The sequence below is a fragment of the Tinamus guttatus genome, unplaced genomic scaffold (assembly GCF_059628265.1).
Source record: "Tinamus guttatus ecotype Peru unplaced genomic scaffold, ASM5962826v1 Tinamus_guttatus_pri_ptg000291l, whole genome shotgun sequence".
Lineage (NCBI taxonomy): Eukaryota > Metazoa > Chordata > Aves > Tinamiformes > Tinamidae > Tinamus > Tinamus guttatus.
Window position 1 is genome coordinate 151,884 of NW_028288825.1, and position 72,089 is coordinate 223,972.

Here is a 72,089-nt window from a genome sequence, read left to right on the forward strand (position 1 = left end):
GGGGGGACCCGCGCAGCTTCCCCCGGGGCCGGGCTCCGTGCTCCGGGCACCCTCCGCGGGGAGCAGGCGTCCGTGCTCCGGCATCCTCCGGCCGTGCCGGAGCATCCTCCCCGGGCGCCGGGGTCCCCTCGGAGCATCCTCCCCGCGTGCGGGGGTTGTGCTCGGGGCAGCATCCCTGGGTACCGGGGGTCTCTCTCGGAGCATCCTCCCGGGTGTGGGGGGTCCCTCTCGGGGCATTTTCCTCAGGTACCGGAGTCCAGCTCGGAGCATCCTCCGGGGTGCAGGGTCTGTGCTCGAGGCATCTTCTCAGGGTACCAGGGTCTCCCTCGGAGCATCCCACCCAGCTGTGCTCAGGGCAGCATCACCGAGGGCTGGGAGTCCTGCTCGTTTCGTGCTCCCCCGGGCACAGGGTCCTGCTCATCACCTGCTCCAGGGGGCTGGGGCCCATGTGGTGCCCCTGGGTTTGGGTGATCGGGCTGGGAGCAGTGCTCAGCCCCAGGGCTGGGTGCTAGAGGCTGGGTGGCTGCATCGTCCTCAGGGTTCGGGTGCTAGGGGTTGTGCCGGTGCCTCCTTCCCGGGGTTCGGGTGCTAGGGGCAGTGCACGATGCATCCGCTCCGGGTGCTGGAGGATCCCTCCCCCACACACTGACTGCTGGGATTCCCTGGGCAATGCAGGATTATCTGCCTGCTTCCCAAAGCAGCAGGGCCAGGTGGGTCCAGGTATCCCAGGAGCAGAACCCACTTCTGTAGCATTTCCAGAACGTGCCTCCTAACAAACCAATCCCCAGCTGTCAGTGCTGGCTGTCGGTTAGGATATATATAGGTGGCAATTAAGAAATCACGGGTTTGGGGTCTGGCTTGTCCCAGGTTGTGCTGACTTTGTGCTGTTACCCCAGTGCCCCCTCGCTCTCCTTGGCCGTAAAATGATGCCAACATCCCCTACCTGGCGGCAGCACAAATAAGGCACTTTCCTTCCTTGGGAAGAGGTAGAGCATTACAGTGCATTTATGCTGCATGATCAACCACTTCTATAATGCCCATGCTCCAGGGAATATGTAAGCACAGCCATACCTGTTCATGCATTCATCTGTATGGAAACTCTGCAATTGCTTTCCTGGCCAGCGCTGGGCTTGTCTTGCAGAAATCATTTAGCCTGTCTAGACAACTATGATGAAGAGCAAAGTGCCCAGAGCTGTGAATGATCTGAGCCTGGATATCTCTGCAGGGCTGTGTCTGTCGTTTAGTACTGCTGCTCTCCACTTCTGGGGACTTCTGGCTCTTTGGTTATCAAATGTGCATGAAACAGCCAGGGGATCATGCAGGTTTGTTTCCTGCAAGATCAAGGGGGAAAAAAAAGCAGCCATCATACACGTGCAAGGAGTATTATGAAGTGTTGAACAGGGCTAAAATGAACAGAGAAATTCATATGACATGAAAACGGTGAATAAACAGATGATGAGCAAGAGGAAGGGGAATGGCATATACATGCCTCTTACTTTCTGGACCAGGTCATTGATATTTGTATAGCTCTCGGGGACCCTCAGGTAGAAGGCAATATAAAAAGAGTAGCATTATGTACGAGCACAGAATATGTATAATCTCCAGGATAGAAGACTGAGACTATGGATCATGTATGTCCCTAGTACATATCCATATGAAGCAGGGTGAATTGAAGAGAGCAGCCTTGAACATAAAACAGCATCAGGGGAAGTGGATGTCCATTTTTTTTTTGAAACCCTGCAAGCACCTGTCTAGGTACATAATGAGCTTTACAAATATGTTTTATAATCCTACAAACCTGTCCACATACAAGTTGTCAAGCTGACCTGTTCAAGTAAATGCATTACAAAATCCACTGGAAAGTGAGTTTCCAGGGCTGGGCCTTAAAGGTAGTAAGGTATCACTCATAGTCACAGGTAGATTCTCTTCCAGCTAAATGCATGTGTGAATCCCTGGAGGTTTCCACAGCTCCAGGAATGACTCATTCCCAGAGAGACCTCACTAAGCATCTGTTTCAGTGTCATATACATAATCTGGAGACATTACACATATATATTACTGGGATCTGGCAGCACCTGAGGCCAGAAGGATCTTATCTAATTTTATGGTCTGGAACACACAAAGATCTGATTCATGACTTCATAGCCACTTAATGCAAAGTCTCTTAATGCAAAGTTAATGCAAAGTGTCCGTCTGTGCAAATGACTGCACTTAGGTCCTTGAGGAAGGAGCGTTAGTAATGAGTATTTTATTTGTACCAGGGATAAATGCTCCCACGTCTGAGCATCCTCCTTTGCTCCCATTCCACTGGACTTTCTTACCCCTTGTGAGTGTTCATTGACTGAACTTCTCAGTCAAGAAAAATCTTTTTTTCATGCAGGTCAACAAACAGGGACAATTGCTTTCAGGCTGTCATGTGAGTTAAACAGGGAAGGAGAGAATGATCTAAAAGTAGCAGTTGCAGATAACACAAATCTCAGGGAAGGAGCTATTAAGTAACTAGGGCATTTATTGATAATTAGCTGATGCTTGTTATGTTTGCTCTGGGCTTTTCATTTAGGTTGACGGGCTATGAATTTTCTGCACTATCACCACTTATTTACAGTACAGTGCCTGATTTAAGCAATTATTCAGTTTTAACAGACTTGGCTGATGTCCCTCTCACATCCAAAGAGTCCAGTAAAATGGATCAGTCTCTAAATACTTCGTAACAGTTGGGGAAAAAAAAAAACAAATTAATACTCCTTCCATGCACCTGCACTCTGTATAAGAGACAGAGGTAGAAACAGCTTACAAACTGACTTACAAAATAGACAGCTTTGGAACAATCAGCTTAAAGCTGCATATATACAATCCAATGTTAGGGCCAGACTCCATAAAACCCAGATCAAGCTGTTATGCACTGCATGTTCTTTCCTGGATCAGCGCTATATGGGATCTGTTCACTCAGGACTGTTTCTCTCACAGCAGAGTATTGCAGTGAACTTGCGTGATACCGTATGACATCCCCTTGGCTTATGAACGCTGCACACTGCCAGCAAGCAGTGTCAATATGCTAGAGAATAAATGACAAATCGGTGAATTACAAAAAGAATAATTCATGGATAAATCTCAATTACAGAGAATAATTTATAGGTGCCTGATTTGCAGAGAGAATAATTCATGAGTAACTTGAGTTGTGCATAAAATGCTTTACAGGTTACTGGAACAGCAGGAATATAGCGACTGCTCAGCTGGGAGGTGCTGAGCCTGGAAAAACTCCTCTTTTGGGTCACGGCTGGTGCAGCATGTGCACCCTGGCCTGCCAGACAGGCAAATAAAGTGTCCAGCTTAGTTACCGTCTGGGACTCCCCTTTGGGGGAGATCCGTTTGGGATTCCCAGCTCCGGATGGACCCGTCCATGCTCTGCAGGGACCCTGAGGGTTGCCCTGGTGACATTTTTCCTCTGCAGGACTCAGGATAAAAAACTATTGTTTGTCTTTAAGCAATATATATATGTGTGTATATATATATATAACTACGGTTTATGTATATTCTATTTTTGCTTCTGTAGTCCTCTCTTGCACCTCTTCTTTTTTTTTTTTCCTGCTTTGCAATCTCTCTTTCCTGGGTGCCTGAGGAGCACCAGGAGGCACGGGTGCTTTCCCTTCAGTATCACCCTGGTATTTTACACCAAATGCCTCTGCAAGCAGCGGTGCTGTTCCCTGCTGAGGCGCTGCAGCAGAGCGTGCTGCATCCTCGACACGCAGGCTGAACACCACAAAACCCTTTTGCAGCACTTCCCTTAATGACACAGTATATCCATATATTAGATCAGGCACAAATAGCATCTACTCCAGTTAATGTTGTAAAACGGTTTCCTTTTTAAACTGCTAGCAGGGCCCATAAAAATTTTCTGAAACATTAATTTTCTCTAGTGAAGTATTTTAGGAAATCTTCTTAAATAAAAATAATTATGTTGGATTTGGTGAATGTGATGGGTCATTGCTATTCTGTTGGAAGCAAAAACAAGGAGCCCAGGAGAGGGAGAACTGCAGACCAGGCTCTGCAAGGGAATTCCTCTGCTCGAGGATTCCAGCTACTGGGTGCCAGCATGGACGTCTTGGGGCTGGGTGGATGTTCCCAGGACGCCTGTGCTCGTAAATGGGGAAAGCCAGTATGGGGTGAATGTTCCCTTTTAGGAAATCTTGGGAAACAACATATATCCCACAGATTTGGGTACACACTATATTCCTTGAGAGAGCCCGGGGGTACATATGCCAACAGACTGTGCGCTCATTGTGCTCGCTGCTGCTGTAGACATCCCATCCGCACTGCTTCCCATTTAGAAGAGAAAAATCTATTCATTTTGCAGCATCTATTCAACCAAGCCCCGCTTCTGCACATCCCACTACGTTTGCTTACCAGGAAACCCTGGTAAAAGCAGCTTGCACCTCTCAGAAACCACCTTTGGAAAGAGCGGTCTCAACCTGGACCATCACGGAGACTTTCCTAGGACAGTTTTGCAAAGTGCTGCCTGAGTCTGCAAAGAATCTCATTGGAACAGCCAGATCTCACCCTCAGTGATTTTAATATAGCTAATGGTTTCTATAGATAAGTTCTGCAAATGACCAGTATTTTTAGTTTAGGCAGAATAAGTTAAATCTTGACCCTACTAAAGTCCACAGCCAAACTCCTGATGACTTCAGTGAGGCCATGAATCTCATTTTACCTTCCTGAGTATGGAAGCAGGTGAGAGCTGCAGAGATTTTGGTAACAAAGTGCAAAACCACCTCACCTGAACTCTTGTAAAAAACAACAGAAGCAATTTGGCAGCTTGAGGAGGTGGCTGAGAAGGCATCGTAGGACTTTTGAAGCTGCTCTTGGATTAGGCCCTCAGTACCACTTCAGGTCCCGCTGTGCTGTCTGCAGATGGGCATTAATGCTAGCAAAACACAAAGCTTGCAGGAATAAAAGGAAACTGCTTACCCATTCCCTCTCCTTTTCTACCTAGTACTGTCAAAAAATAGCATACAGAATGAGGCTTTTTTAAGGCCTGTTTATGCACACAGGTATCTTCCCAAGGGCTACTTGGTTAGATGTAAAAAAATTAAATATTAATTTTAGGAGGCTGCCATCTTTCTCTTTTGGCACAAACTACCAGAGCTACCTCTGAATAACTGAGGAAAGAATTTGGATCCCTTTGGTACTGTTTTTTAAACACTGAATTCATCGTTATATCACTGTTCCCAAGAGCCAGTGAAAGTCACTTGACAGAGCTAGGCTGCAGAGCTACTTAAATTATAGACATACCCTGTTCCTTCTAAAAATATTTCACCTCTTTTTTCCTTTCTCCTTTTTTTTTCCTTACTTGAATGATGATGGTCAGCAGCTTGCAGATTTTCTTACACACCCAAAAGGCTTCTCTGGTTTCTTTTAAAACAGGGTTTAACTTGCCTAATAGAATAACCCAGCGCTTGTGCGTGTACACGAGTACTCCCATTCTGCTGTCTGTGGCTCCCATTTTGGTCACAGATTTCTTAGATGGAAACATGTGTCATAAATATGATGCTCCAGAACACTTTGGATTCACTGTCACGCACTGGCCACGTGTGCAATATCCATACCTGGTCATCCTCTGGTAGCAGCCTTGCGTGCACTGTGGGCTCAGGGCTCTGCTTGCACAGTCTTCAAGGGCAGGACTCCAGATGCTGGTGACTCTGCCCAAGGTACAGTTGCAGAACACTCAAATTCTATTTTCTTGGGTCTCCTTTCAAAAAAAGGGGGAAAAAAGTCTTTGGAAAACCCTGATGTACAGTAGCTATAGGGGTAGCACTTCCTTTTCTCTTTCTCTGCTTTCTTTGGGATATCCACTGGGATCCCAGTGGCATTCGAGGTCAGGTGCATGACCTCTGCAGCTCCTTGGAAAACACTGGAAAGCCCCCTGGAAAGGATATTTCCAGAATGCTATGAATTAATTTCTTTTTGCTGTGGGCTTTTCTTTGCTCTTTATTTTCCACTTAGCATCATCACCAGCTCTCTTGATGCTAACACAGTGTGACATGCAGTTGCTTATGAAGTGACACGATGGCAGTGGGCCCGTAAGTACCTAGCTAGGGAAGAACAAGGGACAAGCTCGAGCCACTCGTGTGGTGTCCACCTGCCCGTGGGGCTGGCCACATCACACAGCCTGCCGACAGCGCCGTGCAGATGAGACAGCTCAGGAGCTAAGGGTGAGGGATGAAAGCAGTTAGAGGGAACTGTCAACAGAGCAAGCTGCTTTTACTGGGGTCAGCCACATCAGTCAGAAGTTTAGGTTTTGGGCTTGCCAGATGGCATGTCCTAAAAATAAGGACCAAGGACTACCTCTTATTTCATCCTGCTCTGGATTTCTGTGCCTTCGAGAGCCACTGGTGACTTTTAGCTGAAGCAGAAAGGAGCATTGCTTCCCAATGACACATGAGGGCTAGTGCAGCCAGATGTCTGCAAATACACAGGGACATGTGCCATGATATTGGTACTTTGGGATGGGTCACCAAAACAAAACAACAACAAAAACGCCCAGATGACTTAATCTAGATGTCTGGTAGCAATAATGGGGCTACACATTCTTGAGCACCATCTACTGGTACATTGCCCATAAACCAGAGAGGTACGTGCGGACACGGAGCACCCGCAGCAGCTTTGTCACAGAAACGCACAGGGCTCCCGGCCAGCTCCGAGCACCCAGTCAAACCTCGTGGTTGGGATCTCGGGACCCAGAGATTCAATCCCCACGGGTTTTCACAAGGCCACCCGCTGACGGCTGCATCCATCCCTGCAGGCAGTGCTGCAGTCGGTGGGACCCTCCAACATGCTGCAATGCAAACACGCTCAGGAATTCAGCTTCGGGCCCCGGGCTCTGAAGGACGCTCTGATCTCCACCAACCCGGCCCTGCAGGAGCTCTACGTCAAGGCTTTCTCCAGCGCTGAGAAGCTGTTCCTCTCCGAAGCCTACAACCCCCAGCGAACGCTCTTCTGCTCACTGCTCATCAGGACGGCCTTCGACTGGCTCCTCAGCCACCCTGATGCCCCCGAAGACTTTGAAACCTTCTACCACTCCATGCTGAGGAGGAAGCAGAATTTCTATCGAAAGCACATCTACCTGCAGCCGATAGGTAACGTGGGCTAAGAAAACACGGTGTCTTGACTGGGCTATTCAGACAGGCAGGGAGGGAGATGGCTGGTGCTGAGCACACTAATACCCATTGGCCTCTTGTAAGGACTAACCTGGGAAAGACAACTGCCACTGTAAAGAGACATCTGTAATATCCAAGGCTCTGATGTGCCTCCAGGCTGGAGTCCCAAGCTATGATGGCAACTGTCAGTAAACATCTCCTGCAAATGCCATGAATGCCATGCATGCTTTTGGGTGAGACATGCTATGAATACATATATATATATATATATGCATATATATGTATATACACACACACGTAGGTAAAATAATGCTGGATAAAACAACAATTCTGGGACTCCTCTTAATTTAAAAGCCCATTTATCTTGGCAATATCCCTGCAGTTCATGAAAAATAAACATTCCACCCCACCCAGCCCACAGGTTCATCTTTCTGCACAACTTATATCTCAGAGAAAAACCTTCCTGGAGCATCTGCTCTGTTACGAGAGGTATCAGGTCCTCTGAAAGAGCCCCTGCTTCTCCTTCAGTATCTATGTAACCGTTTCCAGCTGTTCCCTGCATCCCATAGCTTCAAGGAACTGATCATGCAGCTTCTCTCTGCAGACCTAACGGAAGGGCCCGCGGGGCTCTCGCTGCTCGATTCCCTGCAAAGCTGCGTCGAGTCCTTCTTCCTGGGCCTCCGTGTCAAGTGCCTTCCCTCCATCCCCGTCTCCTCTATCCACTGCTGCTACCGCCACAGCCGGGACTCGGACCGAGTGCAGCTGCACGCAGGTAAGGCCAGCGGAGCCTTCGGGAATGTCTGAAAAATCCCAGAGCGGGGAGGAAGGGAGCGAACAGGGAGCAAGCCTATTGCTGTGGAAAACCCATCACTTGGAGCCTGGAAACACGAATGAAAAACAAAGCGGCTTTCGTCACGTTTTCCTCTGCTGTTTGCCCTTATCGTGGTGCAGCTCCCGCACTGCACGGGGGTTAAGCGGCTCCGAGGGGAAGGGCTGCGGATTGCCCAGAGCTCTCCACCTCTTGTCCAAAGCCAAAGTAAATTAGCAGCCTGGGTGGTGCAGGTGGGGACCGCACTGGCCTTTCACGTCAGGAAATCAGAGTTCAGGTGTCACCCAGATCCCTAGAGAGATGATGGGTTTCCCAGCTGACAAACATCCCTTTGGAACGAGCGGTTTCCAGGTACTGGGGCAGCCTCTGCTCAGCATGGACCAGGGTTGCAGCAAGGAGGCTGCTACAGGACAGCCCTCAGATGCCCATAGGGAAATTCCTACAGTTCTGGGCACTTATTTCCACAGATTAGTGCTGAATTCACCCCATGACAAAGCAGGAATCTACCCTTAGTTTTAATTTGGTTTAACACAGTGCTCAGCATCTCCTCAATGGAATATGACAGGAAAGGCCATAGATCAGTGATTTTCCATCAGAGATACTGAATCCAGCAGCTCTGTCAATCTGTGGCTTGGATTACAGGCTCCTTTCTGTTAGCAGGAGGAAATCTGGCTCCCTCCTGCCTTCACTTTATCAGACATCTCTCTTGTATTTGACCAGATGGGATCCTGAATTTCCTGAAGAACAACAAGCCCATGGATGCCCTGTGTGTCCTGGGACTCACACTGCTGGACCTTTACCCATGTGAGACCTGGAGCTTCACATTCAGCAAATTCCTGCCCGGACAAGGTGGGATTTGCATCTGATGATCTCCTACCACAGGATGCAAAAAAAAAAAAAAAAAAAAAAGCCAAAAAACAAACATAAAAACTGTACCCAAAAGCCTTCCCTGTGAGGCTAGAAAAGGCACATCTTATCCTCAAAATTCCATTCAGCTTCTTGATGAGAAGAACTGCGTATTTTTTGTTTTTCTTCCATTTTAAAAATAGGAGAGTCAGGCTGAGGCTACTGGTTTAAGCAAAGGAACCTGATGTACTATAAACCATTGGGGAGGTATATCCCGGTGCTCGCTGTGCAGTGAAGTGCAGCGTGCTAGAGTTGCAGCACAGCAGCTTTGTTTTCACGCTACCTAAGGTGAGAGGCAGGCACAGGAGCACCAGTGCCTCACCTGTCCGTGCCTCTCGTTACAGAAGTGGGAGTTTGCAGCTTTGCCAGGTTTTCGGGGGATTTCCCCCCATCTGGCTGCAGCAGCTGGACTCCCCTGGTGCAGAAGGACGGGCTGTGCGAAGCCAGCAAGGAAAGCAGAGAGCGGACGGTGCCGTTCAGCGCCCTCGAGATGGTCCAGTGCTGTAAGGTAGGATGAGGAACGTCCCGCGTTTCTTGCGGTGCAGGGCTTGTATTTCGGGCCTGGGTAAAACCCAGCTCTGCCCCATGGAGCAGGGGTGGTGAGAGCAGGAGGCCTGAGTGACCACGCGCTGCTGCGGTCTTTGCTTTCCCGCAAGGTGACCTGCCACGAGATCTGCCACCTCATGGGGCTGGGGACCTGCCGCTGGCTGCAGTGCATCATGCAGGGCGCGCTGAGCCTCGACGAGGCCCTGCTGCGGCCCCTGGAGCCCTGTCCCATCTGCCTCCGCAAGCTGCAGCACGTCGTGGGCTTCAAGCTCGTCGAGCGCTACAGGGTGAGAGATGGACCCTTCCCGGAGCAGGGGGGAAACGGGGAGCAAAGACGGTGCCTAAACGGGGTTGTATTTTGTGCACCGCCTGTGGCTGTCTCCCAGCTCTTTACACAACCTCTAGCTCTGCAGCGGTCACAACAAGAGACAGTGCAACAGTCCTACCCTGTTGTATGACTCCGGAAAACAAGGCCAGGAAGGGTGGGCAGGTTTCAAGCGGAGCCTCCTCCATGCCCTTCCCTGTGTGTCAGCAACGTTCTCTGCCTCTCTGGGGCTGTTGGGAGTAGAGAGAAAATATTAGGTAGGCTCTTTGCTGCAGTTTCTCTGCTTAAAGATATAAGGAAGGATCCAAACTTACTACACAGGGTATTCCATAACCAAGGGAGGGTCCCAGGCCAATCTTGTGCCTCTCTCCCTGCTTTCAGCTGCTGACACCACATTTAGCACCATAAAGAACAGCGTTAACACCACCTTGGCACCAGAAAGGGGTGTCTGTGCCTGTTGTCTGAAAGGCCAGATTCAGTAACCAAATGTTTGTTGGATTATAAATAATCCTCCCACTCTCGCTCCATAGCCTATCTGCTCCTTGGCTCTAATTTCCCCCATCTGACATGCCTCATGCTCAGAGACAGGATTTTCCACGGTTGCTTATTTGAAAGCCTGTAGATGGTATCTGTAACAGATCCGTGCAGAAGGAGAACAGGGATGCTGCCTGTTTCTTTCCCCTTCAAATCACTCACAGAGGCATCTCAAAGCATGTGGCCAAAGAAAAAGCTCTTGGTTTTGCTGGTTGTCTGTGTGTCCACCACACTGCTGGACTCTGCCTCTGTGGCCATTGCTTAAATGTTGGGAGAGATTCCCCCAGGTTGCCCAAACACCAGGGGAATGAACTGCAGCCTGACCCGTTCACTCACTTATTGCTTCCTAGAAGACAACAGCCACCTACATTAAGTGTTTCTAGAAACGTTGCCCTTTACAACTGCAGTTAATTCAGTAATTGGCTGAGCATCCCCTGGCCACCATGAACGCAAACCTGTAGAAAGGATTCACGTCCCAAGTGCTGCACCTGCTTCCCAGCAATGACAAGCTCAGCTAGACAGAGCAAAGCCTGATTGAGTCCAACCGGGATAATCCCCATGAGGGGCTTCGCTCCTGCAGTGAGGCACAAACCAAAATGCCAGAGATGGGTTAGACGGTTAGTCACTGTCTCTTCCAAGTTTATTTAGTAACTAAATAGAAGAGATCACGGAGCGTTTGGAGACTACAGCCCCTCCAAACATAGTTTACAGGTAACTCTGCTTTTGGATCTGCTGTAGTTTCCAAATGCTCCATGATCTCTGTTGTGTTTCCTCACCATGACCAAAGCTCTCACCTGTTCTAGCTCCATCCAGCACCTGTATTAGTTGGCAGCATTAGCTAATGCCACAGGGGACATGTGCCCTAACTCACAGCTGCTGATCCTTGGTGGGCTGTTATAGCACAGCTTAGACCTGCTCTTGGGCACCGCGTGGCTGCCCTGATGATGGGGTTACCACATCCCAGGCTTGAAAAATTCCCATGGAAAACCACTCCACATGGCTTTGCTAAGGATGCGCTCTCTGGTCAGAGTAGAAAGTAGCATTTTGCATTATGAATGCAGCAAAACAGAAGTACTTGTAGGTGCCCACAGCATCATGTTAGCTGCACTGAGAGAAGCTGCTCCTGCTGATGGGCACAGGCCAACTTGTTGCTCAAACTGGAAACCCGCGAAATGTCAGGCAACGGGTTTTATTCCTAGTGATTTCCTTGGTGTGGGCAGCCATCTAAAATGCTCCTACACAGAAAAGTGCAAAGAGGTTATCTCTTTCTGGTTAAGCACAAGAACAGAAAAATGAGGCTGCAGCCATAAAAACCATTCGGATCTTTGAATCAAATAAGCCACCCAGAGACTGAGAGGCAGGGAAATTCTTCGGTCTTTTTTAGTGATTTTGAGTTAATCATCCCCTGCTTTTGACCTAAATAATCCATTCTCATCTCAGCAGCTTTTTTTCTTTTTGGGAAATGTGCTTTCTAACAGTTGTGATTCTTCCCGAAATTCACTTGTCTTGGGAATTTTAAGAGATCTTGAAGCCTTCTGGGCTGGTTCCAGCTTTCAAACAGCATCGCTGCCCCTTTCCCTAGTGCAGCTCCCATTGCGGGGTCTGGCGCCTTCTTTGTTTTCCGGACCCGGGGGAGGGAAGGGAGCTGGAGGTAGGACCAGGCAGGAGGGAAGTTGTCCCTTTGCATTTGTTCTTGCCCCAGAGGGAGGGGGCTGGGTGGCTTAACTTGTCTGAAAGAGGCCATTTTATTCCTGTATGAAATTCTTCCCTGGGGCTCCGTGCACAGACTGAAATGAGAAAAAGGGACGACTTCTCCCACCCCCTCAATTTGAGCTCTTTATCTTTTCTGTCACTTGCCTAAAGAGAGAGCAAGAGGGAAGGACGGGGGAGGGAGAAGCGGGAAGCTGGGGGACAAGGGAGCTCCACAGGGCTGAGGGACTCGGTGCCATCGCCCTGCCCAGCACGCCAGGGGGGACGTCTCAACCTCATATCCCTTAAGTGCCATCACCGTGTTTCTCATAGCAATTGTGGGCCCGCGTAAGAGCATAAGCTGTGAAAATAGAGAAATAGGCCACAAGGGTGTGAAAGAACTGAAAAACACACGCATACATGCAAGAGAAGCACACGCTAAGCAGCTAGACAGAGAGATCACCTTTTATCCGGTGATGACTGGAGCACTGTGATTCATTCCCCAAGGCTTAAGGAATAAACATGCCAGAAGCAGCCCCTTGTATACCCCATTGTAGCATTTAATATTTAGAAAGGAAATTGTCTCAGACATTTTCCTTTTATTAGCTCTTTCCTGGAGCCCAGCCTTCCCTCTGATGCCTTTCAGCTTCCGAGGCAAAGAGCTGCTCTTTGCAATGAAGTGTCTGCTGCCAGCGGAGGTGGTAACGCAACGACATGAGATGCTCCAGGTTATCTCAGGAGCCTGAGCGCAGACCCAGCTCCCTGCCAAGCAGCTCTGCTGCCGGGGATCAAGTGGATCCAGGGAAGGGAGTTTGTGCCATTTCTCTCCTACCACCCTGTGGTGAGGCAGACACAGCCCACAGTTCACTCGGCTGCAGACAGGGGCTCCAGAGAAAGGAGGGAGCAAAAAGCCCCTGCTTTGTAGGGTAACCCCCCTTCTCCTGGCTGGGAACAAGGCAGCACCTCCAACTGAGGCACCGGGATGACAAGGTTCATCCGACAAGCCTTGGGAAAGCCGTACCTGTTTTGTGCCGTTCTCCAAAAGGGAACCCTTTCTCTCGTTACAGAAGCTCTACGCCTGGACGCAGACGGTGCTGTCCGGCTGGCCGAGACAGGAGCCGGCGGAGCTGTCGGCCTCCGAGGAGCTGCTCCCGTTCAGCTCGGACTCGGGCCTGTGCTGCGAGAACGACTCCGAGGCGGTGACCTCCCTGTCGGAGCCGCTGACGCCGGACACGTGCAGCCAGGCCCTGTCCATGGCGCCGGAGCTGGAGGCGGACGAGCGGCCGTGCTCGCCGGCCGAGGCGCGCGGCCAGGCCCCGCTCGCCGCCCGGCCCGCCGACACCATCAGGGAGTACGAGCTGTGGCTGGAGAGCTGCATCGCCGCCCTGGAGAGGAACGTCTCCGAGGAGGAGCTGGCGCGCGTGGACGAGACTGTGGACGCGCTGGCCAAGTGGGACATGTTCACGGGGCAGCTGCCGGCTATGAGGAAGGATCTGCCCTTCGCAAGGGACAACGCGGGGCTGCGGAAAGTGCTCGGAGACAAATTTTCCTCTCTGCGGAGGAAACTGAGCTCAAGAAAACTGTCCAAAGGGGAATCATCCCCCCATCGCTGGAGGTGGGAGGAAAACTAGTGTGGCTCTGCCTCGGCTTGGGCTCACGCGGCTTTGGTTACATTTTTGCTCTGCTTCTGATCTCTCTCAGCACAAGTTGTTGCTATCAGAGAGACAGACAGGAGCTTCCCACAGGAATAAAATGTGTTTCTTTTTCTGAGATTCCTAATGTATATTTCTGACGTGATCTGTTGTCCTCCAAGGGCTTTTCCTACGTTGGCCAAAAGCCGCCGTGCTGATCTGAGCCCATGCCAAGGTCTGCGTAGGCACTTGCGTCTTGAGGCCAAGTCTCATTTTGTCTGAAGGCAGCGATGAAGAGGATCGTGCTCAGCCCAAGACGTATCCATACAGGAGCTTGGGCCATCCGAACAGTTGCAAGTTAAGCCATGGAAGGGAAGGGATGCTGGAGGTAGGACAAGGCACAAGGAAAGTTGTCCTTTACACTGCTCCTCCCTACCCACATCTTTCTCGTGATCCAGGTCTCTTCCCCCTCCGCTGGTTGTTCCTGACAGGCTCCTGCATGGGAGGCAGAGGACAGGGCCCAGGGAGCAGAGCAGGAGGCTCCCCGGCCGCTGCTCTGCCCTGAAGAATAGCGCCTGTGTGAGGGCTGCCTTTGGCGGCCGCACAAGGGCATCTCCGGAGCTGCTCCCTTCAAACCCATCCAGGCCTGGAGCCGCGAGCGGTGACTACTCACTTCCTCTGCAGACTGGCACCGGAGAGAGAAGCCTCCGAAAACACAACTCGCTGACCATTAACTGCCTAGATCCCCTCTCCCTGCCCTGGAGGTTATTTACCCACAGGGCTCAGGCGGCTGGCGGGTTTCTGGCTCTAGGGAAGGCCGACGCTCCCCCTCCCCGGTTTGCTCAGCACTGATAGTGCCCACAACAGCCTGCGGCCAAGCTTCTGGTTTTGCACATTTAAAAATACCTTTGATTTAGCAGCCACAAAGCAGAGGGGAGTGGGGAGAGACAAGGCCGGCACAGCGGGGAGGGAAGAGCGGACGCGGCCTTCAGGGCAGTCACCGGCTGCAAGGGCCTCAGTTTCTGTAAGGGGAAAACACTCAAGGAAAGCTTGAGATGAACTTGTACAGGTGAGCAAAACAGGCATTCTCTGTTAATAAATTCAATCCATGTTAATAAATTCACCCCAAGGAAAACCAGCTTTGCGTCAGCATGATTCACACAGGGAGAGAAAGGGAGCTCTGCCTTCGGGACGGATGATGGCAATTCCTGGAAACGCGCTTTTTTCCGGGCTGCGAGCCGGGCCGCGCTGCAGCCGGAGCCGCTGCTGCCGCCTCCTGGCTGCCTCCAAGGCCACAGCTCTGCGGCTCATCCCGGAGGTTTTAGGAGCAGCAATTCCCAAACTGAGACCACTTGAATCACAAACACACATACAGCCCCTTGCTTGCTCTTCTGTTGCTTTCCTGGATGTACTATTTTAAGCAAGGACTTACCATTTTTGGTTAACCTTGCTCGCTCCAACTTGATTCTGTAGCAACTCACTAGGCTGAACTTCAGCAGCTTTCCAAGCAGATGCCCTTACTGCAGGGTGACAGCGTTGCCAGAGGGTTAGAGAGGAGAAGACCTATGGGAGATGCCCCAGAAAAAAGGGAAATTCCTTACACGACATCCAGCTCTCAGAGTTGTGACAGCTCTGCTGGGAAGGCAGGCATTTTGGGAGGTCTTTCTTACTAATACCAGCTATTTTCAATGCCACCACTGACAGGAGCCTCACTTACCAGCTCAGCTTGTCCAAAACAGACAGACAACACATTTCTTATTTTGGTTAAGGTTTTAGAGATTGAGCAGTTTGGACAGCAGAGAAACTCCATTAAACAAACCAACATCCAAAAAATTTTGTAGCAGCACCTGGAGCTGCTGTAATTCAATCACAGCTGAGTAAAAATAAATTTGAGCTGACCATATTTTGAGAGAAGCTGAACAGTGACAACATGCATTGGTACCTGAAAATTTTCAGCACCTCTTGGGAAAAATAATCACGCCCAAAAGCAAAATCTAGCTGAGAACTTAACATTTCCAGTGTTCAGTAAAAAGGACAAGCAACGCTCCAAAAAGTGGTTTGGATTGTGCACCTGCCAATGTAACTGCGCATTAGGAGTTTACACAAGAAATGGCTCTAAGATTCGCAATAAAAATCTGTCAGAGCTGACCTTTCCTAGCACAAGTGCGGAAAGGTTAGGGGCATTCCTAAGAATCGGGGCTCAAATCCTGGTAGACCTGGTTGATGCCTGGGCACTGGTAGGGAAAGGGGAGGCTGCTGAGGACTCTCCAAGGTCAGTGGTGGCCACAGCAGCAGATGGGCTCACACGTCAGCAAGCCTGGCAGAGGGACAGGGCATCAGGGAAGAAACAAGTGCCGTTCATACCTATTACCAAACCCTACCAGCAGCAGATAAATCAGTCTAAAGCTCAACAGGCTTCCTAGCTTCCCTGGCTGGGCTTTCACGACAAAGCACAAAATCCCCTGCCTGCATCTTCCCTTCTTCTTCCCATTATTTCAAATGCCTAAACCCTAGCGAAACGCTGGAGATGAACCTAAGTTTTAGATAGGGTGATGTTTCACCCACTGTCAATTCCTGGACACATCTGGGAAGAACAATTCAGACCAGAACTGGAGAGGTGGGCGATTATAGAGATTACAGAGCAAGATTTTATTGCATGACAGCTGTAGTTTCACACGGTCCATGCTGTAAATTATTCAAAAAGCAGTTTTTGCAGAAAATGCTGGAACAAAGCAAAAAAAAAGTCACTCTCTAGACTCTGTTGAAATATATAACCCATAAAGAACAGTATAACAAGTCATGTTTTAATAGATTTATAAAATTCATATATACAAAACAGTAAACTAAGTCACCAAAGCTATAAAATACACTTTTTACACATCACAATATAATTTTATCTAGTACACAGTTTTCATAAATTGAAACTATCACAGCAAGTAGCTGCTTCTATTGTGGATGCTGTTTTGGTGCTAGAAAGACACTTATGTGAGCAGTCTAAAACTGTGCTTTTATTTTATGCATTTTTCACCTCCTTTTGTCACTTTTTTTGTTTTTTGTTCTTTTTTTAAAGTACTTTTCTGTGAATCGTTAGAAAAATTAAGGCTAAACTCAGGCCTTTCCTGCCCAATGTAGTGAACTGGTTTAAAAATGAATGATATTGCATAGTATGTGTGTCAGAATGCATAGGCACCACAGAGCAAGTAAACTGCAGAATAAAGGATAACATTTCAGTCGGCTTCCTATCTACATAATTGTGTCACAAGATAACTTAGTGTTTTCTCAATTTGCTTTCATACATATTGATTCCATAAACAAGACAACTCATCACAAGAGCAATAAATACTAGCCATTTTGTTAAGTGGAGTCCCCGGAAATACTGCTTAATGTGTATCGTCACTTCAAACTCCGTACACGCTCCAGATAACGTAGCGAGTTCACTGGAAAAAAAACACTTTTTATCCCACAGACTGTAGAGGCTCCAAGGGGAATGGATGTCTGAACACAAGCTGTCAACCCCAAGTCTACCACGCACTTTCCAAGCCTTGTGAACTACCAAAAGATCATTTGTCTTCCACATCCCCTCTCTCCCCGCTCTCTTCCCTCAGCTTTTGGGCCAGATCACCTGCACACAAGGTTAACACAAAAGATGCACGGGAAGCATTAGCAGAGAAGCAGTGCTAGGCAAAATCAGTTACTTTCCTCATAAGAAGCTCTTCCTCAGGTCCCACTCACCTCCCCAAAATTTTGCTTTCCTTCAAATTGTAACTTTCATTTAAATAACGAAAACACCTCTTGGCTTGCCATTCCCCTGAAATACTTCTCACAGTCTGATATCTTGAAGAAAGGTTAAGTAGCTGTTAGAATGGAGCAAGATACATTGTCTGGTCAGAGATCTGCATACCCTATCTCAGAAGGAATTGAGTTTTAGCACCCACTTAGGAGCAGATGGAGAGAGATTGGCCCTGGCAGGGTGTGCAGGGCCTGCACGCTGCTGTTCACACACACACGCAGCCACCAGCCCTCCTGGAGCCGGTCAGGGCGGCTGGGCTCAGCGCGTCCCATTTCAATACACAGTCTTCAAGCACCATCAGCTTTTGGGAGGTGTTTTGGAAACAGCTCCCCTCTCTTGCTCCCTTCCGACGTACTGTGGCTTTTTACCAGAATGCCCATCTTGGAAATCAGTGCTGCTCGGCCTTGTCTGACTGTCGTTGGATTCACAGCAGACAGAAGATGAGACCTACAGGCGTGTGCCAAGAGCTTGGTTGTGATACAGGGGGTCCAGCCAAGGACAAAACCACCAGCACCGGCAGTCTGGTACCTCCATACTCCTCCCCACCCAATACAAAGACAAGCCTATCAGCACACACAAACTTGAACACTGCTTTCCAAATGCCTTTAGAAAGATAAAAGCTTAAAGAATCGAGCTAAACTGTTCAACCACCAAGATGAGCAAAGAGACAGCATCACCTGGTTAGCAGAGCAGCAGTTTCAGCTCCAGATATCCTGGCTTTGCTCATTTCCATCTATGCAAAAAAATAAAGTGTTAAAAAAGTGTCCACTTCACAGCACAAAGCAGAAATCACCCCAGCTAATTATTACAAAACAGGCAATATTAAAAAGCACTGGGTCTTGCATTGTCTTGCCAATATATTTCCTCACTAAGCTAGACAGTCCTCATCTAGAAATGTGTGGAGACGATGTTAGTTCGGCCCGTCTGGCGCAGACCATGCCAGTCGAAACACTTGTCCGATAACGGACGCTCCCTAGAAACCTATTAAAAAGGCATTTAATTCAGATGTTCTACATTTGCTACTGAAACACCCTGCCCACCACTTCCTGTGCTACAGAATTTATACAGACTACACTGAGGTAAAGAGTTGGCAGTGCTATAGGAAATTCCCTGACCACCCCACATGATTTTATACTAGAAAAACGATATAGAGGAGACTAACAGTAAGTAAACCTACAGGGATCAATATAGTTTTCATTGGGAGATCAAGGTTTAGTTTACATGGCAAGCTGCGCTGTATGGAGGTGTTCTTGCATATCTTCATTTTGCCTCACGTTGGCAAGCATCAAATTCTCCACCAAACCAGCAAGGACTGCTGAAAATTTGATGATATAAGGAAAGCTATGTTAGGGGTCAAAACTCTCCATCTGAAAACCAGAGGGGCCTTTTACAGACTTTCTATCATTTGCTGCAGTAGGTATCCCTCCCCTTCTTGCAAAACTGGAAAGGTCCATACACGAAAAAGATGTCAAAATGTGGAACTTAACATCCAGAAAGACATCGAAAGAAGGGAAAGGGCACATTAAAAATAATAATAATAAAAAAGCTGTCTTCAGTGGAAGACAATTGTTGTTACTGAAAAAAGCTGCTGATTTCTTCAGTGGTTCCATGTCTAGTCCTTCGATTACTTTTGATTCTAGAATTCTTTGCAAATTACAATAACCAGAACTACTGAATAGCTGGGAGGATGGAGGGGAACTGCTCCAAATGGACTCTCTTTAACACCAGGAAGTACTTCAGGTACCCCACTAAAATGGGGTTTTCATCTGCAGTGCCATGTACAGACAAGATCTTAGTACACTATTTCCCTACAGTTTCTTGCAATTAATATACAATTCTGCACTATGTCTGCTTGGTTGAAGTTCAGGTGTAAGTTAGCTCTGAAAGCCTGCAAAAAACAAAAATACATTTTTGGGAGCTCCTTCATGCTTGTATCACGCCTAATTCTAGGTTTTACTGCAGCACTTTTAAAACCTAACTATATTTATCAAAATTAGCAAGTCAAATAATCTACATTGCTGTACTGGATGAAATAAGACCAATACTTAATGTCAAATTAAACACCTCTTCATGAATTGTAGTGTAAAGCTGAGCGACCAATGGTTTCAGTTTCATAATTTCAGTATCTTCAACATTAAAACTACATAATCGCTTTAAAGTGACAACTGCCTATTAAAGATGTCATTTATACAAATTATTTCTGAAAATAAGCTGGTAATGCCATCTAGAAACTCGCCTGTTCAGGAAATGATAGCATTAGTTTGAAGGAACAGTACTGACTGAAACTCTATATTGAGTTTAAAGTCTTGTTTTCGGGACACCAAAAACAAAGTAGTGTTTAATAAAAGACTCCCAACAGTCAGTTTTTTTCCCAAGCTGCAAGATTGCACAAATCTCTCCTGCATGCACATGCTGCAAGCACTTCCTCCCTTTGTCCTTGCAAGAGAGGACACATTGGAAACACCCCCGCCTATGACCTGCGGGTACCAGAGCAGGGACAGAAAAAAGCTTTTTTTTAAAGCAGTTGCTCAAGGGCTTCATCTGATGATCATCCTGCCTGTGACCCATTTCCTGACTAGCCAAATGAACAATAACCCTATAAAGCCTACAAAAAGAGATGTTCTCTCCAGCTGTGTTTACCTGCAAAGTTCTCCAGGATGTCACTTAAAATAAAGTCACAGTTGTTTCTTGTGAAAGCACTGAGCAATGCAGCAAGCCTGCCCTGACACAGTTGTACAACCTAAGCCACTTGAATTCTGTGTTACTAATTTACTGAGTTCCATAATCTGAATTTCTGGCTTTCTTGCACTACCACTTACCTTGGGAAAACAAAACCACCCAAAATCTCAGCTGCAGCAAGAAGCAGATGCTGTATTTAGCAGCAGCAGAAATCTACCTGCCACTTAAAAGAAACTCTTCTCCCTCAAACAGCCCTGGGTCATACCTGTTGCAAACTTGTGAAGCCCTTGACCTGTGCAAAGAGATTTTCTTCATCTTGCATTCTTGGCATGAGTCACTAACGCCCATCCAAAGTCGGGCAGAAAACAGAGCCTGCAAAAAGCAGATTCTATACAGCCAAAACTACCGATTTCCACCCGCAGTCTAGAGCTGTGTGCTGAGGCCCACTTCATTAACAGAAAGGAGGGCAATAGTGGGCCTGAGGTCATCAAACTGCTTCCCTAAAACTCCGATACATTGTGCAAAATTGCCATATCATATAAAAAAAGTTTACTAGCAAGCTTGACAGCTCCATAAGAGACATCTCATGCTGTTTCTCTTCCAGGTGCAACAGATTAAGTTACTTAGATAAATATACATTGCATTATTAGCTCTGTTCTTAGTTTTAAATCCACAAGGTGATTAAGGATACAAAATCATAGCTGACCATGAAGGGAAAAACAAAACAGGAAATTCCACGCTATGCCTCCCAGGTAAAACTACAGTAGATGCAGACATAAAACTGAGGTAATTCTTTAGAAAGATACAGTTGAAAGGGAATGTTTAACTCCACTGAGAAAATGAACACACATTAGCCCATCCAGAAAATATAGTGAAGGAATAAAACTCACAACAAATTAGAAAATCAAATGTCTACATGAACTGGAGGTCCCTACTAGCACTCCAAGAATATTTGAAAGTATTGAAAGGAGTCTCCACTGAAGCAGATGGGCTAGCTTAGAGCACTGAACTCTCTACAACGAGCAAGCTGTTATTTGCCTCAGTGTTGATACATTTACTTTTTCAAATGTAATAATTTTAAGATTTCGCCCCATCTCAAGATTGGCGATTCTCATGACATTTTCTCTTCAAGGTTAAAAATGAATAAATATTAAAAAGACAGACTTGGTCTGGGTAAAAAAACAAAACAAAACAAAAACACATACACTTCTTATGAGGAAGTTAATTCCCATTTAAGTTTGCTAAGTAATGGAAGCTTTGATTTTCCTGTCTGCAACTTTTAACTTGCTTATTACCTCAGTACTATGTGCTTTGCATAGCATTATAAAATAGCCATGTGTTTTTCACTCTGAAATTGCAGAAAAAGAAAACCAGACTGCTACATTTGGAAACTATACTCCAATCTGAACATCTGCAAACTTCAGAGGGAAAAAAAAAGAAAAGATTTCAGATTTTATCCAAAGTAACATGAAAAGACAACGGAACAGGATTTTTTTAGACTACATTTCCCACCGGATTACCAGCTGAAGTAAAATGTTGCTTGTTTTGACATGCCATTACAGTCTCAAAGGGGATAAGAACTCCAGGGAACCTACTGACTTCGTATGGGTATCAACAGCCCTTCAGGTTTTATTCTTAGATAAGACTATAACACAAATTGCACAGTAAACTATGGTTAGAAATTAGTCAAAAGACACCACTACAATGTTGAGACAAAAGGCAGATCTTAAGTTTGTCCATGTACCCCACTGCAATAGAAAAGATCTGACATATCTGTACATGGAAAGGCACCTCATAGTTACACGAGTTGGAGAAAGCTAGGAAATGAACAGTTCATATAACATTAATCGTAGCCTCTTGCAACTTTATGCACAAACCATTGCCTGAAACAGGCAACTCTGAACTTAACTGTACTCATAATTACATGTGCATTAATACAGACTGAAGATCCCATTAAGACACAGATTAAGGGCTAATTTTACAGCAAGGTCCTGCTGTCCAAATATATCAGTGCAGTTGTAAAACTGGGATCTCTAGAGTGTTCAGTCTTCCTACAAGGTCGGCTTTTTGGGAGCTAGGCAAGCAGCTGCCATGCTACCAAAACCTCTGCTCAGGAGTTTAATCAGCGTTCATGCTTCTGAAGGCAGATAAAGCCCTATCACGTGAGATATTAAGCCTTCACGAATGCTGTCAAATGCTCCAGGTGTGAGAGCAGGGCTGAACTGGCATGGAGTGCATCTCACTGCAGCACCTGCTGTCCACATCCATGGTCAGATGCTCTGGCACAGGCTGCTTTACCAGGGAAATCTGTTTCCCCATGGCGCAATACCCTTGACACATAGTGCAAAACAGACCTTTCTCCACTTAGCCATGTCTTAGATTTCCCGTCCAATTTCCTCCAGTATTGGTTTCCTTTATAAAGACTGTCTCAGGCCTTTGCTTCACGAGACTCATGCAAAACCTTCAGACAAGAGCTGTGCATCCACCTTGAAAAGTGGACTCCAGATCCTTGGCAGAGCTGAATATGCACACAAGACCTAGTTACATACCCAAGGTTGTTAAGAATGCAACTTTGTTAACATTCACCAATACAGCTACCAATCTTGTTATGTTTTAGATTAGTTTGATTAATTCAGCACCTCTGAACTACAAAAAAGGCAGTTTGTATTACTAGTGTCTTTGAAAATAAACATATTCATTTAAAACAAAGTGTCTTCCTTACATGGTTTCTCGGAGAAAAAAAAATTCTAAGAAGGCAGAAGGTGGTTATGTTATTCAGTATTCCAAACTAGGTAAAGAACACCTACAACGGCCAGTTTCAGTAGTGTTTCTAGTCCAAATGATTCAGTAGCTAACATCAACATTTGACTCCTTCGGCCTATAGCTCCTCTGTTTGGACTGGCTAGTTTACAGCATTCCTGAGCCAAGTAAATAGCATGGGTCCTACACCACATGCAAGGGCCATAAAGAAAGAATAAAAACTTTGATCTAACCCTCCGGCAAATTTTAACAGAATATGGGCTGCTCTCCTTCACTGCAACATAATATCCTTCAGGTTCTCTTGAAGGATGGTGTCCTTCACGGCGTGGAACACGAAGCGGATGTTCTCAGTGTCTATGGCAGTGGTGAAGTGATGGAAGAGCGGCTTGCTACGGTTTCTCCTCTTCCTGTCAAAGCACTGCACCAGGTAACGCTGAACATCTTCTAGCCTGTGAGGGTCACCCTTAAAGTCCGAGAAATACTTCTTAATGCTGACAGTCTTTACCTTCTCTACAAGGAGATCCATCTTGTTGAGGAATAGGATAATAGAAACATTAAAGAAAAGCTTGTTATTGACTATTGTCTCAAAAATATTCATGGACTCCACGAGTCTGTTTGTGCGCCTGTCTTCCATAAGAACCTGATCATATTCACTGGAGGAGACCATGAACAAAATGGAAGTTATTCCATCAAAGCATTGGAACCACTTCTGACGCTGAGATCTCTGTCCACCTACATCCACCATCTTGAAGGGTATTTTTTTAATGATGAAATCATGCTCTACTATTCCTTTGGTGGCTTTTCTAGCCAGCAAAATATCTTGTTTGCTGGGGAAATAATTCTGCAAAAGAAAGAAGAATGTCAAATGTGTATCGATTGTTTAAAAAACCCACGGTATCCAAGTGATTTAAAAAAAAAAAAAAAATCAAAAAGCCTCTTAAGTAATTCACTGCACAATGGATTTGAAATATACCACGTGAACAATGAACACTCAGCTTCAAAATAATGGACTGTTAACCAATTATCTCAATACGCTTGTAAAAAAATACCAGAAGATTGAGATATAGGAAAAAAAGATACAGGACACATCCACATTTTATCCTTCAAGCCTCCAATTTTCATACGGAAGTTTATTTTACCACAACAATTTTCTTAACTGTGTTAGCACCATATATGTAGTGTTTGTTAAAAACAGATCTCTAAATCGTCATTGAATGACGTTTTTGAAAATGAATTTTTCAGGATTTTTTCTTACAGGTTTTTCTGTAAAGGACATCATTTTTACAAAGCACTTTGTGCAAACTTTAGTTGAAACACGTCTTCCACGCTCACTTCACAATGTGCAGCAAGTAGAGCACCACGTACTACTTCAGCTGGTGCCCTGGCTCACCACTACAGAGCAATTTGTTGTTCAGAAACATAGCAACGCTATTTAGGAAGATTATTTCCTGCCCTTTCTCCTCCAGCCTCCTTACAGAGACATAGTCCCGGTGGGCTGTGATTCATGTCTTACATCCTTGAACTCTTCTATTCCAGAAATAAGTTTTGTCTTACCAGCTGACCAATCCGATCCAGGTTATCCAAGAAGTATTTCACCGATTCACCCTGTGGAAAAGGTAAAAGATGAGAACTAAACCTTCTGTGGTAGCAATTCAAATTGAATTATAGTATTTTCATCTTCCAACATGGCAATGTCAAAAATCAAAATTTCAATAGCGTCCTGAGATGCTTAAGGAACTGTAATAACAGAAGTATTACAGAGCTGAGTTTACCCTAGCTGTTGGAATGAAGTGGATCAGCTACAATATCCAACATAAGTGAATATAAGGCAGTATCTCTTCTGAAAACAATTCTCTTACTTCCTGAAATATCAAAGTTGAGTAAAGTACCGAAAAAACATTTAAAGTCACCTAGTCAAACTTTACAGTGAAAAGAAAGTATTGTTTATGGCAGTGCTTTGCTTTAGCTTAAATATTTTTTTCTCTTATATGACAAAAGCAGTTTATTCTTAATTAATTTTTGTGAACTAATTAAAATGACAGGTATTTGTCAGAAGCCAATACATTCTGTTTTTACATGTCCAACAATGAAGAAAAGCACATCCTAGACTGCTTGGCCTATCTGTAGAAGAGTAAAAGATTTAAGTCACTGTAGTGTTAATTTAAGCAAGACTTGGCCAAACAAAACAAAGCCCCAAAAGCTCAAAACAACAAAACTCTGAGCATCTCATCAAACATTCTGAAGCACTTTTCCTTCTGAACAGTTTACCTTTTAGGATCAATGGATTTGCTGATGTTCTAGAAGATCCCTTAGCAGTTGCTTTCCAAAGAATGGAACTATTATTTATAAAGACAACTCACTCCTGGGTGAAAATGCCTAGTAGTTTTTCAACGTGGTTGCTTTTCTGCTGCACTCGGTTCGAGTGCTGTTTTACATTAGAGGATACAAAAAAGCCTGCATGTACTTCTGAAAAGTAATAAAACTGTTTTTATGTAGAGGACAACTTCAGCTTTCCTTTTGGAAAGGAACTGTCCTTGGCAAAGGTCCATTCTGCTTTGAACACTTCCATTTCATGGCTTTGGAAGAAGTTGATCTGTTAAGTTCATGTTTGTCACTGTTTAGGACATTGGCCTTGCAGTTATAGCCACCTCAGAAATGATAAAGAAAGGTAATGGGCTTGTCACAGCCCAGGGCCAAGTAGTGACCAAATTGACAGGATGGACCCTCCTACTCCAGAATGAGAATATTCTTGCAACAGCACCTCACAGATTCAAAAAGCAATAAAAATCCTTAGATCAGACGGTCTCCTCCACACCACAGTCTTGAGACAGCAGAACTATGTTACTCCCTTCCAGTGCAACTTCAAAATGAACTTTTGCCTTGGCACTTTTTTCAAGAATGGGACTGGAGATGAGAGGAGCCAGCGTAAGGCCCAAGTCCACACCTTCAGCACAAAGCACAGACACACAGGAGACGTAACTTGTTATCTCACAACACGTAAAACCAGTGACGGTTCTTCAGGAAGAAGCCCAAACTTGCATATTTACAAAGCGTTACCACATATCAGAACAGATGGACAGTGGATTGCTGGGTGACCAAAATATACAGACTTTTTCTGGGCAGGGGAGAAGTTTCCAAAGAACAATTGCTCTAAGAGCTTCCTTACAACCATGAATTTTCATAAGGTGAAAGTAATTTCCTGTATTTTTTGGCACTCTGCTGGATCAGAAGAGACATCACAGACTACATGAATAAGAAGAAAGGTCTTCCTGTCCAGCATTAGTCCTATCTAAGAGATGGGAGAGCCAAAGAGGAAGAGATCACTGAAGTTTAAAAAATAATAATAATAAAAATCCTATCTATTGTGTTTTGTCCTAGACAATGCCTTTAGATGTGTGCCATGCCTGTGAATAGGCTGTCTCTGAGGCAGCTTGTTCTTTTTTCCAGTGAATTGCTTTGAAAAGTCCTTGCCTTGTCTGTACAGCCTCCCACGCTCGGAAGAGGAAACAGCTGTACGTGTGTCAACGGCTGGGATACACAGGCAGCCTCACCTGACTTATGGCTCATGCCTCCTTATTTCCTGTCCTCCACACCAGTCCCTTAAATATTTTGCACACTTAAAGGAAAAAATCAGATCAATGTAAAAATATATGGTCACTTCTTCAGTGATTTAGGGAGAACAGGCTTTTCCTACAAAGCTCTTAATAACTTGCAAGTAAGCCAAGCAATTCACTTCAGGAAATATTAAGCAGTATTTGTGAAACACTTGGAGCAGGGGGGAGCCAAGTGGGATTGCTGGAGCAGGTGTGAACAGCGCCCAAGATGCCTGAAGATGCGCCGCTAGCACCGGATTGAAAGATATCCAGCACTTCGGTCAAAATATTTCCTTCCAGTCAAAACAAAACCTGCATGAACTCCAGAACGTTCAGCGTTAAGAACAGCTCAAAACATGAAAGGACACAAGCTTAAGTAAAAAGCAGGAGCCTCCCCATCTTGACCTCAAAGGCGATTCCATGATAAAGGCTGTAACACAGCAACGCAGGACAGCGGATCCAGGTCCTGCTCCAGAGACCTCTTGGGCAACCTTGCTCTGCATCTCACATCTGATTCACAGAAAACTGGGGGCTTTTGGGCAGCTGGGATGCTCCTGGGGTATTTACGATGATTTTAGCATCAAGGGGCAACTGCTGCCAACACTAAAGTGTTGGTCAATAACACGTAATTTATTCAAATGCAGAAGAAAAGGAGACTGCACGTGTTAGGAAGTACTGATGCCAAACATTCCTTTTTCATTTAGAACTATAGTAGCCAAACGTTCACTAAGCAGCCACTTTTTTCTTTTAAACTATAGGAAACTGATAGAAATATTAATTAGTTTTAAAACTTAGATTTATTTAGATTCATTCCAACATTGCACTTGACCACAACTTGGAGTTCCCTCAGTTCAGGAAGAGCATTTATGGATTACACATTAAGTTTATGTAGAGCTCTCTCACATGCATAAGGTGTGCATATACATATTTTCCACAAATGCGCACGGTCTCAAAGATTTTTCCATTTAAGGCAAAACAATATTAAAACCTAAAAGTGTCAGCTGCCACTCATATGTTAAACATCTTTTTTCTGTTGAAGACAGTGAGCAGAAATAAGCTTTTTTGACTTTTTCAACTCAAATTCTTTGAGTTTATCGAAAGTCACCTAGACATTTAAACAGCATTCAAAAGCTGGCTTAGCACTTCAAACGTGCTCATGGTCCAGATCTTAGCTAGTTACTACTTCTGGCTTACCAGCATGACTTGCTATAAAAGTGACAGGAAACATAACAGTTAACATTTGCAAACGATTCAAGTATTTTTAATATCTTTATGTAGACTGGAATTCACATTTACTATTTAATAGCTGAAATGAAAATATTTAAACACCTAAAGATAATAAAAAATGGGGCATTTGCATAGCATGACTTAGGGACAACAAAAAAACCAAAAGCCCAAGCCAGATACACCAATCTTTTGCAGGCTGGTGTACCAAGAAACACCCCAGCAGCTCAAGAAACTTCCCTAAGATGAACCATATCCACAGAAGTTTGTCTGGCTTCTGGCGTTTTGGATTTAGGGAGGATTCTTCCTGTATTTCACTCGTGGAACATTATTTCCTCCCTTTTTTTTTTTTTTTTTTTCTTTAAACACTGATGCGCTACTGGTACATTTTACATTCAAGTTGTATCAACAAATCACAAGCAGGACGACCACTGCCTATTTTGCTGTTGATACAAACCAGCTAGCTATTTTTTCCTCGAGTATAAATCAAGCTGTCAAAGCTGCCTTCCATCTATGTCCCGTATTGTCTGGGACAGGGTGAGAAACGAGCAACCTCCGCACTATGAATTTCACATAATTCCAATGCTCCTTTTTAGCACGCAACAGCACAGTGTGGACCCTCAGTCTTCCTTAACTTCTTGCTCGCCACACAAGAATTAGGACAAATGCTCAGATGATTCATTCCCTCGGTGTTAATCTCTTCGCCCTCTGCAGTACATATCCTCTGAGTAACAGTTTTGCCAAGTGGGACCAAGAGGAGGAGTAAGAGATGCTGTTCCCATTGTTCAGGGCATGAGTCACGGCACATCTGGGAACTGGGGGAATCCAGCAACACAAACAGGACGCCTAAAATGAGCCCACAAGTTCCACAGTGCAGCTTCATGGTTGGATGTTATTTATTTTTATTTTCCTCTTAAATGCCTTACCCACATTATGAAGTTGGTGAAGCCACAGAAAATCGTACACTTAAAGTGAGAGGTGCTGGAGAAAGATGAAAGGTAACTGTTAAAAAAAAAAAAATCCTGCTCCTTGAAATAATGTCCTAGAGGACCCCCCTACCTTTTTTTTTTCTTTAATCCAAGACTAGTAAAATTTTCAAGGAGTAAAAGCTGCCCAACTAAGAAGGCACATTCATTCCCTTTTATTTTATATATTTCACATTTTTTGAGTATTTCCTTAACATGAGCTCCAAAAATGTTACCATAAAAACAACTAACTGAATTTAACATCTATGTGCCTTTATTCTAGATGCATATAACACAAGAAATCAGCCCACAGAAATATTATAACTAATCTGGCATCGCTTTCTTTGCCATTGATGGCCTCATTGTAACAAGCAAGTAGAAAAAGCTTGGGCAGAGTTCCCAGGCAGTTTTTACTTCACGAAAATAAGCACACAACAGATCATATGCAGAACACTTCAAAACAGTCATAAAAAAGTCATAGTAAGAAGACAGGTTCTGCAAAGCACTTATATAGTATTTATCTTATTACCACTTCAACCCCCAGCCAGTTATTCAAAGCGACAGTTGGTTAAATCACACATGATCATGAAACACACTACCCTCTAGTTACCTAAAAGGCTCATTTCAAACTTCTTCGGAAAAAAAAAAAAGTTTCTCCAAATTCTGTTTTGAACCAAGAGACTTTAAAGGGGACCCTCTGTTCCAAATTGGCTTTTTTCCTTTCCTTGTCCCAAGGCTCTTTTGACATAATATTAATTTAGCCCTTCCTGATCACTCTGTCTCTAGCTGCTAAATTTAGAGTGAGCAATTTAAGGTAGACCTGTCAGTCTTAGCCTGTTTCAGATGATAAATTAAACCACAAAGGAAGGAAATGTTATACCTCAAGGAAACCTATAATGCAGATCTAACAAGATTCCCACAAATACAGGAAAATACCAGGAGGAACAGAGAATGTCGCTACCACAGACTGCATTGGAATCTGCAAGGTGGAAGCTGCAGTGACCTGAATAAAAGAGCAGCAATGTTCCCATCACACCCTCCACGCACAGATGGTGAAAAACACTCGGCAGCAGGGCTGAGAAACACAGAAGAAACCCAGAAGGCCCCGGAAACAAAGCTGAGATTCTCCCAGTGTCAAGTTCTTGAGATCTCAAATACAGGAAAGCAACAGACTTAAAGCATCAGTACATAATTTCCTCCAGAGCCACCGTTTGCATAAGTACTATTAGACTGCAGCTGCCAAAGACATGTAGTAAAAGAAAACACAACGCTAATTTGCAAGTAAAAATCTTTGTTTTTCAGGCAAAAATACTGGAGACTTTCTATCTTCACATTTCCTGATGTTTGTAAAGGGTTTGAATGTCAAACTCAAATGTTCTATAAAAGCAAGATAACCCAAGCAGAGGCCCAAAGGAAGAGCAAGGTCAGGAACTAAAAGTAGGCATAGTAGTAGAAGAGGACCAGAGACTGGTTTTTTAAGGTCCATACAAGATCAGCCACTTATTTTTTTTATGGATATTGAGAATAGAAAACAAAATTCCAGTAGTAGACACGGGCAGGGAAAGGTTTTTTTAGTGAGACCTACTCAATATAACGAGCAGCTTAACATCCTGCCACAATAACCCATGCAGACTTTAAATGTGCAGACACTGCTCCACCTCCCCAACCCTGGCTGAATCCAAGGGAATTGGAAGTCTTTTAAAAACCCCAAAGGACTAGGTTTAAAATCTCGTACGGGGCGAATGCAAAGACACCTTCGCTCCTTAACAAAATCCTGCCAGCTCTTACACAGCCTCACTGGTAACTGAGCATGGATTTACTGCGGTGTGAAGTGTATTTTGCTCTCCGAGCGTGCAGATGAATTCTAAGCTGTTCTTTTCCGAGCAGATAAGCGTGTCTGTGCATGTTAAGAGCTCACTCAGAAGGAAGCAGAAGTAAACCTCAGCAGCAATTGAAATGCTTATGCCCATTCTACACCTTAATTCTGTTCTACAGATGTTCTACATGCTGCCTGGGCACTGAAATTTACTGCCACAGGACAATTTTTTCAATCAGTCACCAAGTACTAGGTAGAGACTGACCATTTCTCCTTATTTAGGCCATGCAGCATTTGCATCAAATCTGTTTAGCTTCCTCCTTAACACCAGACTGAGCTGTTGGCTCCCATCCAGTGGCTCCAGTGCTTATCCAAGTTGCTGCTATCTGTACCCTACCAACACATCAGCCACAAAAAGGAAGAAGCTTAGAGCCTAACAATACTAAAAACTACATCTTCTTTCTACTGCCTAGTAACACAATGCAGGTACCAGGTGTTAAAGTTTGAAGATATTTTAAAAATTCAATCCTTATCAGCTCAGTGTAAACGAGCAATGCAAAAATCTGTTCCTCTCACCAATTCAGGACGGCTTCTACAGACTCCTCCTGAATGCTTTGCGTGAAAAGAAGGCACGTGAAAAGAAAGTGATTATTTTATTTTCCCAGAAACACTAGGCTAATCTGAATATGCATCTTAGCAATAAGAAATGTAGATCCCTGTGACCGAATGGAATTTCGGCCTGACATCTACAAAACCCTGTTAACAGAAACAGAGTTCTTGTGGCTAATGTGGAGCAACTCCTACATACGCTGGCTCCCCATGCAGATACGGACGTTTTTACAACAGTTAAAACCAGCAACTCTTTTCAGAAGTGTTGCAAGAAAACAAATCACTGTTTTCCTGAAATTCCAGGCATTTCTACACCCACAGAATGTACAGTAGATGAATTACTCCTGATACTATGTTAATAATCTTGTCCGTTTGGCTCAAATACGCACACTAACAACAGAGCCTGGATCCAACCGTATCCAGCCTCAGCAGCATGCACAGCTCACCCGCTCAACTGGCACGACGGGGTGAGGGAGCGAATCCTAAGTATCCCATGAAAGGATTCCTTCCTGTTTCCCTGCCAACTGCCCAAGCGAATCATTGTCTAAAATTACTGCGCGAACCCTTTCATCTCGGACACCGGAGGTTCTGCGCGAGGCTGAACTAACGCTGCCAATTCCACTTCTGATGCTGAGCACAGTCAGCCAAAACGCATAAGCGGAGACAACAGAAAGCAGCAACCTTGCCTCGAGTTAACAAAATCCGGAGCTGCAAAAGGTGCTTCCACAATCCAGCTCAATTAATAGGAAATTATCCTATTTGTTCTTAGTGGACAGTTGCCATGCAAAAACGTGCATTTCCAACAAATGCATCAGAATTCAGAAGCAATTGGATGTTTTTGCCAGCCTGCAGGAAGCTGAATAATCACATTAAGTGACCCTAGTCCCACGCTTTGTTTTCAGCAGCTCTGCATACAAACCTGATACTCGCACAGTTTACAGAAGACATCTGTAGAACTACAATAGTCACTGACAAGAAAGTGCTACCTTACGAATTAATCTCATCTATTCAATTAAGACTAAATCACAAGTTTACCAGCGAGCTTCCCGTTCAAATCTTATCAGATAAAGGAATGGGAAATAAATATCTTAAATTTTGTGGACTGAAAAAAAAAAAAACCCCACAGCTAACACCAGCCATGAGAGAATGTTGAGCTTGGACTTTTCCATGGCAAACAGCCAACTGGAAAGCTAAGCAACTAGAATGCATTTACAGCAGACACGACCTTGAGTATCTTGGAGAACTCTGCTTTCTACTCCACTTTTGCACCAATGTATTTGCTGCAAAGTGCCATAATGGTGTAGCTTAGATAGTTCTGAAAACACCGCTCAGAAATGACATTTTTGACATTTTTCTGTTTGTGTTAAGATGACGACAAAGACTAAAGAGTATTTATCCCTCATCCTTATTTAACTGATTATTTTAAAAAATGATTTTCCCATTTTTTTGAAGCATTTTGTCTGTGTACAAACAACTAAGAGGTATTTAAATGAAGTATGCACTAAAATGATGATCTTGCAAGATTAAGAAAGCTGCTCAGTATTTGAAATGGGTTAGATTTCAGGGGGAAAGCAAAGTAAAATGCAAGGTAGTTTTTAATTACACTTGGGTATGCTCTTTAAAAGTATATTTCCCTTAAAAGCAATTTAAGCGTACAGACTCTAGAGTGCAGAAAAATACTGCAACGTGCTTACACTGCTCTTTGAAGTTTTACATCATGCCCATTATCTTCAGGTCTCAATAGGCTGAACGATATCAAATGCAAGACTTGCAAGTCTTGGGGGACTCCTCAACCTAGTTTCCATCTGTATTTTCTAGAAACATCTCATTTGCCCTAGAAGGGGTAGCCTTTCCCTTTTCCAATAATAGCTTGAGATTTGTTAGTTCTAAGAGATCAACCAAATTTGGACTACAGAGCTCACTGTTTGTGCCAGTTCTTACCATGCTTGCTTCCCCAGTGACTTTTCCAATCAATGCAATTGCACTATGTTTACTAGCATATCCTCCCGGTATCCCAGCTGTTCAACAGCCGCATCTTGCAGTCACTCACTCCTGGACTGACACGGCATTGCCCTCTAGTAAGTTGGACCATCATGTGCTATCTGGTAAGTCTGACCATTATGTGCCCATGTAAAAGCCCTTGACCAGCGATGACAATTTTTTATCATGCCATATGCCAAGAACACTTACTGCATTAGTTTCACAGCTACGTGTTGGATCTGAGAGGGTTTCACTCAGTGACTGCCCTCCCTCTAACCTCACGTCTCCGGCTCCAGGGCCGGTGACAACACAGCAGATGAGGGATAATGAACTTCTTGCAACCTTCAGTGATCTGAAATAGACCTTAGTTTCCATTCACAGTCAAGTTTGCTTTGTGATCTAGTTTAGGGTCGTCATGTCAAAACACCTTTGACTTAATAATATCCGCTTACAGCCTATGTATGATTTCAATTATTCTCTCCCTTACTGTAGCTTGTCATGATGGGAGAATTTCTTCAAAATGTGCCCTTACTTACTACTGAAGTTCTAGTATGAAGATTTCTAGTAGCTTAAAGTTCTATTGGTTCATTTCAGAACTTGTTCTGAATCACAAGATTGCTTAGAATCCCTTTTCCTGCATTTTTCAGTTCATTCTCCTGCATCACTCATTAATTTCACTTATGAAATCAAAGCTGAAATGAATTTACCTGGTCATACCTGGCTGAAAACTACAACTGTTCAGGCCCTGATTCATTAAAAGATCCATTATTCCTGACTGAAGACTCAAAATCCATCATGGGTGAGGTAGGGCTGGAAACCACATTAACTGCTTTAGCAGTGCTATTTTCATGTGTTACCATGTCCCTTGACACAATCCTCAGTCAGCATAAGGCTACTATCCTGAAGCTCTGACTCATTAGAAATAACTTATATGGAGGAAACCCCTCTCTCTGAAATGCTTTATACAAGTCAAGTACTATAAGAATCTTAAAATCAACCCGAAGAAAGGAAACAGTATGTTAAATAATTGATTTGGAGCAAGTGATCTGGTCTCCATACTTAAGGCCTTATTCCTAGGGGTTATTTCAACAAGCCACAGTGGAAGCTGAAGGAGGTTTAACAAAATTCTGCAAGCTGTTCAGCAGATCAGGCTATAAGAAAGCCCCAATTAAAGCCCTGGTGATGTGCTACAGAACTGTGGAGAGCCATTTGATCACACCTAGAGCGCAAGCTCAGGGCTGGGAAAAAAGACAGGCCGAGTAGTTTCTTCTTTTGCCTCCCACCCAATAAATCCACACCTAACACCATTACTGATTCACTGTACTGATTACTGTACTCTGACCAGATTGAAATTAGATGGATCAACATCTTAAGTGTACAGAAGTCAGAAATAGAGTTAAATAGGAAAGAGTTCATCATTAAACCACAATTTTTTCAGTTGATGATTTCACTGAGTTTTCCAAAGTAGGATCAAGTAGTATCAAGGAAAGCAAGCCAAATGAAGAGGTTTTGGGGGTGGGGTAGAGAGCAGACCTTCTAAGGACAAACACTAGCAGTTTGTTCAGGAGTGAGGCCAAACGAAGCACAAGTCTGCCACAGTCTGCACTGCAGGAATCTGCGTTGTATACAGAGGAGACATTTGAAAGGTGTCAATAAATTACTTCAGAGCAACATGTTTTCCACCTTCTCAAACAGAAAATCTGGCATGATGTTTCCAAGAAGTTTTCCCCCACATAAATACTAGGTAAATAATACAGCAAATTACATTCACTTCAGAGAGCTTAAGTATAGTTGCAAACTAATGAGAAGACAGAGATCATGCTGCCTTCTGCCTTTGTAACACTGAAATGCTCTCCACCTTGCACAGTTTCAAAAACAGGAGACAAGGTGGTTAATGAAGCTTCATCTTCTCCTTTGAGAAGGTAACATCACAGCTCTGTTTCCTCTGCTAATGTTCAATTACCATCTGGTCAGTTTGTGGCAGAATGGAACCTCTAGAGATTTGCTGGAGCAATTCCATGTTCAGATGTGCCCTTAAGCCATCTAATTACAAAAGCCTCCATTTCATCGCTATAAAGCCACAAGATGAAGTTGCACAACTATGACTTCAGATAAACTCAAAAAACGTAAGGCAATTATTATGTTTTTCCTTCTCTTGCTCATTCCTCTAAGCTTCACAACTGTGAAATAGAGTCTTGAATTTGGACAATATTCACACACACACTGATGCTCTGAAAGTGTGGAGCATGAACATTTTAAAGTTTCCTCAAGATACAGACTTATTTACCATCTGGAAAGACTTATGAGAGAGAGGAACAACTGCATGGATGAAGTATCGTTAGGGCAATAAGGCACGTAGAGGACTCCACGATGCTCTGGCAAGCACCAGTTTAAGGAGATTTTGTCTTTTCCACTTGCCCTCTCAGCTGCTTGTTGCCTCACTGATGCCACAGCATGTCCCTACCTCTGCTGTGCTGACAGCTGTTTGCAGGATGGCACTGCCTGAGATCAGCTTCCCAAAGCCTCCAGAAACTGTTGCATCAGGGTAACCAAGAACACAGTGTAAAGCTGCATTCCTAAACCAACACTTCCACTAAATACTCTCATGGAACTACAGCCCAAAGTTAAGCAAAACCCACATATAGCACAATGCTCAGTGTCTTCAAGGAGCACGTACCTGCATTTGCTTTTTAACTTTCTACCAGGCCCTATCTTTCAAAGGACAGAGGTTCATTAGATGCAACTGGTCAGCACTGACAACAAAAAGCCTTCAAATATCCGCTGTTATTTAAACAGAGAAATAAATCCAGGAGACATGCCAGTGAGTCTTCCTCATGCAAACAGACCTAGGGTCTAAGTTAGGTTTTGCTCAGTAGCTCATCTGTGTTTTCTGCTTGTTCTTGGTCCTAGATTGTTGTATATGGTGGTTTGTTATAAGCTGAGCCAGAAAGAGTTCATTACCCATTAAAGTAATTAAGCACCCTTTGGAAAAGGCAGTGCTTTCGGGGGTTAAAGCCCCAACCCCTAACCTTCCCCCGGCTCCCAGGTTACTGTGTCCGCATGCACCACCACGGCTTTAACCTGTGCATCTATTCACCACTCTACACACGTCGCTCCTGCTTTAGCACACAATTTGCATCAAATTTCAGTGGGAAGTGTTTATTAGGCTCCCTGGTTATATAAAGAGTGCACCTTTAAAACTACTTTACTTGCTTAGACTTCCAGAATATACCCTCATTACCGGGAATCCCTGTAAGGAGACCAGCTGCCAATTTCCAAGTCTCTTGAATTGCTGAGATCCATTTGAAGCTTTCTGAACATGGAAACTAAAGAGCATAATCAAAAGGCAAAGTCTGCTTACTGGATTGGATTTGTCTCTGCCCAGAACTTTCCTGCACACTAGAAAGGGATAAAGAGATTACTCCAGTGGTTTTTAGCTGTAGCTGGGTACTAGCTTAGCCTGAACTGAAAGTTTCCTTCCTTGTTTCTCACAGCATGTGCCAGCATTTCTTGATGGGAATGCAAAGATTAATTACAGCTGTACTCGCTCTGAACAAATCCTTATATTCAATACAGTCCTGCAAGATTTAGCGTACCGCTAATTAGGACTTAGAGCAACAATTCTGCAACGACAGACATACTGAATATTTTGTCTAATTATTTTATGCATAATAAAATTAAAGCTTCTTTGCAGAATCAGGGTGACATTTATTCATAAGAGTTAGGAGCCCTAGGTATTCTGGAAGGTTTGACATGAAGTAACTGCTACCACGTGCATACAAAAAGAGGCAAGGATGAGTGAAGTATTTATTCTGCAAGTCTTTTGCAACACCCAGATAGCTCTCTAGTAAGCTAAGAGTTAAAAACATGTTTGCTCTTAATAAAATGCACATGAGTAAGAAGAAATCTTATGACTAGAAAAATGGCAATCATCAGGCAAGATGCAAATGATGGTAATGCATTTTCAACATGGGAGCTGTATCTATGGTTTCTCTCATCTACCTTAACCACACCAAAAATACAGTCGAGATTTTTTGGCATCCAAAGGCCAAAAGCAAAAACTCCTACAGACAGGCTTACACAGTGCCATAAAAATACAAGGCTTTTTATCTACCTCCAAGAACCTACAGTTAAAAAGTAGGACCACACAAAGTTGAAGTTTCAACTCATTGGAAACCATAGACATCAGGGCATTAATGCAGTGCACAAATACACTGTACATTTCATAGCCTTAGAAGTGATTTTGCCTCAGGCTTCAGATCAAAAAAAAAAAAAAAAAAAAAAAAAAAAGGATGTAGATGAGAAAGAATTTTCTATACAGAAAACCAGAAGAGTCAGCAGCACAAGACTTTTCCTATTTGTTTTATTCAAAGCCTTGCTGGGTTCCCATATAGTAGGCATATCAATTTCTTTTTAACCACTTTTATTTACTATGTATGACCTGTTTGCTACTTTCCAACTTACCCTCCTCGGACCATGCAGAGCACAATTCTAATAATACTTTTTGTCATAATCAAAGATCAGGAGCAATCTCTGGCAGGAATTCAATTATTTTTCTACAGAGCACTTAGTACACTATGCTTCAATCCTTGGTCCAGACTTCTTATACGTACTTAATAAATTGCTATTCTTCAACATTTTTCCCTTTGCACTATTTTGAAGCAGTCACAAGTTAGGAAAAACAGTCCTGGGGTTCTTATTTTTTCTCTCCAACAATAGAAATAATTTAAAAACATCTAATAGGTGCTCTACTGCACAAGCATATTTTCCTAGAATTGGGAAATGGTTTTCAGTGAAAAATTATTTCCTAGCTTGATCTCCTAAATGGTTTTGAATCCAGCTTTACTACTTTTGAATCCTGCTTTACTGAAGGCTGAAGAAGATGCAAGCTCTTCTTACCTGTTGTTCAATGGCACTTATGGCCAAACAGTCTAAGTGAAACATTCCTTGGGTCAGGTGATAGGTAATGCCAAAGACGCTTCCCAGGTGTGATGAAGGCAGCCTCGATTTTGGCTTTTGTTGCAGTTTAGTCCTGAATTTGAATATCATAGACTGCCACGGCACATGAGAGCCAAACAGCAAGAATTCAGCTCAAGACCTCTGGTGGCAGCAGGTCTGTTTATACATCTTATTTAAACTTTTAAAATGTTGCAAATATAACAGGAACCAGAGCATTGAACTCGCACCATTTGTCAGTTCGCATCTATAGAATATTAGCCAATATTAGCCACAGAGTTTTGTATAAATATTCTCAGCTGGGTTTTACTAGATGTTACATCTAATTTTCAATAAAACACAAACTGTAAGTTACTAACACTCACCTCTACTAAAAATGGTACTTTTGTTTGAGTGTTCTAACTTGAGACTTTGATCTGAAAATGTTTTCCTATTTGGTCTTAGAGACAGGATTAAGGAGCCAAGGACTGCAACTGCTAATCCCTCCTACAACAGGCCAGCCCCAATGCTTTGCAGTATTACACTTAAACAAGCAATTAGCTACTTCTGCTGTATAAAGATGAGTTGAACTATATAACCTGGCTATAAACTTTCAAGGTCTCATGGATTAGAGGACAGAATAGAACTACGAATTTAAATGTGGATCTTTAGCACTTAATTGCCATCCCTCCTTACCTCGATATTTAACCAAAGAGAAACATTTTTGTAATTACACCTGTAAGTCCAAAACACAATATTATTCAAGCAGCACAGATGCAGACTGCAAGTTAATGATCCTTTAAGTTAAGACATCTTATGTTAGACTAAGCTACAGTTTCACAATTCTAAGATAACTAAACCAGATCAGAACAGGATCACAAACAAGGGGCAAATTTTAGGGAAAGTTTAAGTCATATAGCACTACCATTTCCTAACTGCAATCACTAAACTCAGGACTGGCTTATTTACTTACCTCAGTTTCACAACTACCTTTGAAAATCATTTCCATTAATTTTCAGCATTTTAACATTGCATTAGGACATAATATCCAGACTGGATAGCAGCAAGAAAGAGTGTGGCTTGCAGCCGTACTACCAACACAGCGATGTTCTGAAATTTTCTGTCAAGAGTCACGTGTTCCATGCAAAGCTAGAAAGAAAACTACAGAACTTCCTCAGCAGCAATCCAGCTTCACAGGCGTTATGCAAACTAGAAATATCCAAGCAAGGTTCAAAGCAGTTTGGCAAAGAGTTACTGCCTAGACCTAATTACGCGCATTAAATGGCAGCAAGATTTCCCATGCTGGCACTAGGAGCAGCGTGGCCATTTCCTTTGTACCTCTCACCAGCTCTGGTCAAGCCCCAGCGGATTTCGCTGATGAAATAAGCAAGCTTCACAGCTCAGAAAAGAGTCATCCTTACAGAATAAGCAACATTCATAGTCTCTTGTGCAAGATCATATTCAAACAGTGATTTAGAAGAATTTATTTTTGTTTTATGGCCAATCATAGAAGCTGGGCTTGATTTGTCACGTGGCACTTCCTGAACAGCCCTTAGCAAGTGCATTAAGTTGATACTGGAGGCAAATTCCTGCATTTTGGTGTTGCAGTATGCATTTTATGGCAGAAGAAGAGGGCGAAATGCTTAGACATGCTTCCCAGGCTAAACTTATTTTAAGATAAATGATCAGTTGGAATTTTTTACTTAATGCTTCAAGGAATCTCTATTAAAGCAAACTGAAGAATTCTGATAAAAAGTGCCCACTACTGTAGATTTCATTTGACATGCCACTTCACAAGAATTTACTTCTCATGTCAAGTCAGTACTGTGTTTTGCTGCCTGAACTTTCAGTCCACCTGGTTTACACAAGTAATTAAAGGTTGCTACGTGTAAATACACCCTCCCACAGGCAGCAGCAGTTGTACAGCCTAAGCCCAGATCATCTTGCATCACTGTCATGCTGGCAATTCTTGGGCAGCAGCTGGTAAACTCTGCAGCAACAGCCAGTGGGAGTGACGGATGCCTCGCTTCATATTGACCAAAATACAGAGCTGGCACCCTGGGCAGCGCTGAAGGCATCAGCACATCCCTGCGTGAGGAAGATGCAACAAGAAAACAGCACTCGGGCAAGGAGCAGGCTCTTAACCGTGCAAGATTCCCAACATGCTGCATCTGCCAGTCACAATTCAGCTAGATTGATTTTAAGTCTCTGTTTGGAAAATGAACCCACAGTCAACTCATAAGGGAGTCTGACTCCTGTCCTATTACAAATGCCTCAAAAAGAGAATGGTGAATCGATCAAAAAGTAAGGGACTTGAAAGCATTTTCCAGAGTGTTCCAACATCCAAGGCTGTGCAGGCTCTTTCTATGTGAAGTATTACTGGAAGTGTTCCACACAATTCCCTGTTCAGAGATCTAAAAATAACTACAGACACAGTAGTAAGTTTTTGTCTATATTTGCAAACCTCTTACTTCCCTCTCAGGAATCACTGCTTCACATTAATAGATCAAAGAATTAACTCTGACCGATAAAGTAGTAGAAACTATTTAATCAACAGTAACAGTACCAAATTAAATTTTAACTGGTGCTCTAGTCATGAACTATACTTGGCATATTAAGAATAAGTGCATTAAAACATACATTTGTAGCCTTCTTGGATGGCCATGCCCTCTTCTGTATGATTAGCAATGGGTATCTGCAAACACAAACCAGAACCTAGAGCCCGGCTGCATGTGAACAAGGTGCCCCAAGGGCTTTAACTGCAAACGGGCTGGGGAGTTTTGATTAAATGGCCCTATCAACCATTCAGGGATGAGAAGATGATTTGTGCTAAAGGAGAAGTTAAAGAACTCCTGAAATACCTGGTTACAGAGTCAAAAGACTTCATATTTTGAAGGGGAGCAGCAAGAATAAAGCAAAGATACTGATTTGACTAGGAAAAGGTAGGAGAAGCATGAAGAAAAAAAGTAAAAAAAAAGAAAAAAAAAAGATATATTTTAAAACAAGTAAACTGATAAAATAATGTCAATTTTACTTTGGATGATTCATGAAGCCAGATAATTCTCTTGAACCGAAGGTAACAGCGAGCTGGTTTCCGTTAGCAGCGTCAACCCACAGTAAATATCCGTTCCGACTAAGCTGGAAGTATCATTTTCTTAGAGCTTGGAAGTCTCCTTTTCTTGCTTGAAAAGCCCTATTTGGCCTATCTTTCTCCATGACTACAGAATACACACCAAGTTGCAAGCAGTCAAAAAGCAACTGACCTCACTTCAGTTGTTTTTATGTTTATCTGGACACATTAAAATGAAAGTGAATGCTTCTTAATGCTCATGGCATAGAATTGGTGACGTGATGCATGAAATTGCCTGCTGAAAAAAAAAAAAACTGCTTATCTAATGAAGACAGCAGTTGCTGCTCCTTTTCCTTTCAGAGGAAGCTAGTTCTGTAACATCTCATTTTTGCTTGGGCAACATTTGTGATTTACCATCCGACTCTAAAGCACTTCCAGTGCATAAATTGGCATAAATCTGCTGCTATCTCCTGTCACTGCTAGAGAACCACAACGTTCTGCAACTTTGTCCAGTGCCCTTGATGTAGCTTTTCTAGCTGTATGGAAATGCAACCCCCTTCTCTCCCCTTCCCGAAATTGCTAAAAATGCAGGTTGTTCCTTAACTTTCCCCCTCTGCCTCCCCACACACACCACTGATTGCAGCACCTCTCCAGTGCAGCTAATAGTAGCCGGGTGGAGATATTGGAAAAACTGGTGTAGTCACTGGAAGAACCCAAACAGCCCTGACCAAAGTAATTCCTCAGCCTCATATTATTCATGAGTGCAAAAAAGTTTGCAGATTATTGCAGTACATTCCCTCAAACTCCCAAATACACCCATGTAGTGGTAATAGACTCCACTTGAAGAAGCTTCCCTCCTTTCAGCTAAGACCAAAGTAGCTCTCCCGAAATCCCAGTTTCCTTCAAAAGGGGAAGTCACTCGAAAGGGAATTTGTCTCCACCTGCTGGCGAGGCAGAACGACATCCAGTTGCCCAAAATATCCAAGGCAACTTGGGAGAGAGCAACCGCGAGAGAGCTTTGTCAGACACGCGATAAATGTATTCCTTTCCGCCATACGGAGAGAAAATGGGAGAAGATAATGAGGGCAAGGGAGAGGAAGGAATATCGCATAGTGATGACAAAGACATTCCTATCCCAGACGTTAAAAACGAGGACAGAGACTTGACAATGTAACCAAGAGCACAAAGAGGCTTTTGTCCCCGCGCTACTTGGCTTGCGCACAAGCAGCGGAGGAGCTTGCGCTGGTGGGGACGGGCTGGGGAGGGGACGGTTGGGAAAAGCCACGGGAATTGCTCAGGCTGCTCCAAGACAGACGGCAAAGCAAACACCAAACAACCCCCCCGCCATCCTGCAGATCCACCCACTCGTTTCTGAAGGGCTCAAAGCCCCAGACGGGGATTTGCAGCCAGCCCTTCTGGGCCCTGAATACGAAGCAGAAAACACTGCGTTGCCCACAGGCAGCTTCTGCAGTGCCGGCAAAAAAGCTTCCAGATTGTGGGAGGTTACGGCCGGAGCCATTTGCTTTCCATAAGTTCTCCACTGCTCTGTCAGTCATTACGTTTGGCATTACAGACCACAGGAAGGCACCTGCACACTGCAGTTTTCAGCTGAACTCGACCAACACAACATACTTGTTTTATTTATTTTTATCAAGTCACACAACTTCCTGAAGAAATACAGACAGTTCCAAAGCAGAACACAAGGTTCCCTTAGAAGTTAGGACTGTGCTAACTAGAGAGCTACTCCTGGAGCCAAACTAATAGCAATAATTAGAAGTGTTAGTGTTGACTGTAAGGCCATGATGAAGAAAATCTGAAGTCAGAGCAAGATCTTGACTTCAAAACTGTCCAGAAGCTTTCAGAAAAATCATAGCAGTGTAAAGCTTCAAATGATGATTTTAATGACGATGACTTAAATGATAATGATTTTAAGACAAGTATAAAGATAATAAATGGTTTCAACCAAGTATATTCCATTTAACCCCTCACTTAAAATAAGAAAAAGGGCTGATACACAGCAGTTATTTAGCCTCAAGTAAATCAGTAAAGAACTATTTTTCAAAGTTTAACACAGGCGCCTTCTATTAATTTACACCAGTCTGTATGGAGGCAACATTTAAACTAAATGGCAAACTGGAGGTATGGGTGGAACCACATTATATGCAATTATAAATAAGGCATCTCCTTGGATTTTCTGTACAGAACTAGGCAGTTTTTAAAATATTTTAAAGAATCTAAAGTGCTTCTAGTCACCTACAAATCATCTAACTTGGAGAATCAGAGGTTTGCTCAATTTAGAAGTGAAGCATGGAAGCTTGCTCAAGTTATTGAGACAAAAAATCTGTTTCACCATGAAGCCAAAACTAGCATCTGTATCCATGAAATTTATGAAACGTTTATGCAATAAAGCGCTTTTTATTCACAATTGAGGTATTTTCATCATCTCCTGGTGACACAGCCTGCATGGAAATAACAAAACCCAGGAAGTCGTAGCTGCCACGAGACAAGCAAGAAGACTGACTTAAAAACAGGGTTTTTTTTTTTTTTTTGGTCAGTAGCTCAGTGATGCTGTGTCTGCAAGTTGAGAGCTCAGGGGCTTGCAGCAGTTTCAATGTAACATTAAACAGCTTATGAACGCCAGGCAAAAAGCAGCATGCTGGAACACACCACCATGGTGCTGAAGACGATAGCACAGTATATGATCGCTTGCAAGCCTGGATGCCTGGCTTTTGTGGGGTTTGGGTGTGCTTTTCTATTATATTTTGGTATTTCCTGTTTAAATCATGCACTCGGAGCCAGAAACGCAGAGGTAGGCTTACTGAACTTGGAATGCTATTTATTCAAACTGGACATTTTTTTTTCCAGTTTGATGCAATTTTATTGCTAACCGGTATGGGGAAGAACCTCCCACACGATCCTAATCTGAATCGCTCCTTAAAAAAACAAAACCCTTACTCAAACGCTGTGTTTCCCAGAAAAATAAAGCTCTTAACATGCTGCCAATACACTTACTACTGCTTATTACACTAGATTCTCTCAGTAGTCATCTCGTGTTAAACTGAGCTTCCACGTGGCAGGGCCCATGTTTTTGTTCTGCCCTGAAGAGCACTTCAAATGGCAGAGCCCTGCTCTGTGTCTACAAATGCTTGAGATGATGAAACAAATCATTGCTTATTAGTAAGTTAAAATCACATAGGTAAATTGAAATGGAAGAAATAGAAACGACCCATACTGCCTTCGAAGAACTAGTAAATGTGATATTCAGTTGCACTCATAGGTACCTTTTTCCACAGAACAGGGAAGAAAGAAGAAAAATGGCCAGTCAATTGGTTGCTAATTGGAGGTAATAGATCCTCAGACATTACTACACATTACGAAAGGCTACACTACACTCAGGGGTTAAAAAACAAAAGAAAAACCAAACCAACCAACCCAAAAAAGCTTTTTTCAGGCATTTTTTTTTTAAGAAGTTGCTCTAAATCTAGGAATTGAAGACATTTAAGAAGCAGCAGCACAATTTTACTTTCAGGGTAAGGAACTCCAGAAAAAAAGTAATACAATACTGACAATTGCAAAGATCAAACAAAGCCTTCATAGATGACAAATCCTACCAGCAGGAAACAAACAGAAGTGTTCATTTTAATATTATTTGCATTATCAATTCTATTTATTCCATTTAAATGTAAAAAACAGGACAGGAAGAATTCTGTCATTTCTGCTGTAATTTTTTTTGACATGAAATGTGTTTCAATTACACTACTGAATTTTTCAACTAGTTGAATGACATGCAATTAGTTTTAAGAAACTTTACCAAGATCACATGAGACAGAAGGTAAAGAATATTCCTGCACTTCTGAACATAAAAGCACAACGTGACTCCAGAAGAAAACAGGCAAGGTTATTCTGTTTTCCTTTTAAAGCTGCTAGACAAGTCTAAATGCCATTATTAAATATGAGTACATGTTTGGAAGAGAAGCAACAAGTGTTAACTCAGAGAAAGAAAAACAAATCAAAGGAATACTACTATAGAGCAGAGGTACATGATGGTGCTGCATTACCCTCACTATTATGTTTAACCGCCTGCTCTTCTTGAATCTAATATTGAAACTAATATTATTGAAGCTAATATTATTTCAGACTGATTATTTCTTTCTTTACTGCAAACTGGTAAACAGATTTCCACCCACACAATAAGAATCAGTCCCCTATTCCAGAGTCTTAGAAGTACAGAGAGTAATCCCAAGCCACAGAATCAAAAATCGTGGATGAGTAAAGGAGAATCCAAGATTTAAGTCCTAAAGCACAGCAATTTGTTCCTAGTAATTCACATCGCACTTCTACTGATTGAGAAAACTGCAGAGAAAGAATGTATTTTGGAGTCTCCCCTCCACCACAGTTCTTTTAGAAAAGGTAACTTTCATTCAAGATTCAATGTCAAGTGGAGGTACCACCTCCATTACTGTTGGGTTCATTTTGTTTGAAACCCTAAAATCTAAACTCAATCTCAACCACAAAGTAGTAAGTTTCCTTCCCTGACTATTGTAGAGAAACAGTTATTTTGGCACTAGAGCATGAAAACCTACGAGCAAGCAAGAAAGGAAGATGGCACAATTTTCCTCTAACTTCACTGTCATCTTTCAGTTGCTTGTCCAGATTTCATTTGCAGACATCAGGATGAATAGAACAGGTCGACAGCAACAGCCTGAATGGGTGTTGCGTTCACTTCAAAAGATCTGCACACAGGAGTAGTTTGCCAGTATCAATAGGGTGCGAGCTGGCAGGACTGGGAAGTCACAAATTAAGTGTGCCTTTATCAGTGACCTGCTATGAACAGACCTACTGAGCTGCTGAAATAGTTTTAGTTCAACCAATTCCTGCCTTTTTTTGGTTCCTCTTGCTCTTCCAGTTTATCCAGTCGTGCACTTTTCCACTCCCTCTTACCGCCATGTAGTTTTTCAAGTTTGGCTCCAATTACCACCTGCTTCTGCTGCCGAAGCGTTCAGATTTACAGCATTAGTGCAACGAAGCAGCATTACTGCTGCCCAAAGGATGGCTAAACATTGAATGTAGCAAACTCGGATGAGAAGGTTATACAGAGGGAGACCTTTTGTTACAAAACAACTTAACACACACAGCAAATGGATATACTCACCAGCTGATACTCGCTGCGACGGCTAAAGGCTTCCTTGATTCCCGAGTCCCTCCACAGCGCGCTCAGGGCCGGGACGTAGAGCTGGAAGGTGGCAGGCTCGATGGCCATTCCAGCTTTGTTCTCAAAAGCCATCAAAAACATTCCGTGCTTCTCATTCTCCGTGTATTGCCAAGGGATCCCCAGCTTATCCCGTGCATCAACCAGAACCCTGCAGCCCTAGAACGATTCAGATAAGAAAGTCAGTGTTAAAAATATTAACCTGTGAAGGAACAGGGACTAGGAGGTACTTGAAACTCACTTTGCGGCAATGTTCTGGTGAGACTGAACTCAAGAAAGGGTCATAAATATTATTTATTGCAATACCTTCACCAAAAATAACACAGAAAGAGCTTACTTGCGTAAGGAACTCAGTCACCATATATTTCTAGTGGAAAAAATACTGGCAGCAAAACAAGGACTAGTAGAAACAGTTAAAGGTAATCCTCAAATACATAAGAAAAGTGTCTGGGAAATAACATACAACTGTAGCCTCACGGCTGTGCTTTTAAAAGTAACCCCATGCCTAAAATTGTGCAAGATATTTCCATACTGTTCTTTGCATTTGGATTTTAGGTGCCAATAATGAAACACTAGGTTTTGAAAGAAAGAAGACCAAAGCCTATTAAGAAGGAAACACTTCTGAAAAAACATTGAACATATTGCGGTAGAATAAAGTATTTGATTTGAGGGGTCTGTTTGAGCATCCAGAATTGCAGAAATTTAATAACCTCAGTTCAATATACGACTATCAATTAGTTAAGTCTTTAGGTACAAAAATTTAGCAATACCAAAACAAGAAGATCCTAAAAGCATCTTGCTGCAAAGAATGATTTTGACATGTTCCACTTGGACTCCATAAACCACAGTTTATGAAAACAAAGCTATTCAAGTTTTCAGGGTCAAAGACTTGCTCTAAATAAGCATCTTCTGCTGAAGTACTTTCAGCTAAATGGTTACCTCCTGTGCTTAATAGTCTTGGATAGGAAAGAGTTATTTCCCAGCAGTAAGCACCTTCTTAATGGAAACATCTGTTAGCAGCTTAGTAAGTTGTTAGGCAATGCTGTCAAGCACCACCTAATTCACAAGTAAAACTTGCAGGCTGCATTAGACTTTTTCTCATTTGTTGATATTTCAGTTGAACAGTCTATGAAAACAAGAAAATAAAAAACAGAACTGATGTTCTTTTCCATGGCCATTCATCTGAACCTGCAGATCACAGGACTAGTTTTGGGAGTGTATCTTAAGCCATCAAAATTGTGAGGACAATCCTGAAGTGCAGTTCTCCCAAAGGGTAAATATTTTGGATTTGGCAATGATTACTACTTTATTTCTGCACTGTGGGTAGACTATATTTCCATGTTACCATGAAAAGACTGAAATTGAACATTTACAAGCAGAAGTGAATTGACGGAGCAGAAACCCCCCTCATGCCCCGTCACAGACTCCAGCGCTTCATCAGGGGTCAGCACATCTCCTTTATTTGAATGGTGTCCACAAATATAAACCTGAGGAACAAAATAGCTTGCAGGGTTGTCCTTCCGAACTGCACATGTCTGCACCACATCTCCTGACTTCACTTGCATGGGTGGAATTCAAAGTCAGCATCACCCCCCACCCTGCAGGGAACTTAAACATGCGATTTTTCCAAAACACTGCAGCGGCAGAGCGAAGGAACACTGCTATTTCTGGATCCATGAACGGCAAGGCTGCTGCTCGCTGGTGAGAAGTAGCATTATTAAAAGGCAGGGCTAAATGAAGCGCTCTCCTGGGCTAGCCGCTCCAGCCCACACACGCCAGCTCCGACCTCTCACCTGCTTCGTTCGGGCTCTAACACCATCTCCCTCCCTGCAGCATCTCCCTCCCATTTAACCTCTGGCTTTTCTGCCTTGCGGCTCCGCAGCTGATTTAACTCTTCACCGTCTCGATGCCACCGCGCTCCCTTAAGAGCTTCTCAAATGAATGATGTCAACATCACATAATTCCCATCAAGATAAATCGCTGCTCGGACCTCCGACTCTCTGCTTCTCTCCATACTGTTGCTCTGCTTTTTACTGCTTCCACTGGGGATATTCGGGATCTCTAGAGACTGTTGTTAAGGAAAGTTTCATCATCTGTTTGGGGAAAACCACAGAATAAGATTTCAATAAGGGCGTAGCGACAGCTCCAGTCCCAGAATAGTCATTTATCTACTGGCTACAGCTCCTCCGAAATGCAGGTTTGAACCTTCCTCAAGCAAGAGAGGGAATTAAGCTTGGCCCCTATGAAAATTCAGTACCTGCTGTAAGATTGACCACGGGGAGCATGCAAGCATCAACACCTTTTTTTTTTGGGACTTGCTTCAGAGAAAGAAACAGCTGCCACTAAACACTGAATGAGTCTCAAAAATAGGAAATGAGTTAGTGGTGCCCAAGGCCAAAAACACCCCTCACAATGCGAATATGTAGAAGAGACCAACTTAGGAATATATCCGAAGTCAAACCATGAGACAAAGCTTTGCATCAGACCAACATAACCAAGGTTTCTTCCGGCCCAGCTCTTGGCAGTCAACAACATTTGTGACTAAGATCCCGAACAGAACAAATCCAGACTTAACATAGAGCTGTTGTGTAAAGATGGAGAAATAAATGCCACAAGCAGACGTCAGAAGGATGAAACGAAATAGGAATCACCGAATTTAGATGCTATGTCACTACTCTCACTTCAGAGTTACTGTTAACGTTGCTTTTTGGCTGCCATGGCGAGAATTTGATAATTCTCACTCCATTATGAGTAGGAATTAATTGGCAGCACAAGCTGCAAGGAGCTCCTTTTCTGGAAGCACATTCAAAACATTTTCCAGATTTCTCCCATAGGAAACAAATGGAAAAAAAATGTTAGTTTTCATCTTGCAAGGCCACCAAACATGGATACTAGTATTTTTAAACTGGACGTAAAATTCCGTGTATCCACACACCCCAAGGATCATTTTCCTTGAATTTCCTATGAACATGAAGCAAGTCTGTAGGGAAGTAGAGATAATGTTTATGGACAGGAAGAGTCAAGCTTTTAATCTGAAATAGTGGGTACGGACACATTCCACTTGCTTTCTACTGCTTCCCACTACCTCCAGATCCCAGCTCCAGTTAGCATCAAAAATAAAGACGGTAGCTGAGGTGCTCAACCTGTTTATTCTCACTGTTGAAAGGCTTGAGCACAAAACAGGGAAATGAGAGGTTTAACTAAAAGCCACATTTTTCTGAAGCAAAAGATCCAGGCTTTTAAGAATCCTTCTTGGCATTCCCTCTGAAGAAGCCAAAAATACACTGAATCAACTGACCTAAAGTCTAAAAATAAGACTCGCCAAGTGCACAGAATTTATTACAGCCTCGCATCCCAGGAAGATTAAGTTTATTAACATTAACACACACCCTTCTTCCTGCTCCTCTCCAAAATCCACGGCCACCAATAACCACTTCTGCTCTGGTGGGTTTGCTCTAAGGGCTGAGCAGATGACAGCCTTTTAGGGAGACAAAAGTAGTTAAAGGATTTAGAGAGTGAAAATTAAGGACTATCATGGGAGACAGACAGACAGACAGTTATTTTCTCCGTAGGCAAAACTGTTTAAGTTTGGATGGGTTATTGATGCCCAGAAGGCTGCATTTACAAGATTAAATTTAGTTAAAATTCCCAGAATCTTCATTTATTGTAGAATAAATAAGATAGCTTAATATATTTAATAAAATTAGACTCCAAATTTAGACTCTGACATCACAAACACATATAACAAAAAAAAAAAAAAAAAAAAAAGTCCTACTGAACAGGCCACCCTCCCTCTCACATTCTTCCAAGAAGGGTAATCCTAGACCACTTGTAATAGGGTTCACTCCACAGCAAATATAACCAACGTTAAGTCTTTATTTTTCTCCTCATTTTCTATTACTAAAGAAACTACTGATTCACTGAAAGTATAATCAGACTCAAAAATAAAAAATCACATCAAATTCATGGAAGAAAGGTCCAAAAAGTCATAAATTGCATTTCAGAACTTCTGGCTGAAGAAGTTTCCAAAACCAAAGGCTTCCAATAACTGGCAGAAAATACCACGTGGCTCTGTTCTACTCCTTCCCTATATTGGGGAAAAACCAGGGGATCCCTGGCCTGACGCAGCACAGCTGCTGCATACTGAGCAGGGTACAAGCTACTCACTAGCTGGATGAAGCTCTTAGGGCAAGCACACAAATTTTTATTTCTAGGACCCATTAAAATATATTTTGTCTCCTCTGCTTTTGAGAATGTTCTAGCTTTGGGAAAAATTAAAGTTGGTTTTGCATATTTTAGTAATAATTTTGGTGTTAATGATAACTTCCTTTAAATATATTTATTTCAACAAAGCTCTCGGGAGCTATTAGAAAGGTGACTGCCAGCTAATTTCACTTAAATCCAGTTATGAGCATGGATTCATGAAAAGATGTTTGACGACAGTATCTAAAGATTTTTCCTGTCAGCAAAATGTTTTTACACCAGTTGTTACTATTCTACAAAACACAGCATTCATATTTTATATCATTCACATACCCCGACAGTTAAAAGTTTTGTTATCCTAAAGATAGTTCTTAAAAATCACATGTTGTTTGCCAGATGGACAAACTCAAAAGAGAATAATCACAGCCAAGCAGCAAACAGGCAACAGAAACATTAAGTTTGGGGGACACAAGCTCGTAAATAGGTAAGAGCTCTGAATATTCTAGTAAAGTCTAGGGATAACTAGGGATAGTTCTTTTATCAGAGAACAGTCTCTTACATTTAACCTTTTCAAAATCATTCTAAGGAAAAACCACCTTGTATGCAATCAGAGACAATTTGAGAAGTGGTTTGCTTTTACCATTAAACACCTTGTTCGACCTCCTACCAAAGCCCTGGTTGTCCAGCATCCCTATCACTTAGGTATGCCAGTATTATAAGAGAAAGTGCTGAGAAAAAAATAGCCACCTCAGTACTGGATCAGGGAGCTCCAAATCTGAGGTAATGGGCAATCCTGCCATTTCCTGCGGCTGTAAACCAACACTGACACTGCAGTCAACAGGGAAATTTAAATGCATCTCCTACTGCGCGTTATTCCATAGTGTTGTTTACTAGAAATCAGCAAAGTTCAATAGATCGTAATTCAGAGACCAACATAAATCAAGAGTGCCCCCTCTTTGGGGAGACATTTCTAACACATCTTTGTGTGGGACAGGATTCAGGCAGGTAGCTGTGTGAACACAGCCTTTCAACTGGACTGGCAAGTCTCTCTGCTCCAAAAGAAACTCCGACAGCTCCATGATCCCCAGTGCCAATACAAGAGGGGAAGCAGAATTGCACGGCCATAGATGGATGGGACTGGCCTCTTCAGCAGCAAGGCTTCCTGGCAAATAAACATGATAAAATGTAACCTATGAGTATTTTTGGAATAGGTCTCTTAACATTCTAAAAGAAAAATAAAAACAAATATAAGCTTGAAAGATGAAGTTAATGGTATTTGTAAATAAGGTAGCATGCCTCTCTTTTCAAGTTCCACCTGGAACCCTGGGTGATCGCTACTAAGAAAATGAACAGGAACACAAGCAGATTTTTACTGTTATAACAGCTTTTGGAATGTCTTTATTTTGATCTACCTCTCTCAAATGTTATAATCTCGTAGCAGCAAAGAATACTATGCCATTAAGGATGAGTTCTGTCAGTCTAACAGCTAAGTATCACCAAAAGATACTTTTGGGCCCAGCCGCTCCTGTGGGATGGCTTTGCCATGTCTCCAAGCTCGTGAGTCAATCCAGTCAAGAAATTGCCACCAAAAACCTAGTCACTTAAGTAAAAGCTAGTTTCCACCACCTATTTTGGTTCAGTGTGAGACAGTCACAAGGGTAAGGAGGATCAGCACCAGTTGGCCAATAAAAAGGTTCAGCATATATTTACACCTTTCACATACTGCAACACTACCTATATCAGAGCAGGGTAAACAGCAAAGATGACTTTCCTTCCAGCCCAAATACGAAATAAAAATGCAAACCAAGGCAAAGTATCATTTACTTAGTCCACACAGGAGCACAAACTTCAAGAAACATTTGGTTTAGCCACTGAATCTCTGAATTGGTAACAGCAGAGATGTCTGCTTGTCTGGGGAATTCTTTGTCGTTGACTAAATCCTGCACGATGATGATAAATGCAGAAGAAAAAAACTCAGCGCAAGCTTTACTTGCAGCAAGGCACGAAGTAGGGAGACAACCAAACTCACAGGAGATGCCTAGTGGTGTCCTTAAAAACAGTCTCAAGTGAATGACTTCAGAATTACATCAGCAGCTTTTCCATTTCCTTGAATTATCACGCTAATGTCTAGATCATAATTATTTTGTGCTTTCACCAATGCTGAGATCCATCTGTCCCATCTAGGCATCAGATTTTGAAAATAATGTTGCATTGCCCTCCCAGCAGACTGCCCCTGTACCAGGCAGATGGGCTTGGAAAACATCCTACATTCATGCACAACGGAGGGGGCTCCAGGTCTAGGGCAAGGCCGGGGCAAGACCAGTTCTTCATGCTCAAGAAGAAAAAGAAAAATAAATAATAAAAAAAATGTACACGAAGGAAACTCGTTTGGAAACTCCACAGCATACTCTTCCTTCCTGTTGCTTCCCGTCTTTTTCTAATTTACACTGATCTTACTTGTTAAAATATGTGTTAGTTTGCCTTTGCTCCAGAGTTTTCTTGTAAGTATTTCTAGTCACACAATTAGAAAATTTCCTTGCCAATACAGCTTCCAAGTTAATTATAAAAATATATATGTATATTCAACCAATTGAATATACAGCAACCTCCCAAATTTAGTCACGCAAGTGACTAAAGTTTTGTCTGGAAAACATCAAAGTCTGTCTGCAGTCTCCAGGGACTAACTCATGTTCTGCAAGACTAGCGACTACATCACAAGCACACTGTAAGCTCTCTTTTGGAAAAGAAAAAAAGAAAGAAAAAAAAAGAAGATATTTATCCCTCACTTTGGCCCACTACTGTTCTCCTGTCCACCATGAAGACAGACTGCTCTTCTAGCCCAATCAAGATACACCTTAAGCTGAAGGGATTCACAAAATTAACAGAATTTAGATTTAAGACAAAACACACTAAAATGAAATTATTAAATTTCATTGGTTATATGAAGCTGGAATAAAAAGACCAACAAAACTCAAAAAGCTTTTTGTTTTGTTTTTAAATCATTTTGTGAACAATAGTTTTCATACTTTAAAAAAAAATCATCAAGTAAAGATAGGCAGATTTAAATACTAGTTCTCATAAGGAGCCTTTGTACTTAAACATTTAATTTAATGGGGGAAAAAAGCTGCTAATTAGCTGCAGTTCCTTGTCTTTCCTTTTAAAGGGAGCTGTCTCAGTGGAGGAAAGTGATATTGTCCTGTGACAAAGTAGTTAAGCAAAGCCATATTCCAGCGCTGTAGCAACAGATTGACTGTCATTATTATCAGCTCCTAATGGGTTACTGAATTCATCTGTATGCAAACCCAAGGAAATGTGGAGCCAAGTCAATTTAAACAGTAGCTAGAATTCACATAATGGAAAGACATATTCCCCCCACATCTTAAGCTATTAGAAGACATGTGTTTGCATTATAAAGGATTGCCTAAGTAATGTGGTCACTTCAGCGCAGCGCACAACCCAGTGCACTGATGGCCTTTTCCAACCATTGGGTTTGTCTGTTCTCCAGATCCAAGCCCACCAGTTGAAAATGAGTTTTCTTTCTTTTTCTTCCCCCTCCCCTCCAATTCCAGAAGATACATCTATGCTACAGAGGGAGTAAATGCAATGCAAGCGTTTACTTAACACACTCAAGGTATACAGATTATTAGCAGCACTGAAACGACAGCAGGGTTTCGCATTGACTGCAGAAGTCCAAAAGTTCTTCTTAAAAAGGACTTTGGCACAGGCTAGTCATTTTGCCAGGCTTTACTGCTACTAAAGGCATCAGCCGTCCTGTAAATGCAGCTGTAAAATACAGCTTGTTCAAAAATCTTAGGGTTTTTTGGTTTGTTTTGCCATTCAGAGTCCACAAATGAAGTAACATTTCCTGTGCAGTGCTTTCCTCTGTAATTCCGGGCTGCCATCAGTCACCACAATTCAGGCCACAGATAACAAGGGAACACTCACAGTTGTACTCAGACCTTGAGCTGGACTTATTAATTTGAACATGGATATGAGCATTACCCCCACCCCAAAAAAAAAAAAAAAAAAAAAAAAAAAAAAAAAACCACTGAACACATTATTCTCCAGGCTTTTCAAAGCCTATTTTTCTCCTCTCTCCAGATTGAAATCTTCTAAACGTGCTGGTGCAGGTACCACCCTGGTGGTTGCAGACTACTTTAATTGTTTTCTTATGCAGCTAAACTAGGTCTTTCTTTCCAAGCAGCATGATATTCTCATACTTAAAACAACCAAAACAACTTAGAAAAGGAATCAGGGCTGTGATTCATTAAGTTCCTAAGCTCTTCAACAGTTATCAAAGGCAGCAAGTACAGTAGCAATCCCTCCCCATCCGTTTTGGATGGGATGAGAATTACTGCGGAGAACTACATGTCCTGCCTTCACCCTGCACTCGAGTCTTGGACCTCCTTCCCAAGAGAAAACTGTTTCCTTTGTTTGCTCTCCCATTTCTGCATACTCCTTCCATAGTGACCATTCCCAAGCCACTCCCCAAATCCTCAGATGAAGAATACCTTGGGTGCTTATGGGCAGAACCTCCTCCATCCAAGATCAACAGCAAAAAGAAACGCCTGACAGGTGCTGCTCACATACCTAGAAGGAGATTCTGACATAACAGCTCCCCAAACATTGATCTGTGTGGCTCTTCTAATGGGAGTTATGGCCTATCAAATTTAATGTTTGCTACTTAATGTTTGTTGTTCAAGTTTGATGACTATGATGCTTGAAAACATGCTCAGCTGGCCACGGCCAAAAACAACATTGTAAGTACTGGTCTTGAAACCAGAACTCCAAGCTGCTGTCTTGAAGACCTGTTTTTCAGTCCAAGTTCTGTAAGTTTGCCCAAAGTCAGCCAGTAGACCAGCACATACCTCTGTCTCCCCTGCTACAAGATGATGATAGCTGCTTTCCTGAAAGAGAAGCTTTCGAGTTCAACATTCTTGCAGTTAATGGCACCTAATACACTACATTTCCTTTTTTTTTTTTTTTTCCCTCCTCCCTTCTCCTTCGGGTCCATCCCTTAAGAAACCTGCAGCCACAGAGTTTTTCTGCACTTTCTTTTTGCTCTTTCTAGCGGCATTATTTCATCTTTTGTAGTGCTCCTGAAAATGGATTAAGAACAGGAGAGCAAATCGAGCAACAATTTTACTGTTCTAACAGAAGCAAAAACTTTTGGCAGAATAATGGAATTCTTAAAAACAAGGACCATCTTTTTGTGTATGTGCACTTACTAAACACATATAAAGCTTCTATTCAGAAAATCTGAAAATTCACAAGTAACTCTTGCTACTCTTGACCTGCAGACGTTCCTTTAGTTTTCTATGAAATCTCTCATGGGCTCACAAATCCATACAAAAGTCGTATAGACAGTTCTACCGTCTATAGGCAGAAGAACAAAAAAAAAAAAAAAAAAAAAACCTGTCTGTAGCAGCTCTTTCAGAGAGATATTATGAAGTTCAAGAGACCCATTTTCAAGTTAGGTTTTAATGCATCCTCATAGATTTTCTGAGATACGATCACTTCTAACCGCACTGGGCATCAAAAGTTGTTTCCCATCAGGAAAATATATTTGTCACGGCTGATTCTGCTTGGCTGCCTGCAGACAGAGGCTCTACCTGTAGACTCAGCAGCTTTTACATTCTCCAGTCACCACAGAAACACAAGAGGGTCAGCGCTGCAGCACCTGCATGAGCAAAGCTTTCCCACAAAGGTACCAAAGCAAAGTTCTTTGAGCCACAAAGCTACTCCTGATAGTACCCTGCACTAGCCACCCTAATGGGTTCTGGAGATCTACCAAGCAACAGCTATTTGCTGGGATAAAACACACAGGTGGAGAACATGCTTCTCACCCCGTGTGGATGTCCACGGGCCCAGGGCGCTTTGCAGACCCGTGGAAACGCTGCCCAATGCTGCCGTTCCTCCAGGCCGCCCGTGGAGGATGCTCACCACGTCCTTTTTTCCTGCGAGCGCGCAGGCCACACCTATGTCCTCCTTCCTCCGGCCTGCACCGAGCTTTCCCCCAAGCCTCCTCGCAGGCAGCTGCCTTCGAAGCTCTCCCCCAGCCGCGCTCGGGGGGCAACGCAGAGGCGCTCGGGGGCTCGGCAGCCCCTTCACCCCCGCCCCAAAACCCCCACAAGGGCGGGGAGGAGGAAGAACCCGCTCGCCCCTCGCGGCACCTGCGCCGCCTCCGCGACTCTCGGGCGCGGCCGAGCGACCCCGCGAGCGGCCGCCCGGGGCCGGGGCGGCGGCGGGGCCCTCACCTTGAGGATGTTCTCGTAGATGGTGGCGCGGAACTCGAGCAGCGCCTTCTGGTCGAACTCGCGCCCGTGGATGATGCGCATCTGCTTGAGGAAGGTGGACTTGCCGCTCTCGCCGGCGCCCAGCAGCAGGATCTTGACGAGGCGCCGCACGGCGCGCCGCTCGCGGGCCAGCATCGCGTCGATGTCGCGGCTGCGGCGCCGCGCCTCGCGCTCCGCGTCGCGGCTGCGCTCCTTGCCCTCGCGGCGCCCCTGCTCGCCGCGCCCCGCCGCCTCGGCCGGCAGCAGGCAGCGGCTCAGGGTGCGCACCACGCCGGACATGGCGGCCGCGGCCCGGCACGAGCGCTCACAAGGCCGCCCGCAGCCCAGGCAGCTCCGCCAGCATCGGGCGGAGGCCGCCGCGACGCTGCGAGCCGGGCGGAGGAGAAGGAGGAGGAGGCGGAGGCGGCGCGGCCGGGGGGCTAAGGGCCCGGCCCGCCCATTCCCCGCTCCGTGCGCTGCGCTGCGGCGGGGCGGGCGCGGCCGCGCAGGCCGGGGGAGGGGCGCGGAGCGCAGGCCCGGCCCGCCGCTCTCGGCGCGGCCGCGGGGCTGCCCCCGGTGCGCGGCTCGGCCCGCGGCAGCCGCCTCCGCTGCCGCTGGGGCGTGGGGGCAGCGCGCAGCCGCCGGACCCTCGGTCAGGGCGCGCCGCCGCCCGCCGCTCAGGGAGGGACCCCGCGCCCCCGCCCCGCCGTGCGCGGGCTCCGCGGCGCATTGGGTGGCGGCGATGCCGCTCAACAGATGTCGCTTCCGATTGGATTAGCCGCAGTAGGGGGGCGGGGACAAGCAGGGGACGGGGCTCTAAGCCCGCAGCGACGGCGTGAAGGCGGGTAAAGGGGGAGGAACTCCTCGGGGAAGGCGGGGCAAGTCGCGGAAGAGCCAATCAGAGGAGAACAGACCGGGTCGTGGGCGGGGCGATCCCGCGGGGGGCGGGGCCTGCGTCTCGCTGTGGGAGGAGGCAAGCACGGGGCGGGCCGTGACGTCACGCCGCGTGCGGGACCCTTGGCGGCCGCTGGGCGGGGCCTGCGCCGCGTCGGCGCCGGCTGAGGCGACCACGCCCTGCCAGTGCGCGCCGGGCGGCGCTGCGAGCTGAAACGGTCGTTTTTACCGCACAAATCAAGCAAATCGGGTTAATAGCGAGGGAAGAGGATACACGATAACAACTTGTATATGCGTGTATATATATATATATATATATATATATATATACACACACACACATATAGGCTACAGACAACATTTTAAAGGTCAGGGAGACCAGCAATAGCCACGGCCAACAGAGAGCGATGGTGCTCCATGACACTTCTACACATGGTTGTTTTCTGCTTGAAGTTTTAGTTCCTTGATTGGTGGCAGGTGTCATTCCATGCAAAGCATATTGAAGCAATCTAGTGCAGGGCCGATGATGAGGTGGGGATTAAAGTATCAAAGTACACGTCTGAAAGAAAATCCACTTAGTCTCCTGATTAGGTATGGGAGGAAAAAAACATTTTTGAGAGCAGCTGGTCTGTGATCACCTAGCAGCAGCTGGGATCCCAAACCTGGGTACAAAATGAAATCATAAATAATGGAGACAAGTGATCACTCCAATGGCACGATACGATCCTCTCTGTACAATTTCTTTTGCCTCTGCTTCTAGTAACTTATGTCAGAGCCATCTAATCAAGTTTAAGCTTCAGACAGTTAATTCTGCCCCAGGCCTGTACACACACCCAGATATCAGGGTGACGTGTGCGAGCGTTTACTGGGGAAAGGGATGCAAACGCACAATGTGCTGAGGGAAATTAGTGGCAGGACCAGGAATTCATGGACAGTTACAGTTATTGGGGCCTTAAGCTGCTGCAAAAGATGTTGGAGTTCACAGTTTTATAAATAAGTAAATAAAACCTTCCTGGGAAGTAAGCACTCAGTGTGACTGTTAATTGAATGCAGATATTGTTGTCAACGCTCTCCCTCCAAACCATTTTTTGTCTCCTTAGTAAGAGGAGCGATTTGAAAACACCTTTGGGTATTGCAGGAGGAGAAGAGCACAAGGTGCTGCAGCACAAAGCAGGCCGCTCGCTATAGGACAGAACTTTTTTATGAGAAAGTTTTTCCTCTCCCCTGATCTTACTCTTTGGTCACATTTTTGAGATTCAGCAACAGCTCATTCCACTTAACGAGATACTGCTGTAATTCCCAAGTTAACCCACTGGATGTCCTCATTGTCCCACAAGAAGCCACTCGGATCAGTAGGGTGGAGGCAAACTGCTCACTCCCATGCTCCATAGGCCTGATTTTCAGAGCAGCTGAGGGCTCAGGACACCCTCTGGAACCCTCAGCTGCTAATCAGGCCCTGTGAACTGCTCAGACTGGCATTTTCTGATTAGCTCAGTTGCTCCTGCTTCGCTAGTTTGTCTGGAATCCGTCTGAGAACCTCTCCAGGCTTCTGGGGTTCTAAGAGTTTCTGCCAAAGAGCTCCAACATCTATGTAAACCAGCTCCCATGATAGGCCTGCTTCATCCGTAAGTAAGAGTGAAATTATAGTATACGATAAACTCAGCAGACAAATCATTTGCCAGACAACCTTCGTTCTTCATGCATTCATCCATGAAAACAGCTTTCAGTAGCTCCCATCTAACTGTCAGGAAGGTCCATCCCTCCCTTGCGCTCCCACAGTACCATTATTGCTTGTCTAATCATTCAGAAACCATTCTAAAAACAGGACAGAAAACAATATTGTTTGCTATTGCAAAACTGCAGCAATATCATTTCAGTGATCTTGAAGCTCGTAGTTGACTAAATTCTACTTTTCTTCCTGAGGCTCTATCTGGATGGTAGTCCATTCTTTTTGCAGTCATACAGCTTATGTGACCCATAGCTTAAAAACTACCCTCTATCTTCCAAAAACTCATTATCATCAACAGAGGAGGAGGCACAGAGTGGAGGGGGTGCTATTGGCTGAGAATGCATCCGATAGCCCCTATAAGTGCTACACAAACTGAGTGTTTGCCTCTTCCTGGGACACTGATGTCGTTTTCCCAAGCACTGCCAAACTCTGTCACTGCCAGAAAAAATATTTTGCTTGGTGAAAACGGGCAGCAAATAAAAGCAGTGAGGACATACCTACACACGGCGGTACAGCACCCTGCAACAATGCCGTATCCAGCTCTAACATGAGTTAAACTTCAAAAATTTGGCGATTACCTGCAGCCTTAAGACAACAAAAAGATAAACTATGCACAAATGGAATCACCTGAGCTGACAAATCACCCACCTTGTCCTTGCTGACCACTGTGCTAGCTGATCAAACCGAGTCGAAATATTGAACTGTTGATAGTTGCAGTGGGGCAGAAGCCCTCCTGGTTTAGCGTGACTTGTTTGAAGAGCTGGGTGCCCTTGAATTGCTTGCTGTGCATTTAGAGAGCAAAGCTTCTAGATTTGAGGATTTATCATCTAAGCTCCTTTTGCTCTTTCTCTGTTGCTGAGACTGTGACACTTGTTGCTTGTCTGAGGAGGTGCTGCAGTATAAATGCACTTCAAGCCCTTACCTAAGCTGGCAGATTTGTAATGTCAAAAGAACCACATTCTGCTTATTGAATTCTCAGGGATTTCACATGGCTTTTTCAGTGGCCACCTCTGCCTATTCTCCATAGGAGACTGAAAAAATAGAGGGACAAGCTGAACCAGGTCTTGCAGGGGAGGGACGAAACAAAAATAGTTCAGATCTACTATTTCTAGTAACCTCACTAAGTTATGAGTTCCTTTCAGGAACCTATTAGGTGTTTGCTAAAGGTACTCAGACCTTGGCTAGATGTTTTCTGTGAGTCTTTATGATCCCAACTCTAATTTGCTCATTCTATGAGATCCCAATCCCCCCTCCCCCCTTTTTTTTAATTTCAACATATTCTGATTTTTAATTATATTTCTCCACTGTTAGTCCTGTGAGCACAGAAGCTGCAGAACGCCTGGCTCATGCCTCACATGAGTTCTCAAATATGGGTTTTCTTGCAATATCCCAGCCACTACCAAGCAATAAAATTGCTAAAAGATGCTGTGAGGCAAAGTGCGATTGCTCCTTCCATTAAATTGGTGGTCACATTTTTTTCTCTTCTATGTGAGATTTTTGTCTTCTATGTATATGAATAATGTATCCTCTGTGGGACACAAGTAATTGACTTGTGGCACCTCACTCCGTTAATTTTCACTGTTTTCAGACTGCTTGACAGTAGCCTGTTCTCCTTCATTTCACACCAGTGGATTAGTTTACTTTCAAAACACAAAACCTCATGCTAATCCCCAAACAATTAATTACTGGGAGAAGACAAGCGTAGTTTTAAGCCAACCTGCGAGTTTGCCACCGATTTCATGAAGTAAGGCCCATTCTGTGCAATTCAAGGCATGCCTTGCTAAGGGTCCTGCAGGCTGTAATTTCTTAGTGTATTTGGGTTATCTCCAGGGATGGAGTCTTGCTCCTGAGAGGATAGAAAGAACAGAAAGTGAGGGGACGCAAACCTGGCCCAAAGGATCTGAGAGAGGGTTATGACTCAGCAGCCCTTGGTCTGGAGTTCTGAATCTGCGGACAAACTCTGACAAAACAGCTACGTGCTGGCTAGGAAAACTTACCCTAGGAATATCCAAAAAGAAAAGAAAACCCAACAAGAAAAAAGCCAACCCCAAAACTCATTAAGACAATGCAAAAACAGATCAAAGTCCTGAACATGCTTAGGCCTCTGTTCTGGAGTACAAAAGACGGGAGGCGTATCCTCAATTCAGGCTCATGTTTGACTTCGAGGTCTACACTATAAGAAGTTCTTCAGAGAAAAAGAATATAACGCAAAATCTCAAAAAGAACCAAAACAAGCACCAAAAAAGGAGCTGCCCAAGAGCTGAACCTGTTGTGATTGCTGCCAAACTATGCCCCTTTTTTTCTGCATTGTTTTTAAAATGAGTTTTTACCTGGTAATACAAAGCCAAATATCTCTGTGGATAACAGGTAGCTCACCAAAGAAGCAAGGGATTAGCAAGCCTTAATAAAACCCTTGCATGGCTTCCTAGAGCAGTTCCACATGTGAAGAGAAAACAGATGTTCTCTTTAGTTATTCTCTTCAGGTGCACAGGAAACCTGCTGCTTACTGTTGTTTTTAAAAGGCTGGTGCTGAAAAGGTTACAAATGATGCAATTTTTTACAGTCCTGCTCCAAGGCTGACCTGAATTGCCGAGGTGATGCTTGCACATGCTTGTCACCCGCTCGCCAGCCTCATATTTCTTAACAGCTACACTTTGGGATGAATAAATAGAACAGGGTCCACTGTATTTGCCTGAGACCATTAACGGGCTGGCAGGCCGCGCTTCCAAGTCCACTTGCTAAATTTGCTATCACGTTTCTCAGCGTAGGTTATTTCAAAGGGACGGCAGAGCGGATGTGTATCTGAGAAGGGTGACATTAGAGATGTCACTAAACAGGTCTCTCGAGGCCTCCACATGAAGAAGAAAAATCCTGCTGCTTTACCTCATTCACCTGCCTCCCTTCTGCTGTGCGTTCTGCCCACGTAATTTTTCATTACACATTGCAGATGGGCAATCTTTTTTCCTTCCATTTTTATACAAATATTTTCAAGATGTGAAAAACATTGGCACTTAGAGTGAGGCTTTGCCATCTGAAGGAGATTGCCACTGCAGACATATATGAGAGCATCCACATGTATCTGATATCCAGCTTTCACTTTGCAGATGGGTTTCAAACACAGAGGCTTTCAAAATGCTAATTCTCTGAGCTGTAATACTTGTTTGTTCCTACATGTTTATTCATTGCTCCCTGGATGGGGGGATCCCAAACTTTCCTTATTGCTCTGCATCTACTGAGTGGAGATTAACGTGAAAAGCAGGTCCCTGTCAACAGAAAAGAAAGCTCTAAAACAAAGAACAGCAAACACAATAAATTGTATCCATTGGCTTAATACCTTTGCAAAGTATTTATCTAAACAGTCTTTGTTGGCCTGTGAACATTCACAGTGTCACAGATAATTTGGAAGCAGAGACAAGCACACGCACACCTAGATGTGACTGCTAGCTAATTTGGGAATTATTAGTCTCCAACAGCGGAGAACGAAAAAGATTGTGTCATTTAATGAAACGACTGCAAATGATGCAAAACCTGCAGCACGCATGCAGAAAAGAGCTGGCAGGAGCTACCCAGATGAGTGATCCGCATTTTATTCAGATGGTGTTTCAGCGTCCACCCAGAGGAGATTAAGCATCCTGTCCTCTCAAAGCAGAGAAGGGGAAATAAATCAGGCTTTACCACAAGCAGGGTGGCAGGGAGTTAATTAGGAGAGGAAAAATACATTCAGTTTGCAAAGGAATAAAAAAATGAGGAAATGGAGTAAAACACATTGAAAAGCAGTGGAACACACCTGGGAAACGGTGCCTGGGAGCCTGGAGAGGGGACTGTGCCCAGCGGGGGAGCAGGCAGCAGTGAGAGCCGTGGCCAAGTGCTGGTGCTGCAGCTCGTCACACGCGGCAGACATTTCCCATAGCCCGTCTCGTGTCAGACTCTGACAACAAAGCATATAAACAACCCAGCAAGGTTGTGCAGAGAAGCAAAATAACATTCAGCTTCCTCTAAAACCATTTTTTAAATAAAACCCTGCAGATGAAATTAGAGTTTAAACTGCCAGTAAAATGTGGGGTAAGTTAAATTCTTATTTTAGTGAACACAACCATCATTAAAATCAATGGGCGTTTTTGCACACCCCATAGGATTTGCCTCCCAGGGTTCTTGCAAATCTGGAATGTGGCAGGTTTTGCTATTAAAACACAGAAAACTACACAAGAAAATTAGTGGAAGGAACAAGAAGCAGAACGGTGGTGACGCTACCATATTGCAGCATTAAGTGATTTCCATTAATTACTTAACAGTAAAGCTCAATTAAGTGAGTAGTAGATAATGATACATGCCAGTTCTCCGCGTTGTAGGAGCATGTGCATATGGATACACTAAAGCAGGAAAATTTCAAAGGCAACACACCAGATTTGGCTTTCCCAAACTGAGGTTGAGCGCATCAGGAAAGTTGCTTCCAGAGTCCTAGCGAAGAACAATTCCCAAGGGAGACCCGAGCGTCCTTGTTTCAGGCAGCTGGACGGCAATACCGTGGTTGAAATAATTAATGTAATCCGTTAATAGTTAAGTGACTTTCCACCACCAGCAAATATCAAGATTCTTAGATTTTGGTGAACACTGGGAGCCACATTTCCACAGATGTGGCTGCAGTATATTCAGACAGCATCCAAGGACGCGGGAGCACCGTCCGCGCGCAGGCACCATCCCGTTAATTTGGGAGCAAAATCATGGCGAGTGCAGCAGAAAGCAGCTGGCTTCCAGCTGCCTCCGTGCCTGTCATTTACACACCGTGTCATTTTGATCTTCTTGTTTGCTTGCAGCTTTGTGCCGGCAGGTGCCTGATTCCAAAGGCAATTCAGCCCCTGACAAGAAGCAGAACATCAACGTGCAGCTCCTGTAGAACAAGAGGGCTCCCCCCGGCCGCTGTCAGGCTGCAGGGATTAGATGCAGAGTGATGCAGTCCCCGAGCAAACCTGCAGCTGTAATTCAACCTCTGGACAGTGCTGATGCCATAAATTCGTGCAGAAAGTGCAGCTCAAGCGATTTGTGAACAAGGACTGGTGAGTCCGGCTGAATTACAGCAGTGGGAGCAGCCGGGATCCCCCTGCGCCGAATCGTTAGTACTGAGAGCTAGAGAAAGATTATTCACCATTTTAATGAAATTGAATTTTAATTTATAACCTTGGCTAGAAGAGAAGGAGAGAGAAACATACAGTGAATATTTGTGGGTGACAGGGCAAAGTACAGTCAGAAGCCCAAGATAAACAGAATGAAAATGGATTCTCCAGGAAGAGTCAAGCTGACATTTTATCTTCAAAAATATATTCTTATCTCAGCAAATGGCTACGATACAATACAGAGGGAAGCAAACTATTCTATGTCGTAGTTCAGATGATGAAGGAGTTCAGGAATAAAATACACAAATACTAAGCTTAAGACATTTCTCATTATTTTTGCTAATTTATTTACGATACTTTCTGAGCAATTTTTGCAACTGCAGTTTTACTGGTAGTGAGAACGTGATAATACAGCCTTTCAAGTCACTGTAGTTAAATTTCATGCACGGAAGTTACATTTAAAATGTCGCCCGTGCCAGAAGATAGATTTTTGGAAAAAAACCCCCTACTTTTCTGATGGAGCAGAGCTGTGTAGCTGATTCTGAAGCTGTTTTGTCATGAAATCAGCAGAGTAGTAACTCCAAGCATTGCTCACATATCATAAGTGAGTGATCACTCAGACCCTTTCTGAATAAGTCTTCCAGTTTCAGTACTGAGTGATTATTCATTATTGAAAGGAAAAGAATAATTCGCACTAGATACTGGTTTACATAAAACAATGCTCTGCCAGGTTTTGAGTTATTACTCTGCTTTCTCAATATACTTTCCACTTTTTGCACTAAGTAATTCTCCTGGGCTACTCTAAGACATAGGGACATTAGGAGAAGTGGTTTGTGAAGTTCATATCTGATTTGGAAAAGTGAAAATAGAGAAAAAGAACTCACAGTAAGGAGTACAAAATGTATGTAAGGGAGCACTTGGGCTCACAGTGCAGGCTACACAAGTTTTGTAACTCAGGGATGAATAGAAAGATGGGCCATGAGTAGTGGAAGATAGTGGAAGACTTGGGGCTTGCAACTGGGGTCACACAAATCAGGCAGAATACTGGAGAGGTGCTAAAAATGCTTCAGCTTTTGACTTTACATTTATTTTTACAGAAGCTAAATCAATATCTTCTCACCCCAGTGCGCACGTATCATAAGGCTAAATGTTCCAAGGTGACCAGGGCTTCAGCACGTCTCTTCTGAACTGAAACCAGCTTAGTCCAAGGAGATTTTTCTACAAAATGTCTAAAGCACCTTATTACCTCCTGCTACAGGGCACTGGGACACAACAGTGTTTTATCCTGCAGCTCCGGACTCAGCAGGTAGGAACTTCTGAAACAGAAAAGCATGTAAATCCAGTGGGACTTCAGTGCTATTTGCACATATTAAACTGTTGTTGGAATGAAGAGCATTAAAATGAGATTTGCTGTGTAAGAGAGGATTGTCAAAGACACAGGGTAGTACTACTGGAAGAAACGCTATAAAATAAGTGGTTAATAACGAAGAGACATTCTCTTCTTGTATGTGTCACAAAATTATTTCACATCTAAGTGCATTGTCATTCACACTAACAGACTCATGGTCACCCAATTGATTTTGGAAACCAAAACTATGGGCACTTCACCACTGGAGGGAGACATCATTCTTTTAAAAAGCTGTAAAACTTCTACTGGCATCAATGCATTTAAATAAGAAAGGGTAGAAAAATAATCTTGAGAAATACAGCTGTTGAATGTGATCCAGGCTGGACACAGCAAATCACATAACTGTAATGACAATAATACTGCAGTGTGAGTGAAACAGCACTAGATTAACAAAGATACTTAATGTTTCCACTCCGATTAACCGAACCTTGTCATGGATCTGAACCTAGTCCAGGTTAAATCCACCAGCACTATCTGCATGTGCTCCCTGTTCTACCTCCTCCCTTCCCGACACGCACAAGCTGCGCTTGCAGAAACCCATTTCTGCGGCTACAGCCTCAGACTGATATTTCCTAACCCTTTATCTAACTGTGACCTTAAGTGCGACCAAAAAATGTTCCTGTAGATGGCATCATTTTAGTTTTCACTTAACCCGTAGCAGCCTAGTGGCCCATTTTACAATCATTCAATTACTGCAACTGCTACTCCAAAAGCCTAGCGAGAAAATAATTATTTGGTGCGGCTCAAGGTCGCCAGCCGCAGGAGGATAAGGATGCATCAGACAAGTTCAGAGCTGTTCTAATCATGCAACGTGGGACCACCAAAAAGCCTCTGTATGTGCTTGGGAGAGGGGCTCAGAGCACTCGCCCTCGCCCAACAGGCATCGCTCAGTGCAAAGCAGCTTCTCAGCAAGATAAAACACGTGATAAGAGAGAAATTCCTGCATGAGGGACCCTCACATTTCCAGTAACAAGCAAGGACCCATGGAAACTTTCAGCTCAGCTGACTATTTGTGGTTTCTGTTTTGAACTTTGTCAATGACACATGCCCTTGCCACCTGCTAGCTGCCTCCTCACTCCTGAATTGGGCTAATTATACAATTAATGTAGAAAACAAACCTTCTATTTTCACATATGTTTTCGTCACCTCCCCACGCAACTGTGTCTTCCACCTACAGCTGCAGCCAGGCATGAGTTTCCTGTTGTACTCATTGAATAGGGCAACTTCAGAATAAACATAGCTCAAATGCTTATAAATCTCTAGAGTGAAATCATAACTGCACTGAAAATGGGAGTTTCATCACAGATTTTTATAGTTTTTTCAGGCAAAGTTCTTATGTTGCTTTTGTTTCTCAGTGAGCCTTGTTTATGGAAAAGAGATGATTAATGTAAACTTACAACAGCTGCCGTCCTTTGTGTTTTTGTCGACTCAAATATCATCTTCCATAAACCACTGCATACTACCTGACAGCACTCATCTGTTCTCCCTTCATGTTTTAGATGTGTTGGATGAAGTCTGCGAGGTCCAGCTTGCAAATGGTGATCAATTAGCAAAGAATTAGGAAGAAGCAGGGAAAAAAAAAGTATAATCATTGCCATCTTCATTACTTGATTACTGAAAAACAAAAGCTCATCCTGAAACCACCTAAGCCAGTGTGTAAGAATGTTCTGCATGCTCTTTCATTGTGCCTTCTACCTGCTTTAGCCACAGTAACCCTTCTGATCGGTGCTGAGAGCTTTTAAAACACCTCATCTTGGAGAAGTGATTTTCAGAAGTGCTCAGCACCTGTAATGCTTGTGCATTTCCCTAGGGCCTCCCATATGGGACTTAACACACTGGTGGAGCCTAATTACCAGAAAATCTCCGTGTCAGAGAAGGGCATGACTTGGTTGGTGGGAGAACCTACCGTCCTGACTGTCACTACAGAAACAGAAGCAAAGGAGAAGAGAAATCCAGCCACACACCCCTCCTGCACAGCGCGGTTCAGTCTTTCTGAGGCGCACAAAGTAAATAGTGGTAATAAAATGTGATAGGAAAATCAATCGGAACAAACGAAGCACCGTCTGTGCTGTATTCCAGCCGCTGTGTCCCATTGTTACTGCTGTGATTAATAAACAGCCATCTGATAATGAGCAAATCAGCTCAGCACCAACCACGGGGTGGGAAGTGCTGCAGCCGCGCTCGGGGCGAAGCCAAAGCACGAGCCGTTGTCCTTGGAAAGCGGCTCGGCTACTTCAGGGAAAAGACCATTACCCCAGCTTGAAGAGCTCTTTGGGAGAGATGCTCTTGCAGGCCACTGGTTTGATGTTATATTTGTAAATGCTAACTCAGAACCAGGCATTCATTTAATACAAGTTTACCCCAATGGCTTTCTCTAGGGTGAACAAGTGAAGGCAACAACCAGAAACTGTCTCTTAAAGCACTATTTTAACAATACAGCCATGTTCCTACAAGGCTACAAGACTAGATCAGGGCCGATCAGCTTAGTTTCTTCTGCTGCTTACTTAGACAAACTGAAAGTGAATGTAATTGTGTCCATTTATGCCAGGAATAAATCTCTCAGCTTCCTCTAATCACAAGTTAGTTGTTATTTCCTGCCATGTTTTGTTCTTTTCTGAACATTTTGGACCCCGCTGTGGCCAGGGAGGACGTTGCCTGGTTGTGGCCCTTCCTCAGCACCGTCTTGATGTGACGGTCCCTTCTTGGGCACCTTGTCAGCACTTAGTCCCTGACGGCTGGTGTGAGAGCAGTGGGATTAAATGCAAGCTCCAGTGCCTGTTCCTGCTTCCTTGCTGTTTTGCTAATGCCTTGATAGACGCAATCACTGCAGGCTCTGCCTGAGATGCCTGTTAGTTCCTCGCCTCCTCTGTGAGGAAAAATCAGATTCACTGGTATTTCAGACGGAGACACAGGGAGAAATGTGCATAATTGGTGCACTTTCTGCAAGCGCAATTGTTGTAGAGACAACTTGAAATCAGAAAAAGAAAACTTTCCAAAGGATTGGGTATACCAAAGACTTGTCATCAAGCAGCGAGTCCAAGATCTGATCGCTCAGCTCGGTAGGGCTTTCTACCAACTTGTGACAGAAAAGCTAATGCGAGAGAAATTAATGGAAAAAATAGTTGCATTTTAGCCTTCAGGTGGAATTCTTCCAAATAGCCAGGGCGGCTACTTTGCCAGGGCCCTGGATGGTCAGGACGGCTGCTGCAGCTAAGGAGGCACTTGTGGAGCGGTAGCTGTTACTGGTCAGACTCCATCGTAGCTTTACTCCATCTCTGCCCTGGAAACAGCAAGAGAAGCAAGAGAAGCAAGTTGCTACCATCGCACATCCACTGCTTTAGCTTCCTCCCCATTTTCTCCATGGTTCCCATTTTTTTTTCCATGGTGGGAACGCCTGGTCTTGGCCCAGTTCCTCACCTGGGGCAGTAACATTCCCTGCTCCCACCCTCCTGAGGTGCCTTGACTCATCTCGGAGCTGGAATAACTTGTGAAAATCCTTCAAGAGCTTCTGAGCTGCTGCTACCGCAGCACTGGGGCTGGGTGCTGCGGGCGCTCTGCTGTCTGGCAGCCCTTGTTATGTGGCCAGGCACCATGGGGATCCTATGAAGGAATCATCTCTCCAGCTTTGACCTTCTGTGTCCATGGTTTGGAAGGAAATCAGTATTGCCATGTGTCGCTAAATTGTCAAGCAGCTTTTGTTGCTAATATCTGATGAAGCAGCCATGCTGGTGTAGATATTTACTCCCAGACAGTTTCTCTATCACCCACCATCTGCTTCTATAGGGTCTTGTTTCCCCCCTCCCCTTTTTTTTTCCTTTTTTTTTTTTCCATGACTAATGGTGCATTTAACCCCGGAGAGCCTGTGATCTGAGCATCAGAAAGTTTCTGCAGCAGAGGAACAGAAAAAAGGAGGCGGGGAGCGAGGGTGGATGAGCTTCCTGTTGTTCTGAACTTGGCTTACTGGTAGAGCTCTCAAATCAAACTAGAAATCTCACCACCGAAGGCAGCCACCACTCCAACCAAAACCTTGATGCAGGCGCCAGCCTTGCGTTAAACTCTCATTCGGAGCCTTGAGGCCAGAGCAGGTTCCATGGTTGGGAGCCAGCAGCGCACAGCGGGCAGGGAGCCAGGCCGTGTCACTGACCTGCAAGGACAAGACACAGGGATCCCAGTCCCAGGCCCCATTTGTAGAAAGACATCAACAGCCCCTTCTTCGTAGAGGAGCATTGCTGCTAAAGATGCATTCATTCCGTAGATGCATTTGTTCTGTAGATGCAAAGGGAGACCTTCTGCTCATCCGTGCAGGCTCAGAGGCAGAGGTCAGAATTGAAACTGCACAGACTCAGGGCAGGTCCATGAGGATGGCCCACATCTGCAGTGCGTGGCTCCCAGCTCATCCCGAGGCTCCGAGAGGGGCTCAAGAAAAGGAAATTTCCTTTCGTGGTCTTGCAGCACCACGTTGTCTGAGCTAGGTTTTCTGTCCAGGATGGTGTCGCATGGGATGGTGCCACCGGTTGCACCAGGTCCTGTGTGGGCAGGTCCCTCGCATGGTGACGTCAGCCCATGAGGAGGTGACAGCAGTGACTGGACTGTCAGGGCAAAAGAACAGTCTTCGTCATGCTTCCCCCAAAAATCAAACTGGGATTTCCTCTCCAAAGGCAAAAGGCCTTTGCACATTGCATTGGTACAAAGAGAGATTCCCTTTTTCCTCTGGAAGTCTAATAAAGCAAAGGTCTTTCCTGGAATTATGATTCCATTTTACACACTTGCCTTGATGCGCTGGACTCCCGCACAGAGCAGGGCTCTGGTGCAGGAGCTGAGGGTGACCCAAGGGTGCTGCCATCCCCCGGTCTGTGTGCTCGGCACATGGCATGGAGAGCAACCAGGCCAAGCAGGAGAAATGGGCGAAAAATAATTATAAGAAAATAATCACATACCTCTTGACTGAAATCTTGTGTATCTTTTAATGGTGCATAGCACAAAATACGCTATGTTGAAATATAAGCTGTCATAGTGTAATGTATAAGGATCAATATCTGTTTTGTGTGCAGACACTGGTGCCTGCACAGACGTAGAGGACAGACACCAGGCTGGGCCGCCTCGTGTGAGACCTTGTGGCGCTTCTCAGAACTGAACCAGAGCAGAGGGGCAGGAACTGCACCGGAGGGAACAGGTAGGACAGAGGCAGGAACTGCACTGCAGGGAACACATGGGATAGAGGCAGGAACTGCACTGGAGGGAACACATGGGATAAGCCTCTCAGTATAACAGATTAATGCTGGCTCAATTCAAATAAAGCCCTACAACGTTGCTCCCCTAGGAACCCCAAATCCCAGCTCGTGTCCTGCTTCTCCCCTCTCTAGGACACAGTGTAACGACTGCGTCAAAGTCCCAGCCCTCCGTGACGGGGCCGTGGCCCTGTGTAACCCCCACGACAGCTCCGGGTCACACGCAATGCCCGGCCGGTCAGGCCTCAGCGCAGCCCTCCTGGCTATTAAGTCCTCCAACCTCAGGCCGTGAATCCAGCCTGGCACAAGGGGCTGTGGGCACCTCTCACGGTGTCTTTCCAGCTTTGTCAACTACCTCCGTTCAGCGTTCGCAGACAAAAGGGCTCCGTGTGTGTTCCTACTCCCTTGCAAATTCTGCTACCAGAGCTGTCGTGCTGCAGACAGACCGATTGACAGCTTAGCCTCCAGCCAGAACTCTGCTTCAAAAGAATATCAAATTCTGTGTAATAAAGTTTGCATGAAATTTTTACCTGCGACAATTCCCAAATGTGCTGAACTGCATGACATATCTGCATGATAGCTTCCCTGACTTAAATATATGATTCCAGCTTACAGCATCACTTTACTAGTAGGGATAAACAGACCGTAAATTTACAATTACAAATCTACGTTGTTTTTCCTCATGATCATAGAAATTTAGTACATCTGATACTTAGAAGCAATTACCTCTATTTATACAAAATACATAAACATCAAATATAAGATTTTCTTCAAGAAGTGTTTCATTCAGATGATTTAATGGAGGCTTTAAAAATATTTAAATTATAAAAATAAATTTTTCTGATTTTTAGTAACTTTTTTCCTAAGTAAAAAACTTGTGAAATAATCAAAAAGAAAATTTCAGCATTACAGAAATACTTTTTAAAATGTTTTATAGTAATATTATCAAAATTAATAATTTCAATAGAAAACTGATTTGGATGGAAACACATTT

The 72,089-nt window shown here is 44.0% G+C and overlaps 2 protein-coding genes across 2 annotated transcripts in view; one reads left to right on the forward strand and one right to left on the reverse strand.

The window, feature by feature from the left end:
- The window catches only part of AMZ1 (archaelysin family metallopeptidase 1), a 13,781-nt gene extending 122 nt beyond the window's left edge, over positions 1-13,659 (forward strand). Inside the window, exons 2-7 of the mRNA XM_088527825.1 lie at positions 6,803-7,136; positions 7,762-7,929; positions 8,707-8,835; positions 9,237-9,400; positions 9,549-9,725; positions 13,054-13,659. Of these exons, the coding sequence (XP_088383951.1) occupies positions 6,833-7,136; positions 7,762-7,929; positions 8,707-8,835; positions 9,237-9,400; positions 9,549-9,725; positions 13,054-13,617 (1,506 nt within the window). The 5' untranslated portion in view covers positions 6,803-6,832 and the 3' untranslated portion in view covers positions 13,618-13,659. The remainder of the gene's footprint in view (positions 1-6,802; positions 7,137-7,761; positions 7,930-8,706; positions 8,836-9,236; positions 9,401-9,548; positions 9,726-13,053) is intronic.
- A 7,854-nt stretch (positions 13,660-21,513) lies between these two features.
- GNA12 (G protein subunit alpha 12) lies at positions 21,514-57,025 on the reverse strand. The gene is made up of 4 exons (XM_088527751.1): positions 56,708-57,025; positions 46,191-46,406; positions 24,401-24,451; positions 21,514-23,687 (listed from the first exon to the last, which is right to left on the reverse strand). The coding sequence occupies exons 1-4, from the start codon at positions 57,023-57,025 to the stop codon at positions 23,118-23,120; spliced, it is 1,155 nt and encodes a 384-aa protein (XP_088383877.1). The 3' UTR covers positions 21,514-23,117.
- Positions 57,026-72,089: the final 15,064 nt, after the last annotated feature.

What these genes read in the sequence shown, in the direction of transcription:
- GNA12 (XM_088527751.1), bottom strand. Translation starts at nt 57,025, where the DNA reads ATGTCCGGCGTGGTGCGCACCCTGAGCCGCTGCCTGCTGCCGGCCGAG. An exon ending in TCTACGAGAACATCCTCAAG is followed by an intron (nt 46,407 to 56,707) that starts GTGAGGGCCCCG and finishes GAATCGTTCTAG; the next exon opens with GGCTGCAGGGTTCTGGTTGA. An exon ending in TGGATCGGATTGGTCAGCTG is followed by an intron (nt 23,688 to 24,400) that starts GTAAGACAAAAC and finishes TTTCTTTTGCAG; the next exon opens with AATTATTTCCCCAGCAAACA.